Raw genomic sequence first — 70,921 nt, forward strand, 5'->3', positions numbered from 1 at the left:
GAGTTATTGCAAAGTTAAATCAGGAGGGGATCATTTATAGACGTGAGAACAAAGGCACGTCTGAAGGGGACAAGGAAAGCGAGAGCAGCCAGAAGGGAGTTTATCCATCAAAGTACTTCACATCAGTTCAGAAGGACGAGGATGCTGGCGACGAGGATGTTGACGAGGATGAGCTAGACAATGCAAGTGGCAGCACATTTGCACCACCTGTTGCACGCAAATTAATGACCGATGATCCTCAACCATCTGTACTGTTTAATTGCAGCAAGGGTGACAAAAAAGATCCTATCGAAATTACAAATGATGTTCCCGCTCGATCGTCATCCTCATTATCGTCTTCAGCATTTGTATCTGCAAAGCCAAATGAACCTCAGAAGCGGAAGCGCATGCCATCCGCAAAGGTCCGGTCCCCTTACTTGTCCGAAAAAATGGCAAACAAGCGTCAATTCCGAGATGACAAAAATTCGAGGGTAAGTTTGTTCGTCTCACATGCAAATTTCTTAACGACCTTTGCATATCACTAACCGCAGTTCACCCGTTACTTGTTCGTTGCAGGTAACTTCCATTCACTAGATGCACTACTTCAGGTAAATGATTTGACTGAAGATCACGTCGAAGCTGCCGTGTCACTTGTAAAAGAACTATCAAAGTGCTCCCGACGCCGCAACAAAAAAGTTTACAGTTCTGAAGGACTCGTGCCGACTGCCCACCATGTTGCACCTATTATAACCCATGACTGGTTGATGGGCGATGTAAAAACAATTTTTTTATCCCTGTTGTATTACATAATAACTTTCTTGATTGAAGGGCTAATTAGTTGTGTGTACCAATAAATTTTGCAGGTCATCAATGCTTATGTGCGACACTTGTCTCGTCGTGTTCCAGATGATCGTGTCCTGTCCACCACATGGAGGTCGACGCATCTCATAGAAGGGAGGACGAGGGGTAGAGATGTTTTTCCACCCGGCCACCACCGGATCGAAATAGAGAAGAATCGAGCCATTCACGAGATGCATGGACGAGTATTTCCATAAACCGAAGGTACGAGCACATGCAATGCAATGCAATGGTGTACACAATTCATTCAGTGTATATTGAAACATACTTACATATTTTTATTGCGAGTACTATCTCACTTGTAAACGTTAATGACAATCATTGGGTCACCGTCGTGATGCATGTACCCAAGAAGGAATTTCAAGTATTAGATTCCCTCTATGTTCTTCGCAGTTACATACATATCATTGAAGCATTGGTATGTTTTCATACTACTTTACTCTGTCATAAGTATTTTGTTAAAATATTAATCATTACTTACTTAATCTTAACTACTCGTTTTACTTCAGAGAACCGAACTTGCTTATGACATAGCAAAAGCAGATCATGGTTTTCCTGATCCTTCAAACTGGCCTATAAAACAATACAAAATGCCAAGACAAAAGGATGGGTGAGTACATGGTGCAACTAATTTTCATGTATATTATTAATATACAATGCAATGTTACTTACTGTTTTTTGCTTGTCTTGTATTATGACAGAAACTCATGTGGACTTTGGGTCCTAAAATGTATGGAAGAATGGGATGGAGATGAATTTAGAACCACTATTACACAGGTAGGTAAAACAAAATTCTACTTACATGATGAACTAGCAGCACATGTCATAACATGTTCTCTTAATTTATTTTTGCAGAGACACTCGTTGACTCTACCAGAGAAGTTATGGTCGGTGAAATAATTTTTTCACCTAGTAACGAGCTGGATAGGGTCAAAGATAAACTACTCAACCCCAATGGCGAGGAAGATGATGCTTAGGTCCAAGGTCTAGTGGATATGGTCGGGTTTTCGTCCCGTAGAAGGTTTCCTGGCGGTGTTCAAGACTTTGTTCATTTTATATTCTATTTGCTGTGTAATGACTTGGAAACTATACTTTACAATACCTATTTGCGTCATATGGAATACCATACTTTGTGGAATATGTATGCAATCATCAAGTGCCGGATAGTCTCACTATTGTCCGTGGACATCACTATAATCTTTATTGCGCAGAATTTGTTGTCAAACTTTTGCAAACAATCCGTTAACACCTTTGCGGATGATAATAACTTGGTATGAAAAGCTTTATCTCCAAATACTTCAGGTGCAGGAATTTACCCAAAACCAATTGTGTATTGACTTTCTGAAAAATAATACCCAAAGATTAGGACTTATTAATAGCTTAGGTCAACAAATTACTGAACTGGTACAAAAGGGATAACACTAGCCTCATAAAGTGACTTCACAAAAAGCGTTTCAACATTTGGCGCAATGGATAAAAGTTTGGTACTTGTCATCTGCATTTTTCTTGGTGGTGTTAATTCATTGCCGGACAGACCGGCTAAGGATCACGGTCAGGCCGACAGAGGCTGCTGCCTGTAAGTCTTCTCCCCGGACATGCTGGTGGCTGTGGCCGGCCAGACCGGAATGCAGTGCCAAAAGCCTTCGTATATTCGTTAATTATGTTCCGGCCTGGCCGGTTCTCTACGCCGGCCAGGCCGACAAAAGCTGCGTACAAAAATTCCATGACCGGACAGGCTGGCCCGTCTGGCCAGACAGTCCGATAGAATTGGCAAATGCCTCTGGAAATTTGATGTTCCTCCGGAACAACATTACCGGTCTGTCTGGTGTATATGCCGGACAGTCTGACCGGTCGATCACGTAAACCGCGCCCCGGACAGTCCGTCCCCTATGAACTGGATGTCCGCCGTATCCGGACTGTCCGGCTAGGTCCTGACCGGACTGTCCGTCTAGGTCCTGACCGGACTGTCCGGTGTCTCCGATCTGCCATGGCCGGCCGGCGCCCACCACGATGGTGCACAGCCCACGATGATCCGCCAACCTCGCCGTGGGCCCACAACTGTGCCGTACTTGTATCTCGTATAATTGACTGATTGAATTGGGCTATACGAATTTTGTACGGTGCCACGTATCGGTATTTTATACTAATAACGAAGGGGTATCGAGCGATCTTAGCCGTTCTTGTGTTTGAGCCCGCTTAAGCCCAAACTGAGTTTGAGGGAGTTTGGGGGGGGGGGGGTTGTACCGGAGCACACGCCTAGAATCATATACATAGCATTGCACTACATTAGAGAAAGTACATTACTTTTTTTTTGCGAAAGTGAGGAAGTACATTACTTAAGTTCCTGTTATTACACAATAGATAAAGGACTATTCTCAAGAGTTGAGTGATTGGAAACATAGCACCGGTAGCAGCATGTGGTTGTTCCAAGTCAATATCAGAGGGATATTTCAGTGCTTCTAGTGGCTTTAGTTACTACAACAAAGAATATGTATTGGCCATTTGCAGTTGCAGGTACATTAGTGTACACATTAATACGCTTATACGAAAAGTATATATTGGCTAAGCCTGTTTCCTGTATATGCATAAGAGTTGGGACATTTTCATTCACAGATATTGCTATATATAGCTAATGGTATGGTTACTTGCTCTGAGCTGCATGTGGTCCCTTGTTGTTGTTCTGTTGGAAAGGCTGCTTGGAAGTTGCTATCTTCATTTTCTTCTTGGCAAGGGTTGATCATGTTGTTTGGTTGCTGCTCATGTGCGCCAGCACTGGTTCCAAGCCCATGGTTGCCGCCAGCAGTTTGGTCAGTGATTTGTTCCACTGCCACAACATTAAAAAAAAAGATTACTTTACTACATGACAATATCTTTCCGATCAAAGATGATCTAGATAAGACACAGAATTCTCGTTTTTGTAAGCAAACTGAACATCTCAATCATAGAGCATGAAAAGGAGAAATCTGAAGCGTACCTCAAAAAAACAGATATACCTTCTTTTCAAGAAGATGGAAGGTGAATATCCAAAATGAAAGATCAGAGCATGCACCGCATCAGTTACTGTATGTGGTTGAAGTGGAACATGGAGGGTCTAGGAAGATGCCTCATATAACTATCTTCTAGAACCTTGAATAATGAATAAGAATAAATATTTAATTAATCAGTTAAAAAATGAAGGGGCTTAGTTTTTGAGAACTTTTGCAGTACCCCTAAGAGTATACGAGCCATCCATTTGTGCTGATCTGGAGTACCTAGATAGTAAAGGTAAAATCGTAATCTGGGAAACTAAGTTGGAGGTTCGGAGATGTCGGCTCCATAGGCCGCACAGGCCAGCGACCGCTTACAGGCACTTGTGGTCGACGGCGATTCTAGGACTTAGGAGCCGCTCGATTGAGGCACTCCACTCCGATCGACTAGAAAACTGCCTGATTGATCTTTATTTTCTCCTCATTCTATCGATTGATGATTGTTTGCACACAACGAACGGAAGGAAATTGATTCATTTGGGTCACGTTAATTAACCTTGTTAGACTTGTATAGCTGTGTATTTGTACAGACCGTATGTGGTCTTTGTATTGTACTCTTGTATTGGTACGTTGTACCCTCCTATATATATGAGAGACAAGCCATCCCTAGAGGGTTGAGCAAGTTCCCCAACATTATACGTTTAACATGGTATCAGCCTAACCTATCGATCCTCCTGTTGGCCGCCGCCTAGCCAAACCCTAGCCGCCGCCACCGATCTCGCCCACCTCCGCCGGCCACCGCCTAGCCTAGTCCTAGCGTCGCCGCCATGTCCGCTTCCGCACCGAGTGCCTCTAGCGCCGGGGTAATTCCTGCCTCGCTAGCCGCTCTCCTCTCCTCCCCGCCGGGATCGCTTGCTCCGCCGCTGCCTCAGTTTTTTGGCACCACCAGCGTCGGCTCCATGTTCTCGGGTCCGACCCTGCCGTCCACTGCGCCTGCTGCGGCGGCAACAACCGTTGCCACGACGGTGGCCGCGCCGTCTGTGACCTCGTCTGGCTCCTCGGCGCTCGCCCTCCCACCGCCGGCCTCGGTGGACGTCACTCCGTCTCTGGAGACTGCGCCGTCCGCTCCTCCGATCAGGGACGTCGTCCCGACGGCTGTTGTGCCGTTCCACTTCGACAACCTGATCACCATCCGGCTGACGCCGGACAACTACCTCTTTTGGCGCGCCAAGGTGTTGCCGCTGCTCCGCAGTCGCTCTCTCCTTGGGTACGTTGATGGTTCTTTGCCGTGTCCTCCGCAGGTGATCGCGACTATCCACGGGCCTGCCATCAATCCTGAGCATCGCGTGTGGGAGCAGCAGGATCAAGCTATCCTCTCCGCCATCCAGGGTTCCTTGAGCGACGGGGTTGCTGGCCTATGCCTCTTTGCCGCCACCTCCCGCGATGCCTGGACCACCTTGGAGCATGCATTCTCCCAGGTCTCTACCTCGCGCTCGATGGCCATCCGCAGCAAGCTCGAAGACATCAAGAAGCTTGACTCCTCCGCCACCACCTACTTCAACAAGATCAAGGTGCTGGCGGACACTTTGACCTCCATTGGTCAGCCTCTTCGTGACGAGGAATTCGCTGGCTACGTGCTCAAAGGTCTCGATCATGAGTATGATAGTCTTCACGAGGCTGTCCACAACGCCACGACGCCCATGACCCCTCACGAGCTGTACTCGCGTCTCCTCAACACGGAACAGCGTGTCGAAGCTCGTCGCACTTCTGCTGTCCTCGTCGATCAGCCTGCTGCCTTCTGGGCTGCTCGCGGCCAGCGCTCACCTGCACCGACCCCCGTGTCCAAGGCTCCCCCACCCCCTGCACCGACCTCGGGTGGGAGTCGTGAGGATCGGGTGTGTCAGCTTTGTGGCCGTGCTCGCCACGTTGCCGCTCGGTGTCACCGTCGCTTCCAGCCGGAGTTTCCTCGGCCTTGGCAATGATGGCAAGAACAACGAGCGCCAACTCGCCATGGCGGACTTTGCCTCGCCTTCGCCTCCCGCCGCTCACGTCGCCACCAAAGCCAAGGACCAGCATGCCGATCACGGGTTTACACCATCCTACCCTGTTGATCCGGCGTGGTATATGGATACCGGTGCTACGGACCACATGACGAATGAGCTCAGCAAGCTCACCACGCATCAGCCCTACTATGGCCATGACAAGGTTCACACCGCCAATGGTGTAGGTATGCCCATCTCTCATATTGGCCAAGCATCTCTTTTCACTAGTCATCCGTCTAGGCAGCTTCATCTTCGTAATATTTTACGGGTTTCTTCTGTCACTCGCAATTTATTATCAGTTCCCAAACTCAGCCTTGATAACAATGTCCTATGTGAATTTCACCCGTTTGATCTTTTTGTCAAGGACCGAGCAACCCGGGACGTCCTGCTTAGTGGTCGATTGAGCCAAGGCTTGTACCGTCTGGAGGATCCATCCGCCCCGTGCGTCTTCAGCGGTGTCCGTGTGTCGCCGTCTCAGTGGCACTCTCGCCTTGGTCATCCTGCCACTCCCATTGTTCGCCATATTCTTCATCGCCATGAGCTGCCATTCGAGTCTAGCAATAAAGAGATAGGTGTGTGATGCTTGTCAACAAGGCAAAAGCCACCAACTCCCCTTTGTTTCATCCACTAGAGAAGTCAAGAGTCCGCTTGAATTTGTGTTTTCTGATGTCTGGGGTCCAGCACAAACCTCAGTTGGTGGTCACAATTACTATGTCAGTTTTATTGATGCTTATAGTCGATTTACCTGGCTTTATTTGATCAAGCGCAAGTCTGATGTGTTTGATATATTTCTTCAGTTTCAACTTCATGTCGAACGTCTTCTTAAGCATAAAATTATTCATGTTCAGTCGGATTGGGGGGGCGAGTATCGCAACCTCAACACTTTCTTTAATAAGCTTGGGATTTCTCATCGCGTTTCCTGCCCGCATACACATCAGCAAAATGGCGCTGTAGAACGCAAACATCGTCATATAGTCGAAACTGGACTCGCTTTGCTCGCTCATGCCTCGGTGCCTTTTAGGTTCTGGAGTGATGCTTTTGCCACCGCGTGTTTCCTCATCAACAGATTACCCACACGTGGTCTTCATATGAAAACCCCTCTTGAGCTTCTCTTGCATGAAACCCCGGACTATACCTTCCTCAAGGTGTTTGGGTGTGCTTGTTGGCCTCACCTTCGTCCATATAATAGTCGAAAACTCGAGTTTCGGTCTAAAAAGTGTGTGTTTTTAGGGTATAGTTCCCTACATAAAGGCTACAAGTGTCTCCATGTACCCACTAATCGTGTTTACATCTCCCGGGACGTTGTCTTTGATGAACATGTCTTTCCCTTTGCCGCCATGACTCAGCCGTCCACCACAGCCTCCAACATGCCTTCATCTCCCTTGCCTGGCCAATTTGAAGATGTTGCATATTCGCCTGTGTTGTTGCCTAATCATGGTGCAGGAATTGGACGCGGTGCTCGCTTGGAGCTTCTCTCGGACGAGCCTCTTAGCGCTGCAGCGTCCCACGTCGATCCAGTGCATGTGCTGAAGGAGATATGCCCTAGAGGCAATAATAAAGTGGTTATTATTTATATCTTTATGTTTATGATAAATGTTTATATATCATGCTAGAATTGTATTAACCGAAACATTAGTACATGTGTGATATGTAGACAACAAGAAGTCCCTAGTATGCCTCTTAAACTAGCTTGTTGATTAATGGATGATTAGTTTCATAATCATGAACATTGGATGTTATTAATAACAAGGTTATATCATTATATGAATGATGTAATGGACACACCCAATTAAGCGTAGCATAAGATCTCGTCATTAAGTTATTTGCTATAAGCTTTCGATACATAGTTACCTAGTCCTTATGACCATGAGATCATGTAAATCACTTATACCGGAAAGGTACTTTGATTACACCAAACACCACTGCGTAAATGGGTGGCTATAAAGGTGGGATTAAGTATCCGGAAAGTATGAGTTGAGGCATATGGATCAATAGTGGGATTTGTCCATCCCGATGACGGATAGATATACTCTGGGCCCTCTCGGTGGAATGTCGTCTAATGTCTTGCAAGCATATGAATGAGTTCATAAGAGACCACATACCACGGTACGAGTAAAAGAGTACTTGTCGGAGACGAGGTTGAACAAGGTATAGAGTGATACCGAAGATCAAACCTCGGACAAGTAAAATATCGCGAGACAAAGGGAATTGGTAATGTATGTGAATGGTTCATTCGATCACTAAAGTCATCGTTGAATATGTGGGAGCCATTATGGATCTCCGGATCCCGCTATTGGTTATTGGTCGGAGTGAGTACTCAACCATGTCCGCATAGTTCTCGAACCGTAGGGTGACACACTTAAAGTTGGATGTTGAAATGGTAGTTCTTGAATATGGAATGAAGTTGGAATATTTGTTCGGAGTCCCGGATGTGATCCCGGACATCACGAGGAGTCCCGGAATGGTCCGGAGAATAAGATTCATATATAGGATGTCATTTTATGTGAATAAAATGTCGCGGAAGGTTCTATGGAAGGTTCTAGAAGGTTCTAGAAAAGTCCGGAAGAAACCACCAAGGAAGGTGGAGTCCACAAGGGACTCCACCCCCCATGGCCGGCCAACCCTAGTGGGGGAGGAGTCCCAAGTGGACTCCCCTTAGGGGCCGGCCACCCCCACATGGGAGGTGGGAATCCCACCTTTGGGTGGGAGTCCTAGTTGGGCTAGGATTGCCCCCTCCTATGGAAGGATTTGGTTCGGGTCTTATTCGAAGACTTGGACACCACCTCTTGGGGTTCCACCTATATAATGAGGGACAAGGGGAGGGGGCCGGCCACCTCAAACACCACCAAGGTGGCCGCACCCCTATAGTGGCCGGCGCCCCCTCTCCCCAAACCCTAGCCGCCTCGCTCCTCCACTTCCCGCACGCTTAGCGAAGCTCCGCCGGACTTCTCCACCACCACCGACACCACGCCGTCGTGCTGTCGGATTCAAGAGGAGCTACTACTTCCGCTGCCCGCTGGAACGGGGAGGTGGACGTCGTCTTCATCAACAACCGAACGTGTGACCGAGTACGGAGGTGCTGCCCGTTCGTGGCGCCGGAACCGATCGTGATCAAGATCTTCTACGCGCTTTTGCAAGCGGCAAGTGAACGTCTACCGCAGCAACAAGAGCCTCATCTTGTAGGCTTTGGAATCTCTTCAAGGGTGAGACTCGATACCCCTCGTTGCTACCGTCTTCTAGATTGCATCTTGGCTTGGATTGCGTGTTCGCGGTAGGAAAATTTTTGTTTTCTATGCTACGTTATCCTACGAGTGGTATCGCAGCCAGGTCTATGCATAGATGGTTGCACGAGTAGAACACAATGGTTTGTGGGCGTTGATGCTCTTGTTATCTTTAGTTGAGTACTTTGCATCTTTATGGCATAGTGGGATGAAGCGGCTCGGACTAACTTTACATGACCGCGTTCATGAGACTTGTTCCTCGTTCGACATGCAACTTGTATTGCATAAGAGGCTTTGCGGGTGTCTCGTCTCTCCTACTATAGTAAAGATTCAATTTACTCTTCTATTGACAACATTAGTATCAACGTTGTGGTTCATGTTCGTAGGTAGATTAGATCTATATCGAAAAACCCTAAACCACGTAAAATATGCAAACCAAATTAGAGAGCGTCTAACTTGTTTTTGCAGGGTTTGGTGATGTGATATGGCCATAATGTGATGATGAATATGTATGAGATGATCATTATTGTATTGTGGCAACCGGCAGGAGCCTTATGGTTGTCTTTAAATTTCATGTTGAGTAGTATTTCAAAGTAGTTGTAATAGTTGCTACATGGAGGACAATCATGAAGACGGCGCCATTGACCTTGGTGCTTCGCCGACGATGATGGAGATCATGCCCGAAGATGATGGAGATCATGTCCGTGCTTTGGAGATGAAGATCAAAGGCGCAAAGACAAAAGGGCCATATCATATCACATATGAACCGCATGTGATGTTAATCCTTTTATGCATCTTATTTTGCTTAGATCGCGACGGTAGCATTATAAGATGATCCCTCACTAAAATCTCAAGATAATAAAGTGTTCATCCTTAGTAGCACCGTTATCAAGTCTTGTCGTTTCGAAGCATCTCGTGATGATCGGGTGTGATAGATTCAATAAGTACATACAAACGGGTGCAAGACAGTTTTGCACATGCGGATACTAAGGTGGCCTTGACGAGCCTAGCATGTACGGACATGGTCTCGGAACACATGATACCGAAAGGTAGAGCATGAATCATATGGTTGATATGATGAACACTTTGAGTGTTCGCCAAAGAAATCACACCTTTTCTCGTGATGATCGGGTTTTGGTGCGGTGGATTTGGTTCGTGTGATCACTAAGACAATGCGAGGGATATTGTTTTGAGTGGGAGTTCATCTAGATTTTTAATTATGTAGAATTAAAATTTGAACTCAATTTGTCATAAACTTAGTCTAAACTATTGCAAATATATGTTGTAGAGATGGCGTCCCCAATCAATTTTAACCAGCTTCCTAGAGAAAGAAAAGCTTAAGAGCAACGGTAGCAACTTCACCGACTCGGTTCCGTCATGTGAGGATCTTCCTCTCTGGCGGAAATCTGCAATATGTGCTTGATGCACCGCTAGGTGACCCTCCCGCGAAACCGAAACCGATGAAGTAAAAGCTGTTTACGCGACTCGGAAAACTCGGTACTCTCAAGTTCGGTGTGCCATCTTATGCAGTCCGGAATCCGATCTTCAAAAACGTTTTGAGCACCACGATCCTCATGAGTTGATGAAAGAGTTGAAGACTATTTTTGAGACTCATGCGGCCGTGGAATGCTATGAAGCATCGAAACAATTTTTCAGCTCGTATGATGGAAGAAGGCAGCTCCGTTAGTGAGCACATGCTCGCCATGACCGGGCATGCGAAGAAACTCGTTGACTTGGGAATAGTGATTCCTAACAGACTCGGGATTAATCGTGTCCTTCAATCACCGCCACCAAGTTACAAGAACTTTGTGATGAACTACAATATGCGTAACATGAACAAGGAGTTACCCGAACTCTTTGGCATGCTAAAAGCTGCTGAGATTGAGATCAAGAAAGAGCACCAAGTGTTGATGGTCAACAAGACCACCGAGCTTCAAGAAACAGGGCAAGTCTAAGGGAAAATTCAAGAAGGGTGGCAAGAAAGCTGCCACGCCTCCCGTGAAACCTAAGAACGGCCCTAAGCCCGATGCCGAGTGCTATTACCGCAAGGAGAAGGGACACCGGAAGCGTAATTGCTCCAAGTATCCGGCTGATCCGAAGAGCGGCCTTGTCAAGAAGAAGAAAGAAGGTATATATGATATACATGTTATAGATGTTCATTTCACTCGGTTCTCGTTCTAGTACCTGGGTATTTGATACTGGTTCGGTTGCTCATATTTGTAACTCGAAACAGGAACTAAAGAATAAACGACAACCGCCGAAGGATGAAGTGACGATACGCGTTGGAAACGGATCCAAGGTCAATGTGATCGCAATCGGCACACTTCCTCTACATCTACCTTCGGGATTAGTTTTAAGCCTAAATAATTGTTATTATGTACCTGCGTTGAGCATGAACATTATATCCGGATCTTGTTTAATGCAAGACGGTTATTCATTCAAGTCTGAGAATAATGGTTGTTCTATTTTTATGAATAATATCTTTTATGGTCGAGCACCACAAAAGAATGGCTTATTTCTGTTAGATCTCGATAGTAGTGATACGCATATACATAACATTGATGCTAAGCGAATTAAATTGAATGATAATTCTACTTATATGTGGCACTCGTCGTCTTGGTCATATTGGAGTGAAACGCATGAAGAAACTCCATACCGATGGATTACTAGAATCACTTGACTTTGAGTCACTTGATAGATGCGAAGCATGTCCGATGGGAAAAATGACTAAGACTCCATTTTCTCGGTATGATGGAGCGAGCTACCGACTTATTGGAAATCATACATACCGATGTGTGCGGACCAATGAGCGTAGCATCGCGCGGTGGTTATCGTTATGTTCTAACCTTCACAGATGATCCGAGTAGATATGGGTATATCTATTTCATGAAACATAAATCCGAAACTTTCGAGAAGTTTAAGGAATTCCAAAGTGAAGTAGAAAATCAACGTAACAAGAAGATTAAATTTCTACGATCCGATCGTGGAGGTGAATATCCGAGTTATGAGTTTGGCATGCATTTAAAGAAATGCGGAATACTTTCACAATTGACACCGCCGGAACACCACAACGAAACGGTGTGTCCGAACGTCGTAATCGAACTCTCTTAGATATGGTTCGTTCTATGATGTCTCTTACCGATTTGCCGTTATCTTTTGGAGTTATGCATTAGAGACAGCCGCATTCACTTTAAATAGAGCACCATCAAAATCCGTAGAAACGACACCGTATGAATTATGGTTTAATAAGAAACCTAAGTCAGTCGTTCTCGAAAGTTTGGGGTTGCGAAGCCTATGTAAAAAGGTTACAACCGGACAAGCTAGAACCCAAAGCGGAGAAATGCGTCTTCATAGGATACCCTAAGGAAACTATAGGGTACACTTTCTATCACAGATCCGAAGGCAAAATCTTTGTTGCTAAGAACGGAACCTTTCTTGAGAAAGAATTTCTCACTAAAGAAGTGACTGGAAGAAAAGTAGAACTCGATGAGATTGATGAATCTATACTCGTTGATCGAGTAGCGCAAGCACGGAAGTTGTACTGTACCGCCTACACCGGCAACAGAGGAAGCAAATGATAATGATCATGAAACTTCGAACGAGGAAACTCATCGAACCTCGCAGATCGACAAGGGAACGTACCACTCCCGATTGGTTTGATCCTTGTCTAAATGTCATGATTGTGGATAACAATGATGAGGACCCCGCGACGTATGAAGAAGCGATGATGAGCCCGTATTCCAACAAATGGCAAGAAGCCATGAAATCCGAAATGGGATCCATGTATGATAACAAAGTATGGACTTTGGTAGACTTACCCGAGAGCCGAAAGGCCGTCGAGAATAAATGGATCTTCAAGAGAAAACAGATGCCGATGGTAATATTACTCGTCTATAAAGCTCGACTTGTCGCAAAGGGTTTCCGACAAATTCAAGGAGTTGACTACGATGAGACTTTCTCACCGGTAGCGAAGCTAAAATCTGTGAGGATTTTGTTAGCAATAGCTGCATTTTTCGATTATGAGATTTGGCGGATGGATGTCAAAACGGCGTTCCTTAATGGAGACATTGAGGAAGAGTTGTATATGGTACAACCCAAAGGTTTTGTCGATCCTAAAAATGCCGACAAAGTATGCAAACTTCAGCGTTCAATCTATGGACCGAAGCAAGCATCAAGAAGTTGGAACCGACGCTTTGATAAGGTGATCAAAGACTTCGGGTTTATACAAGTGTCATGGAGAGGCCTCGTATTTACAAGAAAGTGAGTGGGAGCTCCGTAGCATTCCCGATATTATATGTAGATGACATATTATTGATCGGGAATGATATAGAACTATTAAGCAGTTGTTAAGGGTTATTTGAATAATAGTTTTTCAATGAAAGACCTTGGTGAAGCATCATATATATTAGGCATCAAGATTTATAGAGATAGATCAAGACGCCTAATAGGGCTATCACAGAGTACATATCTGGACAAGATTCTAAAGAAATTTAGAATGGACGAAAGTAAGAAAGGGTTCTTACCTATGTTACTAGGCAAGGTATTGAGTAAGACTCAAGGACCGGCTACGGCAGAAGAAAGAGAAAGGATGAATAATATCCCCTATGCCTCGGCAGTAGGATCTATCATGTATGCCATGCTATGTACTAGACCGGATATAGCACATGCTCGTTAGTTTGACTAGCAGATATCAAAGTGATCCAGGAATGGAACACTCGGACAGCGGTCAAGAATATCCCGAAGTACTTGAAAAGAACTAAGGATATGTTTCTTTGTTATGGAGGTGACCAAGAGCTCGTTGTAAACGGTTACACCGATGCAAGTTGGAACACCGATCCGATGACTCTAAGTCACAATCCGGGTACGTGTTTATATTGAATGGTGCTGCAGCAAGTCTGGGCAAGCTCGAAGCAAGTACACGGTGGCGAAGTCTTCAACAGAATCGAGTACATAGCGGCTTCGGAGGCTTCATCGAAGCGGTATGGATGAAGAGGTTCATTGTAGAGCTCGGTGTGGTTCCTAGTGCATTGGACCCATTAATCATTTACTCGTGATAACATGGGTGCCATCGCCAATGCACAAGAACCAAGGTCACACAAGAGGCTGAAGCATATCAAGCTGCGTTACCACTCGATTCGCGAGTACATCGAAGATGGAGAAGTAAAGATTTGCAAAGTACACACCGATCCGAATGTAGCAGATCCGTTGACTAAAGCTCTCCCTAGGGCAAAGCATGACCAACACCGGAATGCCATGGGTGTTAGGTATATTACTATGTAATCTAGATTATTGACTCTAGTGCAAGTGGGAGATCGAAGGAGATATGCCCTAGAGGCAATAATAAAGTGGTTATTATTTATATCTTTATGTTTATGATAAATGTTTATATATCATGCTAGAATTGTATTAACCGAAACATTAGTACATGTGTGATATGTAGACAACAAGAAGTCCCTAGTATGCCTCTTAAACTAGCTTGTTGATTAATGGATGATTAGTTTCATAATCATGAACATTGGATGTTATTAATAACAAGGTTATATCATTATATGAATGATGTAATGGACACACCCAATTAAGCGTAGCATAAGATCTCGTCATTAAGTTATTTGCTATAAGCTTTCGATACATAGTTACCTAGTCCTTATGACCATGAGATCATGTAAATCACTTATACCGGAAAGGTACTTTGATTACACCAAACACCACTGCGTAAATGGGTGGCTATAAAGGTGGGATTAAGTATCCGGAAAGTATGAGTTGAGGCATATGGATCAATAGTGGGATTTGTCCATCCCGATGACTGGATAGATATACTCTGGGCCCTCTCGGTGGAATGTCGTCTAATGTCTTGCAAGCATATGAATGAGTTCATAAGAGACCACATACCACGGTACGAGTAAAAGAGTACTTGTCGGAGACGAGGTTGAACAAGGTATAGAGTGATACCGAAGATCAAACCTCGGACAAGTAAAATATCGCGAGACAAAGGGAATTGGTAATGTATGTGAATGGTTCATTCGATCACTAAAGTCATCGTTGAATATGTGGGAGCCATTATGGATCTCCGAGATCCCGCTATTGGTTATTGGTCGGAGTGAGTACTCAACCATGTCCGCATAGTTCTCGAACCGTAGGGTGACACACTTAAAGTTGGATGTTGAAATGGTAGTTCTTGAATATGGAATGAAGTTGGAATATTTGTTCGGAGTCCCGGATGTGATCCCGGACATCACGAGGAGTCCTGGAATGGTCCGGAGAATAAGATTCATATATAGGATGTCATTTTATGTGAATAAAATGTCGCGGAAGGTTCTATGGAAGGTTCTAGAAGGTTCTAGAAAAGTCCGGAAGAAACCACCAAGGAAGGTGGAGTCCACAAGGGACTCCACCCCCATGGCCGGCCAACCCTAGTGGGGGAGGAGTCCCAAGTGGACTCCCCTTAGGGGCCGGCCACCCCCCACATGGGAGGTGGGAATCCCACCTTTGGGTGGGAGTCCTAGTTGGGCTAGGATTGCCCCCTCCTATGGAAGGATTTGGTTCGGGTCTTATTCGAAGACTTGGACACCACCTCTTGGGGTTCCACCTATATAATGAGGGACAAGGGGGAGGGGCCGGCCACCTCAAACACCACCAAGGTGGCCGCACCCCTATAGTGGCCGGCGCCCCTCTCCCCAAACCCTAGCCGCCTCGCTCCTCCACTTCCCGCACGCTTAGCGAAGCTCCGCCGGACTTCTCCACCACCACCGACACCACGCCGTCGTGCTGTCGGATTCAAGAGGAGCTACTACTTCCGCTGCCCGCCGGAACGGGGAGGTGGACGTCGTCTTCATCAACAACCGAACGTGTGACCGAGTACGGAGGTGCTGCCCGTTCGTGGCGCCGGAACCGATCGTGATCAAGATCTTCTACGCGCTTTTGCAAGCGGCAAGTGAACGTCTACCGCAGCAACAAGAGCCTCATCTTGTAGGCTTTGGAATCTCTTCAAGGGTGAGACTCGATACCCCCTCGTTGCTACCGTCTTCTAGATTGCATCTTGGCTTGGATTGCGTGTTCGCGGTAGGAAAATTTTTGTTTTCTATGCTACGTTATCCTACATGTGCATGCTCCTGGTCCCGATGCTGCCCCCAGCGCCTCGTCGACATCATCACCTGGGCTGGCGTCCCCAGGGTTCGGATCACCTGGGCCTGCGTCTCCCCGGACTGCCTCGCCTGGCCAGGCGTCCCCTCCGTTCAGCACGCCTGGGCTGGAGCCTTCGCCTCGCTCGCCGATCCATTCGCCTGGGTTGGCTGCGCCCTCGTTGCCAGTCGCCACAGCGACCGTCGACTCACCGTCTGCGCCTGTGACCACCTCGCCACCGGCCCCAGTGCCCGCTGCTCCTCAGCGCCCGCACACTCGTAGCCGCAGTGGCATTGTCCGCCCATTGCAGCGCACTGATGGCACCGTCACCTATCTGGATGCTTGTCTGGCTCAAGCTGTCGCTGATCCTACTGCCGAACCTCGCACATATCAAGCTGCCATGAGTGTTCCGCACTGGAGGACAGCCATGGAACAAGAATATCAGGCATTACTGAAGAATGACACCTGGACACTTGTTCCACCCTCATCTCGGGTTAACATTATTGACTCCAAGTGGGTTTTAAGGTGAAGAAGCATGCTGATGGCTCCATTGAGCGCTACAAAGCTCGACTAGTGGCCAAGGGGTTTAAACAACGCTATGGACTGGACTATGAGGATACATTCAGCCCGGTTGTGAAGCCTACTACTATTCGCCTGCTTCTGTCCTTGGCTGTATCTCGCGGATGGTCTCTTCACCAGCTTGATGTGCAAAATGCTTTCCTCCATGGTCTGCTCGAAGAAGAGGTCTACATGCGGCAGCCGCCTGGCTTTGTTGATCAGACCCGGCCTCAGCATCTTTGCCGTCTGACGAAAGCCATCTATGGTCTGAAGCAAGCGCCACGAGCTTGGCATGCTCGCTTAGCTTCTGCACTCCTTGCGCATGGTTTTGTTCCTTCCAAGGCGGATTCTTCACTGTTCCTGTTTCAGCGCTCCAGTGTCACCATGTACTTACTTGTGTATGTGGATGACATCATTCTGCTGAGTTCTTCCTCGACTCGCGGTTGCTCCTTTTGTTGCTTGCTCTTGGTCGAGACTTTGCTGTCAAGGATTTGGGCCAACTTCATTTCTTCCTTGGTATTGAGGTGGCTCGTTATGCACATGGTTTGGCTCTCACGCGAAGAAATACTCTCTGGATCTTCTTCGCCGTGCGGGTATGCTTAAGTGCAAAACCTCGCCCACGCCCATGTCTTCCACTCGATAGACTCTCTCGCTATCGTTGGCAATCCTTTATCTTCGGAGGAGGCGACAGAGTATCGTAGTATTGTTGGAGGACTGCAATACCTTACCATTACACGACCAGATCTTTCTTTTGCAGTCAATCGGGTGTGCCAGTATCTTCATGCTCCCACTGATGTTCACTGGTCTGCAGTTAAGCGCATTCTGAGTTATGTTCAGCTCACTGTCTCCTTTGGTCTTCATCTTCGCTCCAGTTCGTCTGGCGTTCTTTCTGCTTATTCTGACGCGGACTGGGCCGGTTGTCCTGATGATAGGCGCTCTACGGGGGGATATGCTGTGTATTTGGGTCCAAACTTGATCGCACTGGAGTGCGCGTAAGCGAGGCTACCGTATCGAGGAGCGACAGATGAGCTGAGTACAAAGCGGTTGCTGATGCAACTGCGGAACTTATTTGGATTGAGTCTCTACTCCGCGAGTTGGGTGTTTCTCAGCCGCATCCTTCGGTTCTTTGGTGTGACAACATTGGAGCCATGTTTCGTCATCAAATCCGGTGTTCCATGCACGGACCAAACACATTGAGATTGATTTTCATTTTGTGAGGGAACGTGTTGCACAGAAGTTACTACAAGTCAGGTTTATCTCATCTAAAGATCAACTTGCAGACATCTTCACCAAGCCTCTACCATCACCTATGTTTGAGGTCCGTAGGCGCAATCTCAACATCCTAGAGCCAGGAGTGAGTTGAGATTGAGGGAGGGTGTTAGACTTGTATAGCTGTGTATTTGTACAGACCGTATGTGGTCTTTGTATTGTACTCTTGTATTGGTACGTTGTACCCTCCTATATATATGAGAGACAAGCCACCCCTAGAGGGTTGAGCAAGTTCCCCAACATTATACGTTTAACAAACCTGTTCACAGATCCATTGATTGAATGTGCTAATGTGGCCGTCATGGGTGGAGGACAGAAATTGTCTCACTTCTTGATCGATGATCCTTCGAGCGCGTACATACCAACTACGGCCAAACTGTTCCTAGCGCTGGCGGCCGCTGCACCTTCAAAATTGCTCCAGTCGTTAGATTAGAAAATCACCCATTAAAACTGTAAGGAAGTCTATAATACCCCTAGAGATGAGCGGTCAGATTCAATTGGTACTCCATGTAACTCTGAGGGAGTACCAGGGTACCGTAAAAACTCTCTAGTTTAATGTTCATTTTTCTCGATGGCTTATGCTTTTTAAATTGTTTGCAGCAGCAGATATTTAGTTTCTATAAAGATGTAGCAAATATTTAGTAGTTTGCACTGCATGAACAAACAAATAATTGTGTGTGGGAGCTAGTTGTAATAGTATGAATATATCTCAATGCCGTTACATAAAACTTATGCAATAGCTCAATGAATTTTGTCGAATCAGAATAAAACAAAAGTCAAAACATGGCAGACCTAGACACATCCTTTGAACATTATACGTACAAAAAAACAACTGAATATTTTCCAGGGAGAGCAGGGGAATGTAAATACACATGGATGTACATTGCTGCTATTTTACCAATTGGTTTATCAGGAAGTACATGTGCGCTATAAACTCCAATTTATTTGGTATAGAGCCTTCCATGGTTCCTCCCCGTAACAGTGGCATTGGTTGTAGTAGACCCATGTTTTCGCTCTAATCCTAAATTACCAGTAATACACAGTAGCTTATTGTAATATGATCCGCTAGATAGAGAATACTTAAAATTTGCTTTTCTTCTGTGGTTGCTTCAACTAGTAGATACTGTTTGGGCTAAAGCTGATTAATTTATTACTTTGGATGGTTGAGTAGTCAGTGCCAATAGTGATAACCTGAAATGTGCTATCGAGTCATTGTTCGTATAGTTTGGAGCAGTCCTTGTCTAAGAGCATCTCTAGCCGATTTACGGGTTCGGGTTGAAAGTGGTGTAGAACAGAGACTGAACTCGCTGTTCGGTAAAAAAAAAAATCTCAGGGCCCCAAAAAATTTCACACTCGACCCCTACTAATACAGACCAAAGGCGATTTATATGCCCAAAACTGAACGGATTTCTCACCAATTCTCCAGCGCTGCTGTGTGCGACCACGACCAAGCTCGTGGCTGCAGGCGAGACGTGCGGCGGGCGGACACAGCAGGCTATGGCGCGACGTGGTGGTAGGCAGACTGCACAGCGTGGTGGCATGCGCGCGGCCAAGAGCAACAGCTACCAGCTGCATACGCGCGCGGCCAAGAGCAGCAGCTAGCAGCAGCAATGCGCGGCAGCATCAGTCTAAAGCTAGCATCAATTTCAGCTGTGGAGCACTAGGCCAAGCGGCAGCAGCAATCATGGCTGTGTCCGGCCGCGTCCGGCCAGGCCAGCCGGACCTACGCCTCATCGACTCCTCCGACGCTCGGCTCTTCCCTGTGCGCGACCGTCCTCGCCTGACCCCAAGCTCGCGGCTGCAGCTAGGGGTGTGGCCGCCGCCTTGCGCGGGGAGATCTAGGCGGCAGCGGCGCGGACAGTTCTTGTGAAGAAGATGATAATTTTTCGAATATTTCATTTTCAGTTTTAGTTTACAGGGTCTGTTCCGCGCTAACCGTTTTGCGACCTGTAAACACGTTTTCGGAAGACTGAACTCAAATTTTTCGGTTTACACTTTTACAGGTTCTGTTAGAGATGCTCTAAGTTCCGAAACTTGAGTTCTCTATTTTGTAGTTGGGCGATAGTACCTTGAGGATTTCTCTATTTTTTTTTGTGCTCTAGACAATTTTAGGGAAAATTATTCTTAAAAAAACATATACTGCTGCTATAGTACACCATTGTACTTTTAGAGGCCTGTTTTGGTATGCCTCCCATAAAAACCCTTTTACTTTTTTCCTAACATTTTGCATTTCAAGGAATCTACGATACACTATTAGAGTAGCTTTGCTTCTCTCATCTAGTTGTTTTCTTCTCCAAGTTAGCTCTACCATATCTATCACATTTTATTCATACTATATTCAATAATTCATACAATCACACAAATAGTACTTAAATTATTCATGCAATGAAACAAATAGTACTTAAATTATTCATACAATCAATCAAACAAATACTAGTAGTACTTAAATTATTCATACAACCAAACAAATCATACAATCACACAAATATAAATAAAATTATGCATTGTTGGCGGCTCCTCTCCTCGCCCACAAGTGCGTAGCTAGATCCGTCTTAAGTTGTACATGGACATCTCGAATTTCATTGTGCATATGAAGAAAATCGGAAAATTCTTGGGGTACATGCTCTACCTCAGCAAGTGGCCCTTGATAATCAAATGGTTGATCATCCTGTACAGGTTCGTCGCGCTCTCTCTCAATGATCATGTTGTGCATGATCACACATGCGTTCATCACCTCCCACATCCGAGACTCAGACCAAGTGAGAGCAGAGTACCTGACATTGGTGAAACGCTGCTGAAGCACCCCAAAAGCACGCTCAACATCCTTGCGTGCTGCTTCCTGGCATGTTGCAAAATAAGTTTCCATCTCGTTTGCTGGAGAGGGAATTGTCTTCACAAATGTAGCATACGTCGGGCAGATACCATCAGCTAGATAGTACCCCTTATTGTATGTGTGGCCGTTTACCTCAAAGTTCACGGTAGGAGCTTGTCCCTCAGCTAACCTGGCAAACACCGGAGAGCGCTGCAACATATTGATATCATTGTTTGTTCCTGCGATGCCAAAAAAATGCATGCCAAATCCAAAGGTCCTGGTCTGCCACCGCCTCAAGAATGACACCGCGATCTAGAGGGATGGGAGTCGGCTCGGGCGTGGGTAGGAGGCGGGAAATCGGTGTGTCTGGCTACCAGGTGGAGCGCACGCTCGTTTTCTGACGTGTCGTGAGGCGCCGACGAACCCGATTCGTGTCCTATGCGAAGGGGGCGGCACAAAAATACCGACGATTCTATTGGGCTCAAAAACTAGCCGACGACGTTTATGGCGCACCGGTGCGAGCCCAAAAACCATGCCGGCCCCCAAATCGCTATCGGGACCGCTATGGGGCGCACCGGTGAAGATGCTCTAAGGTAGAGCGATGGGCCTGATGATATATGTTTCCTACTTCCCTATGTATAGACTCTGTTTGCAATTTTTTTAATTGAATCGCAGATTACAGAAAGGTTCTTACAACACTTTCAAGATTCATGTTGGATATTTACTTCTATATTGTCTCAGAGTAAGAGCTGCCACACTCATATTTCGAGCCACCAATCAGAACTGAATTTCATGTTTAAATTGAAGTGTTGAAGCAAATCGTAATTTTACTGTCGGCGTGGGCTGACTTGTTTACGGCTGGTTGGGTTGGGCCGTCCGGGAATTCCCAACCAATTATTCGCAGCTCAGGCGACCCCCACGCCGCCGTTTTCCCCGTCGGCAGCCGCTAGACGGCGGCGACTCCAACCCGTTCCCCGCCGCCGGCCGCCACCCTTCCTAGCTCCCCAAATCCAAATCCCTCCTCCGTGGACCTCAAAGAAGCAAACCCCTCCTCCTTCATGGACCACGGCGGCGACGAGGAGGCCGCCCCCAACTCGAAGCGGGCGAAGCTCGCCGTGACCGGCAGCGAGGACCACCTGAGCGCGTTGCCCGACGACGTCCTTATCCACATCCTTCTCAAGCTCCGCGACACGGCCTTCGCTGCTCGGACCAGCATCCTCTCGAGCCGCTGGCGCCGCATGTGGACCCTCCTCCCGGAGATCCACTTCTCGGACGCCACCGACCCTCGCCGCATACGCCCCGCTCTCGCCGCCAACGAGGCGCCGGCCATCCTCCACCTAGCCGCCGTGGCCCAGGACGCCTCGCCCTATTCCGTGGCGGCCTGGCTCCAAACCGTCGCGCCCCGCCTCTCCGGGGATCTGATCTTTCGCAACATCATACGTAGCAGTAGCACGTCTGAAGAAAGAGGCGGCTTCGAGCTCCCATGCTTCCACAACGCCACCTCCATCAGGCTCGGCCTAGGGTTTCTTGGCCTCACCATGCCGGCCTCAGGTGTTTTCGCCCAGCTCATCGATCTCTGCCTGGATCACGTCTGGATATACAGTCCAGATCGACTCGCCGACGTTATTTCTTCGCGGCGGTGCCCAGCGCTGCAGAGACTGGCCATCCGTGATGCCAGATGCATGGGCAACGTCGCCATCCACTCGGGGTCGCTCCGGCAGATGGAGCTGAAGAATCTCAAAGGCTTCACCAGACTGACCATCCACTCAGAGTCTCTGCTCAAAATGGAGCTGAGCGATCTGCGCAACCATCAGCAGCTAACTGTCGCAGCGCCATCGCTTGAAGAGCTAACTTTGAGCTCCTGCCTTCTCGGCGGTCGCGGTCTGAGTCTGCTGGTTTCGAGCATCTCAGCTCCGCAGCTATTGGTGCTCAAGTGGAAGAAGAATACTTGGCATCCAAAATATTTCGAGCTTGGTGAGATGGTGCATCTCCATTGTCTGGACATCGATGTGTTTCTTCAATACGGAACGGATGACTTTATGGATGACACCGATTTCCTGATGGATGATGACATCGGTTTCCTGATGGATGACATTATTATGTACAATACCGACACCCTGATGCTGTTGCAGCGCTTCAAGGCCATACACAAGCTAAACCTCAGAGTGGACTATCTGCCGGTGAGTTATTCCGTCCTGATGTGGTACCTATTCCATCGTTGCAACATGCTAGCAAGTCAATACTCGACCGATGACAAGGCAAACAGAGAAACTTAGAGTTCAAGTGGAGTCTGTTTTGGATATAGCCATGCAAATTCTCACCCATTTAAACATGGCTCAGTTGTCTTCAATTTGTGAATAGCGTTTTCTACATTAAGTAAAACTGTAACATAATTGACACGACCGGGACCTGTTTTGCATGTGCTCGCTTACTAGTAGTTGCTCAAGGAGACATGAACCCTGAGGAGCTGCAATAAATCAAACAACCATGATCAATTTTGACAAGCTTTATTATCACTATCAAACTAATTCGTTAGCTTATAATAGCAACCATGTTTGTGTGCTAATCATTTTGTAAATAAGATGTTTGTGTCCTTCTGCGACTGTTTTATGTGATTCTTTTTCTGTGACTCTTATGAACGTGCAGTGCATGCGTGTCAATGAATACTTGATGGAGGACATAACAAGGCTCCCTGACATTACATTCTTGTCCATTGTTATAACGGCACACGCACATTCCTTTGGAGCCTGCTTGTTCCATGTCCTCAGGATGTGTACTGGTGTAAGAAAACTGGCGCTTGATACTCCTGGCCACTTTGACGTAAGCATATCCTTCAACTTCTTTACCTCTAATTTTTAAATTGTTAGTCTGTTACTTGAGTGATGCCACCTAGAAGCATTATGCATTTGCATTTCTTGGCACAGCTAGGCATGCTATGCTAGCTGCCGACTCCAGGTGGGGGTTGATGTTGGTACTCTGCTCTTTAAGTTTCACTATAGTATCTATTGTAATATATGGCTTATGTATCTCTCATTTACAACACTCTGCTCTTCAAGTTTGACAAAGTGGCAATACTACTTGAGTTGGTGGTATCATTTTTTCAAAGAATTTTATTATTGTTGGAAATTTCGAGCACTTTGTGGGAACTTGAGAATGTTTTGCTTTGTTTGCTTAATCTTGATAACATGATCAGAGTCAGCTTCTAAGAAAAATCTTTACTAAGCTTATGCCATGCAGTTTGTGAAGATTCCATAAAAAAAGAAGCCCTGGAACATATTTTAAACAAATGGGTCATCTTATATCTGTAGCACGATACCTCAGTCCTCGTGTGATTTTATAGTAATATCTTCTAATTTGCACAGCACAATCACAGTTTGTGCAATACATAAACATATTTCCATTTGTTATTTTCTCGACTTCTGGATGGCAAATTTTATGTCATTAAACCATATCAGTTAATCTTACTAGGTTGATATCCCCTGTTTCAGGAGGCCTGCCCATCAGATTGCCCTTGTGGTCAGCCACCAAACTGGAAATCTGAGGAGCTCATGCTGGATTGCCTCCAAGAAGCAGAAATCAGTAACCTGAGAGGAACTGAACATGAACTTGCTTTCATGGAGCGGTTGTTCAGCTGGGCAACGGTGCTAAAGCAGATGACAGTAACTTTCGATGAGTCAATCACTGAAAGCAGGGACATTAAGGAGTTCTGCCAGAAGTTACTGAGCATCTCCCCGCCAGAGGTATGTATGGGATTCTTCGTGTACCGCCATTCCGAGAAGATTTTGTATGTTCCAGTAGACTAGGACTCTGACACTGGTAGCTCATATTCTTTTGGGAGCAAGGTTCAACTGTTTCTGTTCCTGTTTGTTGAGTAATTGACATGTCAGGTCTGAAAGTAAAACTAATTCTCATGTCCTGTATTGTCCATCTTCGTTTCTAGAATGATGGCAGCATGTACTGCGATCAGTTCCTGATGTTAGCAGCTCTAGCTCTCATCCAAACGAACACTGTGATCTCTAGGGGAATCGCAATTTGCCACATGCAATTGAAATATCCTTCCACATTTATACATGGAATGAATGCCGTTTGGAGGGTGACATGGACTTGTGTTTCTATTTATTTTTCTGGGTGCATTGTATTCTCTTCTGCAACTTTGTTTCCGAACTAAGATACATGCGTTGCATTGCATGTATGTTGCAACAATACCTGCCAGCAGCTTGATGAAATGCCTCAACTATGAATCGGTAGTGTTGCACGGCTAGGTAGATCCCATAAGTATGCCATAGATTGGAGCATCTTCCTGTAGCCAAGGACATGTTTAAAAGGTATATACATGATAGTGGGAAAATAAATTAAACATATTGCAGCTATATCTATTTCCTTCTCATTTTCCTCATCTTTGGCCTGACTTCCTCCCCAATCTTCACAACAACAAAGAAGATCAGCCTGTATATCACCATCATCCCAAAGAGTATAAGAATGTCCACCCATTTGGAGTACCCCATCTCGACCTCCAGCTTCTCCTGCAGCACCTGAATGCCACTAATGGTCGTGTTGGCCTGAACCAGCTGATCGCTCGGGAAGGTCAGCCCCATGAACTCATTCTTGTACAACCCCTGCACCGCGTACTTGTGGAAGGAGATGTAGTAGAAAGGGTATTTCCACACCGGCTTAGGGAGCTCATGGGGGAGGCGAAAGAAGCCACCATTGAGCATCAATACTCCTTGCACCCCAGCCCCAACGATGATGCCCATCAGGAAGTCCGGAACGAGGGCGGCGATGATCATCATGATGCTCTCGACTAGCAACGTGCACATGCATAGGGTAATGACGAAGTAGGCGAAGTGGTCGGTCCCTTTGGTGAGCCCCGTCAGGTAGTACAGCATTGCGCCGGGGATCACGGCGATGAGGGCCAGGTATGGAGTGGCTGACAACGTATTTGAGATCACGAACTCTGCTACTCCATAGTGGCCACTCATCCTCTCCCTTTTGAATACCTGAGTTGTAAAGTAAAGAAGTGAACAACATAGTGAGTTAATTTGGGAGTAAATTCCATATGTCACTGAAAACTTTGTAAAATGTCCGTCTACATCTCAAATTTTTCCCAGATTCCAAATAGACTACCGGGTGCAAATACACCAATTCCATCATTAGTCGACTGTCAAGTGGTTGTAAATAAGATGGCATTGCCCTTAGTCTGTATACACCAGTTTATTTTAAAGGTGCACTAAACCATGATCCACTGTGAAATTGTTAGGCTAAAGTGTACGATGAAAGACTATTTCAAGTTAAGTAAGTGGACCCGATTTGTGTTATAGTTTGCTAATCAAGAAGGGTCCATAGTTCACTTATACATGCTGAAACTAGACATATTAACCACTAGAGGTGAAAAGTGACAGTGGATAATCCGAATTATCGATGCTCATATTAAAGAAACAAAAAATGGTTATGGAAATATCCAGAAATGAAATTGATGTGGAAAATATCCAGATTTATATTACATATAGAAGTACAAATGTGATATTGGTTACTGAAGAAAATATGGATGTGAAAGTGGATCTATCCATATCTGAATATAATTACGTTAGCGGATTAATTAGTGCTATTGCAATTCTACTTGATTGAAATGAAATAACCTTTATATCCTCTACGAAAGAGGGGAATCCTCCGATTGCCATGAAAGTTAGAAGTGCCGTCGTATACATTATTATTGAACATCTTGTCTGAAAAATATGAAAATGATCAGGTCTATTAATATGTATAAAACCTTTCGCATCATCAATAAATCATATTATTTACCTGGATAGAACTGTAACTGTTCCCAACTTGGTAGAAGATAGTGCCAAGACAAAGGCCAATGCCGACATAAACACCCAAACGCATCCAGTAGTATCCTATGTCCCTGTGCATATTCATGAATGACCTACTAGTAAGCACAAGGAGCTTCGTAGAGAAGCTAGCTTGTTCCCTCCTTCTGAAGGAAGCTCCTCCCTACGATATAACACGCATTAGAATAACAACAATGTTAGAGAATCACGTTGATGAATATGCTAGTGCGAGTCTGCAAAAATGGCACATCGTTGCTGACGAGATTCCCTGTTGCCGGCAACATTCCTCAGGCATCGGTTGCAGAGTTACGATTTTTCATATATATGTGTGATGCTAATTTCTTTCCATCATCATAATATAAAATTTTAAATTACTAAGTAGAGTACATAAGAAGAAAACTAAAGCTGATGCTTGAAACCCCAGCTCCAAATATAAAATAATTAATTACCTGAGAATCATTAGAAACTAGAAAGAATTTTTACATATTGTTACAATAACTATTGTCAATTGTCGTAGTTTGCACAAACGTGCACACACTAACACTGACAGAACCAATCTACCGGGGTGCCACAGTGGAGCACAGCCAGAATCAAACACCACCTAACCCTAGCCTCTAACCCAAATCGTACTGTATCTTCTATGTAGAAATATTTGAAAAAAATAAAATACTAAATATATGTTAACACAATTTGACGTAGATTCACCAAAATGGAAAGTCTCACATAATTTCTAGATTGGACTTTGCAAAGATAATAGTGTATGTTCTTTCAAAGTTACAATTGTCCTATATTTTGTAATGACAACAAATACAAGCTGTCCAAACTTGTGTTTTTACACACACAATTTTTAAGAAGAAATTAATCAAACCTCTATTCTCCATGCAAAGGTATACAAAAAAAGACTTTTCTGTAGATAACATAATAAGCAACTTACATTAATCTGCTTCATCTCAGCTATCTTGCTCACTGTTTTTTCCAAATAAGCAGGAGACTGGTATGCCTGTGTTAGAATATCAATTGCTTCGGCGGCAGTCTTTCTGGTAGCTTTTGAACTTTTCACAATTTTCTACATATCAGATCATATTAACTAAGTTACAACTTTTTTATTCACAACATGATACAAAAAGTGATAAAAAGAAGTACCTCATCAAAATCTTTGTTGATTGTCCTCAGGAAGTGGTCCGATGGGTTCCTCAAGTTCGGACAAGGGAAGCCGTTTTGAGTAAAGAACTACAATCAAAAGATACGACAGCGACACATATGTTCAATATTTGTAAGATCTCTTTGTAAACAAAATGTAGGTTGTAGTCCTCTTCCTATTCGAAATTTTTTTCGAGCTATATCTCAACTAGCTATGCTTTAAAAAAAATTCTAGTTATTAAGGCACTTGTAAGTAATGCAATAGTTACCAACATATAGGTTACCACAATACAAAAAGGACCAAAAAAATTTAAGAACAACCGGATGTGGCTTAGTTTTGAAGATCCAACGGTCACAAAATCGAGAGTAAAGGCATATCATAAATTAGCTTCAAGATTTGATATATAATCATTTTAAAATAAAAAAGTACTCCCTCCGTCCCATAACGTGTTATATTATGAGACGGGGGGAGTAGTATATAAGGCTCTCATTTCATCACCGGTGTTACCTATGAATCATGTATTGTTTGGGTTGTTGTATTTTCCCAAATGCACGCACGTTTGCCATCTATTTTGGTGCAGTTTTTTACATTATTAAATCCAAATGGCGTGGTATATTTGTTGGGTTGTTTGTGCCCAATTTTTTTATATGAACTAGTGAATAATGAATGTCCTACCAAGTTATATTTCATGGTTTCCATTTGCTTCATTACTTGTTGCGCCATACACTTGTTGTTGCCGGCTTTGTATGTTTAATTTTCGTTGTTTCCATTTGCCTTTTGAACATGTGGCACCAAGTTACTTTCTATTATGTCAAAGCCTACGCATCCTCTTACTTGGTAGGCCCAATTTTATTAGGATTGTAAGAATCTAGTTTTGTTTGAGGGGCACAAGAGGATGGAAGCTGCACCAGCCTAGAGCCAACACATTAATTGTGTGTGTTATGTCCAACCATTCTTGCCGAGAAAACACCTGTAGTTGAGCCGAGTAGTGGCCCATGCCCCAGAAGGTGAGCTTGTTTCGCTCAACGGCGCAACATGGATGGTTACAAGGGTGAGGCACATGCATTGCACGAAGCCAAGGAACATCTCTTGCTTGTTGCATGCGGAACCAGTGTCCGATGAGAGGGAGAGACCATAAAAATGTCGTTGTGTTGAACCTTTGGTTTTCGTACACCCAATTGTGTGTATAATTGGACGTATGGGGCCTAGATAGGTTGGTCCACTAGTTTGTTTGTGCAGACGGTTTTCTTTACCCGATATTATAGATGGCCCTTTGTGTGTACTATTTTTTGTTGCTGTCTTATACTCCTTCCATTCCCTGATAATTGAGGTTCTAGTTTTGTCTTAAGTCAAGCTAATTTAAGTTTGACCAAATTTGTACAGAAATATATCAACATCTACATCTCTAACTTAGTTTATTAGATTAATCATACACTATATGTTCATATAAGTTTAATTATTGACACATTTATCTATAAGTTTGGTCAAACTTGGACAAAATTTGACTTAGAAAAACCTAAAATTTTAATTATTTTGGAACGGAAGGAGTGCATTGTATAAGAAAAACTCTATATAGCAGATTCCGTAAAACACCCCATCTTCTAATTTGTTTTGGCCTAAAGGATGAGGTGAAAAATCCCAATAATTGATCATCTATCTCATCTTCTATCACTGAGCATTTTAGAGAATCCTTAGGACACGTACAATTCAAGGTGCTTACAGAGGAGCTTACAAGGATTTTGTTTAAGCACTAGTAGTGCTTATTTATACAGGAAAGATTCTTAACTAGGAACCTCTTCTATATGAAAAATAGCTAGTGCTTAAGGGAAAGTTTTGTTTATCTCTATAAGCTAGCATCCACTAAGCTTGCATTTTACATGACGTAAAGATATCCCTCTAGAGAGGTGTAAGTTTTAGGCCCCCTTTGGAACGCAAGAATTTAAAACACATGAATAGGAAAAATGCAGGAATTGAGTTACAATGTATCCTGAACTTTTACATGAACCATAACCTTAAGAAAACTATAAAAATGTTAGTTTGACATCACACAGGAAAAACACACGAATCTTAGACATAAGGAAATGAAAACATGAGCTGAGACCTCATGTTAGTTTGCCTCTAAAATTCTTATGGAATATCCTATTTCATAGGAGTTTCAAAGAGATCTTAGATTTCTATTCCTTTGTTCCAAACAACATCAGATGATTTTTTCAAATAAGATTATTCTATCCTCCAAAATTTCTATGTTTTTTCCTTTGTTACAAACATGCCCTTTAGGGAATCTTGTATGTATGGGAGTGCCCCATATATAGACTCAAAAAAATACTTTTAAGGGTCCTCTGAAATAATTATAGGGGGTTAATTCGAAAATGAGAAGACGAGAGCAAATGGAGAAGAGATGCTCACCTCGGTGGCATGAGCTGCTTCTCCAAAGAAGACGGTCCTGCCGTAGGCAAGCAGGCAGAGGCTGTGGAAGAGCTCGAAGACGTCGCCGCTGGGCTGGTGCACAGCGGCGACTACGGTCATGCCCTCCCTGGCGGCGATCCTGGCGATGTGGCTCATGACGTGGTAGGAGGCAGCGCTGTCGAGCCCGCTGGTGGGCTCGTCCAGGAACAGCAGCCGGGGGCGTGTGAGCATCTCGATGCAGATGGTGAGCCGCTTCCGCTGCCCACCGCTTATGCCCTTGGTAATCCGCCCTCCGATGCGCGTGTCCATGGCGTCGCTGAGGCCCATCTCGCGGATCACGCGCTCCGCGTGCACGCGCTTCTTCGCTGCGGGGACTGTCTCCGGCAGCTGCAGCTGCGCCGAGTAGTAGACGGCCTCCCGTACCGAGAGCGTAGACATCAGCATGATTTCTTGGGTCACATAAGCCTGATGAAGTTCAAGTGTAAGTTTGGGCATCGATCTTTTTAGAACAATGCAGGAAAATGCATGTATATTAAGAAATAAAAAGGGGCAAAAATGGCCAAAGTACAGTTAATAACAAATTAAGATTACAACCTAGAGAACCACAAAACAATCCAGACTAGCAAAACTAGAAGGTACCCTTCACAACAGAAACCATAACACTCGAGAAATAGCAGAGAAAAGATTTCGTATAAGGGATCTGTTGTCTTACCGAGGTTCCAAAGGCAAGTTTCTCCCGGCGTCCATTGATTAGAATCTCCCCAGCTTCATTAATCCCGGGACCTAATCTTCCTGTGATCCGTGAAACTTTCGACTGTTAAAACCAGGGAATGAGGTAAACTATTCTGGTAGTATCTCCAGTACTTATATTAGATTGTTGATGTTTTGTCCTGTCAGGTTGTTTTCTCAGTAACATGTCATAGGTGAAGACTGAAGAGCAACAGTTGGCTGCATGTCCTAAGGGCATCTCCAACCGGGTGACCCATCCCGCGCCCGCGCGTCCGGATGGGTCGAAACGGACAAAACCGCGGCCCAGCGCGCGGACCCATCCCTAAAACGGATGGCCGCGGCGTCCGGGACGATCCAAACCCGGCCCAAATCTTGGACGAGTTTGCGTGGCCACGGACGCGAAAGGCTGGTCGCTCGCGTCCTCCTTTGTCCGCCCCTGGCCCGCCTGTCTGCCTTCCAAAACACAAGCCCGTCGCCCACATCTCCCCACCGCTCCGCCGCCACCCACGGACCGGCGATTTGGGAGCGCGTCGCCGCCGGCCATCGTCGTCGAGACGCCGGCAAGCGGGGCGGAAGCATAGGTCGAGGTCCCGCGCTGCTTTCGCCGCGTCGTAGCAGAGTCGGAGGACGCCGCCGCCGGCGCTGTTGTCCTCTCACCGTCGCGACACCTCCCGCCGTTCGCAGCTTCGCCGTTTCCGCCGTAGGTGAGCTCTCGTGCACTATGTGTCCAGACCGGACGTCGTCTGAGACGGCCGCTTCTGCAGGTCCCTACAGAAGCATTTGGATCGCCTCCGCCTGCGAGATGTTCGGTCAAATGCTCGAACTAAAATGTGTCCCTTTTCAGATCATGGTGGACAGCGACGACGAGTACTATTTCAAGAACTTCATCGACACGTCGTCAGAAGAGGAGTCCGACGACGAATTTTTCACGGATGCTGCGCTGCTCATCCACGAGCACGTCGTCTCGCAAATCCCCGTGCATCGGGGGTCCTTGCCGGGGCGCGCGGCCGCCTTGGACCGCAAAGAGAACGCGGCCACGACCAGCTCTACAACGACTACTTCAAACCCAAGCCATTGTTCGTGCCGTCCATGTTTCGCCGTCGTTTTCGGATGACCAGGCCGCTGTTCCGCCGGATAATGGATGCTCGTGAAGATCTACGACGACTACTTCGTGCGAAAGTGGATGCAATTGGCAAGGTAGGCCTCTCTTCGTACCGAAATGCACGGCAGCGATTAGGATGCTCGCATATGGCGTTGCCGGTGATTTCGTAGATGAGTACACGCGCATGAGTGAGTCAACCGGCTTGGAATCGATGTACATGTTCTGCGGAGCTGTGATCGGTTCGTTCGGAGAACGAGTACCTCCGGCAACCTAATGCGAGAGGACACGGCTCGTCTGTTGTCGATCAACGCTTGCAGGGGTTTTCCTGGGATGCTTGGCAGCATAGACTGCATGCATTGGGAGTGGAAGAACTGCCCCTTTGGTTGGCAGGGGGTATACAGCGGCCATTCTGAGGGGTGCACAGTCATTTTTGAAGCTGTTGCTTCCCATGACACATGGATTTGGCACTCATTCTTCGGAATGGCTGGCTCGCACAATGACATCAATGTGCTGCAGCGCTCTCCGGTGTTTGATAGGCTAGCGTACGGTCGGTCCCACGATGTGGATTTTGAGATCAATGGCCACCACTACACGAAGGGGTACTACCTTGCTGATGGTATCTATCCACCTTGGGCTACACTCGTGAAGACAATCCGAAACCCCAACTCAGAGCAGGAGGCAAGGTTTGCCAAAGAGCAGGAGGCAGCCCGGAAAGATGTCGAGCGAGCGTTTGGCATCCTCCAAGCTCGTTGGGCTATCGTCGGACACCTGCCGCAGCCTCGGGATGTGCAAACTCGTGGGAGGTGATGACCACTTGTGTAATCATGCATAACATGATTGTTGAGGTAGAGCGGGATGATTCACTCTTTGATAATGAATGGGAAGGCCAAGGAGAGTTGGTTACTCCTCAGCAAGGTGCTCCGGCATCATTCCAGGACATTCTTCATGCGCACCATGAAATTCGAGATCTAGCTGTACACAACCAGCTTCAGGCTGATTTGGTGGAGCACATGTGGCAGCACGTAGGCAACAATGCTGCAAACAACAATGATGAAGGAACTCCTGAAGCCTAGAGCATTTGTATCGTTTTTTTATTTTATTTGAATAATACTTTATGCTTGATTACATGGACTATGTAATGTGTAATACATTTTGAGCATTTGTACTATTTTATATATTTTCTATAATATTTTTTTGCGTTTTTCTAGTGAATTTACAAGAAAAACATACCATAGGGCGCCGCGACCCAAATCTGCCGCGTTGGGCGCACCGCGTGACCCAAACGGACGCGCGGACGCGGGGCGCTGTCCGAGCGTCCGCTCGGGCACGCAAACGGCCCAAAACGGACGGCCCAGCGCGTCCGTTTGGATCGCCCGGTTGAAGATGCCCTAACTTCTAAGCGAAGACTGAAGACTTGAAGAGCAACAGCCGGCGAGGTCGAACCTGCGAGCGCGTCAAGAAGTGTGGTCTTGCCGCAGCCCGACGGCCCCATGATGGCGAGCACCTCCCCCGGCGCAGCGTGCCCGCTGATCCCGCTCAGGATGCTCACCGGCTCTTGCCCGTAGGAGCCGTCCACCGTGACGCAGACGTCCTCCCACGTCAGGAGCACGCCGGGATCGTCTTCCATGGCCGCCCTTACCGCTGGCGACGGCGCCTCTATGAGTACGCCGTCAAACCTGGCCGGCGCCGGTGACGGGCTTGGCGTAGGCGCCCACTGCGGCAGCGTCGACGGCGGGATCACCATGACAGATGGGTCGCTCGCTCGCTCAGTTTGCTTGCTTGGTTTTGTGGCGCCGATGCTGGTACTGTTGACATGGGATTTGGCTTGGCGCGATTGGGTTTAAATAGGTAGGCCTCAACTCGACCGGGAACTCCAAGCGTGACAGGGATGCAGGGTACCATATGGAAAGCTGTTGCTTCAGGTCTCCCATCTACGGAGTATACCATTGCCTCGTTTTCATAGTCAAGATTTAACTTGCCACGTCATCCGTGACTTCCTTTGCCGTTAACGGCTAGCTCGTCACCTGTGAAGCGAAGAGGAAAACAAAGCATATGTGTCTACTTAAACAATGGAGGTGACTAGATAGCACAAACCAGTGGGCTTGTTGCTCTTCCACAACCCTCTTCCATCCACGCCCCCAAAAAAATTAAATACATAACGCACAAAGAGAAGGAAACTCAAAAGGGAGGGTGAGCTACATTAAATTTTTATTTAAAAAAATTCAAAATTATGTCACAAAGTTTCAAAAAAATCTGAAACAAAATTTTAGGGGTAACCAATGGTGTGTACTACATACATGCAAAATCTCAATACAAACCACTTTGTACTCTAAGCTACACAAAAATAACAAAATATGAAACTTTTTATAGTGAATAGTGCACATTTTAACACAACAAAATTTGTCAGATTTTATATCAAATATTGCACATTTTAACACAATATTCTAATATAATAGTGCACATATCCAAATGTTCCCAGGTGTAGGAACTATAGGAACTAGGAGGTACACAATTACAATATCGATAATGCAACTTGGAAACTAATTCCACTCGTGACAAATTCATGTGGTTGTAAAATTTGTGGAGATTTTTTACAAACCACGCTTCTAATTTTTCGACAAAGCGTGGTTTGTGGAGATTTTTTACAAACTCACAAAAAATACCTTCAACAAAACCATTGTTAGACACAACCAACTAAGGTTAGATCTTGAGTTTTCACCTAGTAAGTTTAGATTTTAAATTTTTCCTATGCTGTCACCCCCACTTGTTAATGCCGCTACACCAAGTTACAAATCACCAAGCCAAATCTCATCACCACCATAACTCGAACCACCATTACCAATCTTCATATCTTGGTATCCATACAATTCTCCGTGACTGACTTCACTATGGAACTAAGGACATGTTCCACGATGGTACATCGCTCCCTCTGAAACCTAACGGTCGGAAAAAACATCGTTGCGTGCGACCGAGTACCATCCGATCCACCATTCTCCGGCATGTCGTCCATTGGATTTCGCAGGCGCCACTCTCGTCAGATCGATGAAGACATACAATAAACAGTTCTTCATCATCGTGATGGAGATCCTAGGACCACCGTCTTTATTCAGGAGAACCAGTGGCCCCCACGCCGCCGCTCGCCGGCTCACCCCCTCCGACGGAAGAGGAGGCAAGCCAATGCATGAACTGCCCTCTCGCACTAACCCGCTGGTCTCAGCCCCGAGCAAGATGCCCAACACGATATTGCAGCGAGATTGACAACATCTACCGCGCCGCCTCCCACGCATCTCCGGAAGACCGATGGGCACACCGAGAAGATGGATCAAGGTGGAAGCCTAGATCCACAGCCACGGCATCAACCCATGTCTAGACGTCAAGGGGAGCCCCCGCCGCCATTTCTTTCACTTGTAAGGATGTTCTTGTAAGAGTTAGTTTCGGATAATACATTGTGTCTTTTAGCAACAAAAAAATGGAACTACTGTAACTATTGCGGTGCCCGAGCCTCGTGCGATCGACTTGTAAGAAACAATTCACCCGAGTCCCGAGAACCACCTATACGGTCATACGGAGTACATGAGTGAGCAGCCCGCGTCCAAAATCCTCTGCCTCTTGCTCCACGAGGTACCACCGAACGCCGTCTCCGGGAAGGCGACCTGGGCCAACGCCTGCCACACCGTCCCCTCGAGGGCCCTAGGTCCAGCACCGACATCGCCGTCCTCGTTGCAGAGCACGAACACGTGGTGCGCCCTTCCTCCCAGTGAGGCCAACTCCGCCCTCAGCGTCCTCAGCCCGAGGCCGCGGAACGCTCCGGCGAGGCCCGTGAATAGGCCCGGCCGGTCGTCGCAGCTGACGGTGGCGCGAATGCACGTGGTCCGGTCGTCGCTGCCGGCGGTGTAGCAACGGACTGTGATCTCGTTGGCCTCCGGAGGAATGGGCGTCAGCGGTTGTGTGGCGGTTTCGGCTGCCTTCCTCTTGAGGTGCCTCACTTGGCTCACCACACTGCTTAACAAGGTGGCCTTGTCCATCTGCTCAGAAGGTTATAAGATAAACACTGTTATTGCCATTTCTTTAACAGCTGAACCGATCTTGTTTCAGCTGCAAATTCAGGTAGTACTTTGTTCATCTGATTTTAGGGATTGCATATGTCGCTTTGGCAATTTTTGTGAAGTCTGAACTCGAACGGATATGACATCAAAATGCTAGGAGACAGAGTTGCTGCAATGCAAAGTTGCGAACCTGGTTAGCATCGGGCATCATTCTCCTGAGCGTAGCCAGATGACCATTGATCCTCTCCCGCCGCCGCCTTTCGGCCTCGCTGTGGACCTTCAGGGACCTCGCCTCCGTCTCGCTCCGCCCCGAGGACGACGACAGCTCCTCGGAGGAGGCTGACGCGTAGAAGCCGTCGACGCCATTTCTCCTCACTAGCTAGTGAGATCTGGAGCAGCACTTCAACAAGAATCAACAAGTCTCTATTCCCTCTCTCTCAATTCTAATGAGACACACTAAAGGATTGACCAATGCACAGTCGCCTGAAGTTGATATGAGCAGAGTGTGGTGAAGGAAGTGAGAAGAGCTACATTGGTGCAGGAAGAATGATATGGATGGATATGGCTGTGAGAGCTACACCTCATGGTATAATGTGGACGTGTTCCTTATATAATTGGACAACCACCAGCCCCGCCCAAGGACATCGTTTTTCCACATTGGTTCCCCACCAGGGGTTGCTTCTTTGGACCGGCATTGCACCCTACGTCAATAATCGTCCATCTTGGGACTGTCTAGTCGTCAATGAGTGCAGTGCAGAGATCGGCCTGCCATCACTGAATTTTACTGCGCCTGTTCACACGTGCAACTTTCTTTTTTCCGAATCGGATCAGATACTTTGCGGTTAAGAACATATGCTACGGGAGAGACTTGTATAGGATCTCTCCATTAGGTAGGATCATAGGATCAACCTAAAAAAAACATACTTTGAACAGGCGAAAAAATCTGAAAATAATAAGCAACATGCATATAGGTTGTATCTACAACTCCAAGAAATTTCAGCTTAAAATCTGATCTACACTTGGAGAAACAAAAAAGACAAATTCTATTGTGAATAGTGTCAGATCTGGTTGAATAGTATTTCACACTATTCACACTCAGATTTATCTTTTTTGTCTCTCCAAATGTATGTTGAATTTGAAGTTGCAAATTTTTGGCGTTGCATATATAACATAGATGTGTGTTGTGATTTTTTTTCAGATTTTTTGAACATGTTTTGTCTTTGCAAAAAAATTATTCTCATAGATCCTATCTAAGACATGATCCTATCCAAGTCTTCCCCCATATGCTACTCCCTCTGTTCCTAAAAAAAGTTTTCAAATTTATGTAGACACATCTTTAATTATAGATTCATCCGTATATAGATTCGTCGGAGTGGTCGCATCGAGAAGCAGAAGCAATCGCGGAAGGATGCTACAACTCAAGAGTTGCTCGCCCGTGTTTTGGGCGTCTTGAAAGAGAACACTGTGTTCGATGACAACGCCCTTGCTGCCTTGATTGACAAGTTTAAGACCCCTTTGTCGCCTCGCTCCATCGCGATGCTTGGCTCCCTTGTGAAGAATGTGGAGAAGGTGAAAAAGCCCAAGGGCAACAAGGTCGGCGCCAAGAAGAAGGCGGTTGAGATTACATGATGGATGCGGTTCATGCAACCTTCGTGTCGTTTTGTCGAATAGGTAGCATTTTGTCGTTGACAAGTTGGTCGATCTTGTTGTGTGGTTGTTTTAGACTTTGGGAGTAGTCCGCATGTCGGAGGTACTCAAGTTTGTATGGTTTTCGATCTGGTTTTCCTTATAAACTGGATCTTTTTCCTCTCTTAAATGAATAGCCAGAGCTCCTGGCGTTTGCTCAAAAAAAAAAAAGTTGCGAATTTTATTTTAACAACGGAGGGTGTACAGTCGTTACTTGTCTACTGTTCATTTTAAATTTAGGAGAATGGTGCAGAGACAGTAGAGAAGGTGGTGTGAGTTTGGCTATCCGACAGATGTGTTGAACAGTAGCCTCAGTCCGACAGTGGCTCACAGGAGAAGGATTGGCGTCTAGCCAGCTGCAGCCGCCATTCGCTTTCACACGCACGCACTTTGCGGCTTTCACACAGATTCCCGTCGATTTTGCGCACGAGCTTCTCTTTCCCCCCTTTTTCTAACTTCCGTTTCGGACAGTCGTTGCTGACATGTGGCCCGTATAGTTTTCGCTTTCCACTTGTTACTTATTTTAAGAAATGATATCCAACACCCGTGGAAACTCTTTCATTTCGAATACTGTATGAGATTTAGAATAGAAGATCACCTGCTGATTACGAGCATGTTTGTGTTGTATGTTGAATGAAAAGGAGATGAGAGAGAACAAATGAATTTGTGTTGTACTATCTCGATCTCAAAGCTTAAGATTTATATTATTTTTAGAAAATTAAACTATGCCAAGTTTGACTAAGGTTTTACAAAAAATTATTAGCATGCAAAATACAAAATTAATATTATTTAATAGATAATGAAATATATTTTTGTATGGTTTCTATAAAATATTATATTTGTTGATAGATTGTTCTAAAAGTTTGGTCAAACTTTATTTGGTTTGACTTTTCAAAAAGAAAAAAGTCTTAAGCTTTGGAATGAAGGTAGTATTGATTATCCACGTGGCCCTATTTTGTATATATATAAGGATATACGTCTTTGTTTAAGGCGTATGTAGAACGAGATGGTGTCTGTATGGATCGATCGGTTATGATTCTAAACACCCTCCTTTGTAGAAAGCTCGTTCTTATATTTCTTCTATGATCCTGAATTGGGCCTATACCGCCATCTCTATTTATTTTTACAACCTATTGCACTCTCTTCTTGGCGCCATTGGAGGCGGCGAGGAATTTTTGTTGGAGGTGGTAGAAGTGGTGGTGCTCTCTCCGTCATGTTTGGTCTTTGTGTGACAATGCATCGGCAAGGATTTGCACCGCTATCATGGGCGATGGGCGTGTGGATCAGGGTGGTCGCTCATCGCTTCACCCCCCCCCCCCCCCGCCTTGCTTGTAAGATAGGAATGTCGTGGGAGGTGGATGGATACTATTGTGTTATGACTAAATATAACTGTGGCCGAGTCGGTGCATGAGTGAGATGATCTCTAATAGTGGCATATGCGGCTATCTCCCTATGACACCACAATGAATCCGCTCAAAGTAATGTGTATAAAGCAAATGTTAGAAGATCCACGGTGGATTCGCAAAAAAAAAAAAAATCCACGGTGGTGAAAAGCCCCTCCATAGGCCATAGCCGGACCGAGGACGAGTGACCTAGCCTTCAGTGCTTGGACCAGACAATGACATATTTGCCTTGTATCCTTGTTCAAGGCGCCATGTTTATGTCGGCCTTAATCGGTTTGATCTGCCATCTAAGATGAAAATCCTTATCTTGGTTTTACAGGTTGGACTTGAGTACGTCAGCATGAGTGTGTACACTAATTCTCGATGCCAAAGAATGAGGTGGCTTTCTTTTGGACAATCTATTTTGGAACCAAGGAGCTGATACGTCTCCGACGTATCGATAATTTCTTATGTTCCATGCCACATTATTGATGATATCTACATGTTTTATACACATTATATATCGTATTTATGCATTTTCCGGCACTAACCTATTAACGAGATGCCGAAGAGCAAGTTGCTGTTTTCTGCTGTTTTTGGTTCAGAAATCCTAGTAAGGAAATATTCTCGGAATTGGACGAAATCAACGCCCAGGGTCCTATTTTTGCACGAAGCTTCCAGAAGACCGAGGGGGGAAGGAAGTGGGGCCACGAGGCGCCGCCACAACAGGGCAGCGGCCCAGGTCTTGGCCGCGCGGCCCTGGTGTGTGGGGCCCTCGTGTGGCCCCGCGCGTTGCCCTTCCGCCTACTTAAAGCCTTCGTCGCGAAACCCCCAGTACCGAGAGCCACGATACGGAAAACCTTCCAGAGACGCCGCCGCCGCTAATCCCATCTCGGGGATTCGAGAGATCGCCTCCGGCACCTCGCCGGAGAGGGAATCATCTCCCGGAGGACTCTTCACCGCCATGGTCGCCTCCGGAGTGATGAGTGAGTAGTTCACCCATGGACTATGGGTCCATAGCAGTAGCTAGATGGTTGTGTTCTCCTCATGTGCTTCATTGTCGGATCTTGTGAGCTGCCTAACATGATCAAGATCATCTATCTGTAATTCTATATGTTGTGTTTGTCGGGATCCGATGGATAGAGAATACTATGTTATGTTGATTATCAATCTATTACCTATGTGTTGTTTATGATCTTGCATGCTCTCCGTTATTAGTAGAGGCTCTGGACAAGTTTTTTTCTCTTAACTCCAAGAGGGAGTATTTATGCTCGATAGTGGGTTCATGCCTCCATTAAATGCGGGACGAGTGACGGAAAGTTCTAAGGTTGTGGATGTCTTGTTGCCACTAGGGATAAAACATTGATGCTATGTCCGAGGATGTAGTTATTGATTACATTACGCACCATACTTAATGCAATTGTCTCGTTGTTTACAACTTAATACTGGAAGGGGTTCGGATGATAACCTCGAAGGTGGACTTTTTAGGCATAGATGCATGCTTGGATAGCGGTCTATATACTTTGTCGTAATGCCCAATTAAATCTCACAATACTCATCATATCATGTATGTGCATTGTCATGCCCTCTCTATTTGTCAATTGCCCGACTGTAATTTGTTCACCCAACATGCTATTTATCTTATGGGAGAGACACCTCTACTGAACTATGGACCCCGGTCCATTCTTTACATCTGAAATACAATCTACTGCAATACTTGTTTTTTACTGTTTTCTGCAAACAATCATCATCCACACTATACATCTAATCCTTTGTTACAGCAAGCCGGTGAGATTGACAACCTCACTGTTTCGTTGGGGCAAAGTACTTTGGTTGTGTTGTGTAGGTTCCACGTTGGCGCTCTGCGCCGCACTACATCTCGCCGCCATCAACCTTCAACGTGCTTCTTGGCTCCTACTGGTTCGATAAACCTTGGTTTCTTTCTGAGGGAAAACTTGACGCCGTACGCATCACACCTTCCTCTTGGGGTTCCCAACGGACGCGTGTTGTACGCGTATCAAGCTTTTTTTCTGGCGCCGTTGCCGGGGAACGAAGAAAAGTTACACCACAAAGATTTTCAACTCCCACGTCAACATGAGCATACCTTTCTGGTTTTTAAAATAAGTTTTAAACTCATTGTAAAATATAAAAAAATGACAAGAAGAACATATATTTTGTTGTTCTATGTGCTCTGATGTGTGTAACAAAACAAAATTGTGCTAAAAAGGCTTTTCACGAGACATGTTTTTTACACATGTCCTACAAATGTCAGTTTTCCATGAAACTTGGCGTGCACACATAGAACGTCGACATGTACACACAAGATTTTCTTGATTGGTTTTTTGACATTTCAAAACAAAAATCTGTTGATAGAAGCATATGCACTCAAGACTGAATTTCTGGTTTTCTCATCACATATTGTAGGTCTGCCATGGCTATCCATTTTATACACTTTGTATGCATGCCGATTTGGCCCGGTTTTCTTATATCTTGTCGCTAATAGCGTGGTTGTGTGTATCTACGAATGCAGAAGGTAAGATTTTTAACCATCTTTTTCAAAGCAAAAGGTTAGAAATTAGTAATTGCCCAATTGAGTGAGAGTATGAAAGGGGGAAAATGTCACATGATACACCACACAATACGACTTGTCAAAATATAAATTTGTATGTTTCTAAAAATTTCACAAATAATCGTGTGATGTTAGGAAGATGTGTTTTACAATCCCTAAATTTATATAGCCAAATTCAAAATAAAAATAATAAACAATAAAGACAAATCCCACATGAATAGCATCACAGAAGGACAAGAGCATAAATGGCACTATTTACATACTAGTTTTTCTTTATCGTTTCTCTTTGTGTATTTTGAATCCGGTTCATCTTGTGAACATTTACAATATTTTTTCAAGTTTTTTCTGAAACTTTTAAATTTAAATTTTGAGACATGGTATCATGTATCATTTGAAAAGTGGTATCATATAATATTTTCGCTACATGGCGGTGGGAAGCTCCCTCTGGTGGAAATCCGACGGCCATGCTTGCGCCGCACGGCCCAACGTCGCCAGTAATGAAACTATATACTGACATCTGGGGTCCACTTGAGCTCTTACATGGGAGTATAGTTAGGCATGGCAGCCCAGCCCGAGCCGGGATTGTATGTTGGGCTGGGCTCGGGCCGATATTCTAAGCCTGACTGGGCTAGGCTTTGGGCCGACAAAAACATGATTTAAGATGTAGCCAGCCTGGGCCGGGCTTTTTGGGTTTTGGGTCGGACTCGTGCTCAATTTTTAGGCCTGATGGTCGGGCCAGGCCTTAGAATTTTTGCCTCGGGTTTTTTTGGCCCGTCCCGAAGCCTTGCCCAACCCGAGTTTTGCCCAGGTATATATGGGAGTGGTCTCATTTGTCAGTCAGCCCGATGTTTTTATGCTAGTGCCCCATGAAGAGTTTTTCAATCTTGATCTCCGTCTGGTTCCCCGGTGGGGTATTCATCCATTGATCGACCAACTGATTATAGAGAAGCAAAAGTATCCGAAATCTCCATTGACAGCAAGCAGTTCCCTTTCTTTTCTCGAGGCGTTTAAATCTATTTATATATATTTATATAGTAAACTATACTCTATATATAGATATATGGTATGGAAGCCTATCCCCTATATAAGACGAGTGGATTAAAAGAAGGGAAAATAAAAATAGTTAATTAAGTTCAGAATAGATTCCATGTCTCTTAAACAAGGCATTTATGCTTATAAAAAGGGATTTTTTTTTGTCAGTGACCTATGGACTCGACCTTGCGTACACGCAAAGTCCCCCGCGCCGGTGAGCCAGTTATGTTGTCTCCATGACTAGTGGGCCCGCGTAGCTGGGTTGGCGTACGTACCGTTTATTAACTCTCGAAATGGCTGGATAGCTACCAAAGCATTTCGTCTCTCCGTCCCCTTCTTCTCCACTAGTACTCCACCTCGATCGGAAGAAGCTGCTCGGGTTCCCGGAGTAGCAGCCCGCGAGCCCTCGGTTGCGCCGCGGATATGGGGAGCTTGCGAGGTGGGTGGCGGACTGAGCTGCAGGACTAGCGGGTTTGGCGCTGGGATTGAGTTCTGTTTGGGGATTTGATTTCGTAATCGTGCAGGCGGCGGCGGTGTAGAGGGAAAGAGCGAGGACGGAGGGAAGGTCGGCCTACCGGCTCTGGAAGTCTCTCTCGCGTTCCCGCAGGCCACGCCGGCGTCCCTGTTCCCTCCTGCCGGTGAGATCTCCGGCTCTGTTCACTTTTATTTCTCCGTTGACCCTTTTGTCGGGTTGAATTACACTGCTAAAGGTCATTTTTTTATGTTTAGGGTCATTAGAAAGTTTCTCAGTGAACTGTCATGTTTATCTATTTGGAGAGGATGGTGCACTGTTTCTACCCGCCCTTCTGTAGTTATCATCACACTGGAAGGAAATCCAGTTTGTTCTTGAGGAAAAGAGGGCCATGATCACTTTTTATTGGACATCCAGAGACTAGAAATGTATTTTGAAATTTGGGGTAGAATTGGTGTAGCTATGCTGTGATTTTTAATTGTGTTCTTATGGTTAAACCTAGTGAAACTTGGTTGGTTCTCAACAATTCGATAATAATAACAGGATCCGTTTTTCGATGAAAAATAATAGGATTTTCGGAGAATCATTTTCAATTTAAAATTGGGGGCAGCGAGAAAGTAATAAAGAAAGAGATCCAGATCTCCAGTGAAGTAGATATGATATGCTTTGTGTATTTAAGAATGCATGTGTTGGGATTGTTGATCATTGGGTTGGTCGCTTTCACAACTAATTGGTGTTACAAAGTAGGTGGGTCTGGACCACTCACCAAAATTAAAGAGAGGACGAAAGTAGTTGATCCTCTTGTTTCACAAAATTACATTGCTAAAGGTCATTTTTTTACGTCTACTACATAAATTTATTTCTTTGTTAGTTATATTATTCAACACTGTATCTTGTTTCTTGCGGACTTTGATTACTACATATTGATCTACAGCACGTGAATTATGCACTGTGCTACACATTACCTTGTTGTAAGTTCATCAATTGTTGCTTGCAGTGTCGGACTACTACCAGTTTGATGATTTACTCACTGATGAAGAGAAGGCGCTTAGGAAGAAAGTCCGCGCTATTTCGGAGAAAGAAATCGCACCCATTATGACCGAAGTATGTTCTTGCTACTGAAATTTCCCAACCCATTTTTTTCATGTTCTCAGAGAAATAACATATAGTTGCTGAAACTGTTGAAACCTTGTAGCACATAGTTACATACTATCTTCTTTGTACTAGCTGCTGTGCTAATCTAATGCTTGATGTGTCATAAACTTTGTCATTTTTCTTTTGCAGTACTGGGAGAAGGCAGAATTCCCATTTCATGCCATTCCCAAACTTGCAACTCTTGGACTAGCCGGAAGTACAACTAAGGTACAAAGTACAAACCACTCAATCTTCTATTCAGGCTATACTTTGTAATGCTGGATTTGACCCACATGTTCAATGTTAGAGTTTGTCTTTGCTTACAAATTTTGTGACGTTACAGGGATATGGATGCCCAGGACTCTCAGTTACAGCTAGTGCTATTTCTATAGCAGAAGTTGCACGAGTTGATGCAAGTTGCTCCACATTTATTCTAGTGCACTCCTCTTTGGCAATGTCCACAATTGGTAAAGCTAGCAATTTATTCCAAATATTATGTTTTATATTCTGTTAGACTTTGACCAACAACAACTTTTATACTTGAGCTCGTGTTTTAATTCTGGATTTTGTGTGAAGAACAGCCCTTTGTGGATCAGAGGCTCAAAAGCAGAAGTACTTGCCATCGTTAGCTCAACTTAAAACTGTTGGTTGCTGGGTGAGTCACATCATCCAGTAGCTTATATGTACAATATTAAACGTACTATTATTACCATATTCTCTTCCTAAGAGTGTGTCCGATATCTGTAGGCTTTAACAGAGCCAGATTACGGTAGTGATGCTAGCGCCTTGAAAACTTCAGCAACCAAGGTTTTATTCTTATCACTGTATTTACCTCTTTTAATAGAATTCTACTGTGGGGGCCTTCGTACTGGTTTCAGCTAAAAAGAGAGCTGTATTTGAGAACCATTTGAACTTTTCTTACTACCTTCTTATCACGTTATGTTATTTTTTAAGGTACCTGGCGGTTGGCAATTAGATGGCCAAAAACGCTGGATAGGTAACAGCACGTTTGCAGATGTGCTCGTAATTTTAGCTAGGAATGCAGACACAAAGCAACTAAATGGGTAATCATCTTGTTTTCGATTATTGTTTATAGCATTGGTTTTGATATCATGTACATATCAGTATGAGGTTATTTCTTTGCTGATAAATTCAAAACTTACATGCTTTTGAATGATGAATCTGATACATATTCTACAGATTCATTGTGAAGAAGGGAGCTCCTGGTTTGAAGGCCACAAAAATTCAAAACAAAATTGGACTCAGAATGGTTCAGAATGGCGATATTCTTCTGAATAAAGTATTTGTCCCAGAAGAAGACAGATTAACAGGCATCAATTCATTTCAGGATATAAGCAAGGTACATGCCACCGCCAACTTCCCTGCTCCCTGTTAGCATATTGGAATGTTCTGCTTGCTCGTGTAATCTTATTTACTCTTGTCCTGCTGGACTAGGTCCTCGCAATGTCACGTATTATGGTGGCATGGCAGCCAATTGGCATATCGATGGGCGTCTACGACATGTGCCATCGGTCCGGCCCTCACCTTTCCTGCAGTGCATTCAGTTACCTTTGAACCATATATACACCAATTTTGACTTGCACATTTGCCACTGAATAGGTATTTGCAAGAAAGGAAGCAGTTTGGCGCTCCACTGGCAGCCTTTCAGCTCAATCAAGAAAAGCTTGTTCGGATGCTCGGTAACATCCAAGCAATGGTTCTTGTCGGCTGGCGCCTGTGCAAGCTCTATGAGTCTGGCAAAATGACACCAGGCCATGCTAGTCTAGGCAAGGTTCGTAAATTGCTACATGACTAGCAAATGGTATCTTTGTTTGCGTCGCATGCTGTTATTGCTTGTAGATTATACTGATTAACAATTGAATCCAGGCATGGATATCGAGCAAGTCAAGGGAGGTAGTTTCTCTAGGTCGGGAGCTATTGGGTGGCAATGGTATCTTGGCTGATTTTCTGGTAGCAAAGGTGAACGGTCCTAACATCTCTAATTTTCTCCTAACATGGTGAATTGGATTTGAGAATTCGAGTACCTTTTAGAATTTTCTGATGGATAACTATTTAGCCATAATAGCCTGTCTCCTCCCCATTTCAATTTTCTTTTCACGTAAAGGCCGGGCTCGTAACAATCTCAACCGCTGCAGGCATTCTGTGATCTGGAACCAATTTTCACGTACGAGGGTACCTACGATATCAACGTCCTGGTGACTGGACGAGAAATCACCGGGATTGCGAGCTTCAAGCCCGCTGCGCTAGCGAAAGCTCGGCTGTAATAATCCTTCTTCCAGCTACGATGAGCAGCAAATATATGACCCGTGTTGTGTTCTGGTGGGTATGAGTAAGATCTGAATAAGTGCTACATAAATATCATGCCAAATTGCAAGGTGAATGATATAGCATGTTGGGTGGGATAAGATAGGAGCTGGATTTGTACGTACTGGGTACAGCACATGGAGTCACCTCTCACCACCAGACGACCAGTGGTTGTGTTGCATCGTATCAGCTTATAAATAATGGACTGGGACAATTTAGTATAATTTTCCTTTGTTGACTTCCCTATGAGGTGCCTGCTGATTATGTGCCATTTTAGTTGACAAAATGTTCTTTTTGATTGCTACTACAACTAAATTCCTTCTTGTTACAACCCTCAAATCCTATCTGGCTAGGGGGAACGGGTCATATTTCATTCATATCCTCAGACCTCAGCTTCCTCAAGTCGAAGTAAAAAATTCCATGTTAAATCTGAAGATGAACAAGCTGGAACAGGGGAACCCAGACTGTCCAGAGTACCAGGGCTCTCTAGGGGCTAGACTGTGTGGGGCTTTTGGCCTAGAATGTCCTGGCACATTGGCCTCCAGATATAGGCTGAGCCATAACAACGAGCAGCGCTTCCACTACTTTCTCTGCAACCACTGTAGTGGCGATGAGGTGTGTGCTGGTGAGCAGGATTAGGAGAGCTGCTAGATCCTGCTTGTGGGTGATGGCCGTTGTGACTGTTCTGGTACTGTGATCAGCTTGAGATCTATGTCGACAGGAATTATAAATTTATAGGCCTGTTCACTTGCATTTGCATTTGAATTTATAGAGATGAGAGGTGAATGAATGGTACATGTCATCACCTTGCCTAATTATCGCAACTAGCCAAGCTCTAATATCAGATAAACTGAATGACAAATGTATGGATTGGTTCATAGACACGTGGCATATCTTTATAGCAACACAACAAATGCATTTCCTTGAATTTATCTACATTATTCTTGCCATACATATTACAGCAGAACACATTCCTTGGAATTTTTTTTACTCTACATCTTTTTGCCTGGGAGGAGGAGAAAAGACAGATGAATTGTCAGTTGGACGAGTTCTGAGGGAAGACGGTGTGAATGAATTTGAGGAAGCGCTCCGAGTAGAATCGAGGTTCGACAACAGATATTGACAAGGGGTTATACTTGATGGACTTGTATGCATGTTCAATCTTCTTCCTCATGCTGTACTCCTGCAGAATATCAATGATCCCTATGTACAGCACCACATCATACACCCGACGGAACGATTTGTCGCCATCTTCTTGCTTTTCTTCTTTTTCCGCTCTCGCGGGCATATTCACCCCTAGCTGAATCTGAAGCCTATCAAATTTGACAGCAAATTCAATCATCTCAAACATAGATCAGCATTGGAAGAGCATGAGAATTGACCAAATAGAAATCAACCAATGACCTTGCTGTGCCTGGAAGCAAGAGATCTACTTCCTCAAAACAAGCAGACGACGAACGCAGGCGGCTTCCCCTTATGTGAGGGCCAACGTCGACTTTGCTCTTTTGGTCGTTACCCCTCTGTACCAAAACCAGCCCTTCTTGGTAGTTATAAGTGGAATTCTCCTCCACTGCATCTACATCATGGATGCCAGCAAGCCAAAAAAAAAAGGCAATTGGATGGTGACAACTCACTCACAGAAATGAAGATACAATTGCATGCTTACCTTCTTCTGAAAGAACAGCTAGTTTATCCGCCAAAATGCCTTCATGAAATGATGCTCGTCTTTGTAGGTTTTGACGAGCCCGGTAATGGAAACCAAGAAGTAAACTGTAATCCATTATACCCTGCTTCTTTAGAAATTCGCTGTCGGTCTCAATCTGTCTACACAGAATGAGAACAGAAATATGGTTGTTACACAGAAAACTGGCCACGAGAATTGTTAAGCTGCTTTTTTCAGCGAGAACATGCTTACTTAAGCAAAGCATCCCGCCATGAAGGCTCAAGATAAAATGAGTAGTTCAGATCCAAGTCTTTCAGAGTCGTGTTCTCATCGATTTTAATTTTGTCGGTAGAACGACCCAAAGATGAACCTTTCAAATCAAATCTTCGATGAATTCTAAGTGCTGTGTAGAACATGTTTCCCATCACTACAAATCGAAACTGCAAATACAAACAATCATAATCAACGGTTCAATACCAACAATTATTTCAAAAGAGGTAACCAGAATATATTAGATGTGAAAACTAAAATCCTTTTAGGACTGACAGAAAAATACTACCCATGTTCATAAATATGCAAAACTTTGGATAACATATGTAACTTTGATGACCATCAACGGTAATCTTGGCATGGTGGAAAATGCAGACATTTTTTTAAATTATCAAAGTACATCCCTTGAAAATCCAACATAATTATTTTAACATGATCATTCCATATCGTTTGTAATGCACTACTGTCTACTGGTCGAAGTTACTAAACAAGTCACAAATTTAAAAAAAAAAAATCATATTTTTTGAAGTGAGAGAGCGACAAGGAACCTTTTGACCACTTGAAGGTTTCACCCTATGGAGGCCAAAAAATTTGGTTACGAGTGTGTTCTCATGAGTATGGACATGCCGATAATAGTCTGGAAGCATACGCAAAAGAACCTACATGAAAATATCATGTCAAGAAAAATCAGTTGCACATGTAGACAAATGAACTAAATGATAAGTTTGACTCAATTATTAAGATAAATCGATAAGTTCACTACGTAACTAATTCACAAATATAGGAACATGTTCGGCGTAATAGTCACATAAGCTAAAATTCCTGGATCATAATTAGGCATGTCCATTTCTGATCAAGTGTTGAGACAGACAAGCAATCACCAGATCATTCAAAAGAGCATATTCTGATTGGGTAGGCAAGGAGACCGGTTTCTCGAACGAAAAGAAATAAGACCTAGATTACAGGATTGCAATCTCTGATGATGGTGCGGCAACTCGGATGCAGTGCAGGTGATGTCCTCAATCTGTTTCTGCCGATCTCTCCTTTGGTTTTGTATAGGAAGTGGCTAGCGCGATGCTCTTTGTGGGCACTGGGCAGGCACTCACCGGTAGCAATGGTGGATGTCAGCATCGCGGTCAATGATGAGTGTGCACGCTCACTGGGTGAAAACTCGTGATCTAGCAGTTGGTATGGGGACGATGACTGGCTCACCGTTCTGCATCATCTATGCGGAAGGGCTGCCGATGGGCAATTTCTCAGCAGTTGGGTGTCCGTTGCAATAGGCAGGGTATGTGGAAGTGCTAGGTGGTGCAGTGCTCAAGATATGGGCAATGATTGATGGTTGATGACTGCAGGGTCCGCAGGATGCCTTGCGTGCCCTTCTCGGGCCTGCCGGGGCCATCTCCTCTCATTGTTGCGGTCACGTCGGATCAGGCCTTCTCAAGGTCGCCATGGCACGACAGGGGTGTCTTCGGCGGTAGTGCAAGGTTAACAGTCCGCGACCATTGTTAAGCGGCCGCCTTCTCCAAATCGGGAACAACCCTACTTTGCCCTTCTTTGTAGAGTGGGACTCTCTTTCTCGCTAGCGGAGGTTCCGGCTGGTATGCCGTGTACTGAGTGCAAGCATGGAAGACATAGAGGCTATTGGTTGTTGTGGTTGTGTGTTGTTTTGTTTTATCCCAACGGCTGTTTGTAGCTTGTCGCGAGTGTTGGGTGTAATGGCCTAGTTCTAGGCTTGTAAAACTTCTTTCTATCAATGCATGAGACGCAAGTTTTTTGTTTTCTCGAAAAGAAAAGAAAAACTCGTGATCTAGCCTTTCCAGATGGATCAAGCAATGGTCGTGCATACGGCGTGTCCTTGTTGAAGGTACTGGCTCAATGCTTCGCTTCTGGTGTGATAATGAACCCCACATGTACCTCTTGGTTAGACCCAGCAACATCGCCAGACGAGCGGCGCTTTCTACTTTAAGGCGTTGTCTTCGAGCACCATGCTCTTAGTTAGCTTCCGGCATTGTTTTGTCCATGGATTTGATCCACATATAGTCTTGTTAGAGATATTTACTGTCACGAGACCAGATGTTGGTCTTGTTTTTTTCTATGTAAGCCAATTATTTTGGTCTGCTGGCATCATTTTAATAAAGTTATGGCTGTGTCCATCCAAGGAGGCAGAACCTGGAAGGCTTTGTCCTTCCTTTTTCAAAAAGAAATGGCATGATCCCATTGCTTGGTCTATGCCAGTTTACCCGACCATGCTAAGTTACCAACATATATTATCAACTAACAGGTATTGTACAGTGCTTATCATAAAAGTATAGAACAGAAACAAGAACCTGCACTTCTGATTTTCGAAGGGTCTTGATCATAAACCGGTCATCTTGTGATAAGAGAAAGATACTTCCACTTTTCCCAGGTGAAGATAACTCCCTAAGAGCATCACTTCCACAAATTGACATCATATAATCGGCTGTATCAATCTTGAACATCTCCCTCAAATTTCTGTAATCAAACACTAACAAGAAATTAGTTGAAATAGGAAATAATATTGTGAGGGTGTCTCACTAGTTACTAGCTACTAAAACAATGAAACTTCAAATTTTTACGAGTTGAGAAGCAATCAATAAATTCCAAATTCATAAGCAATCAATAGCATTGTAGAATAAGATTCAGAGAGATTCCAACAGAGTGATACTTTAAGTAGTTGAACTTCTCAGGATACTTCATGGCATCCTTATAATTTACTTTTACTTATAAAGCTAGTTTATAAGGCTGCACTATATGAACAGAAAAACATAGCTGATCAACAATATACTCTTAATTAAATGAAAAGTGGGGAACGGAGACAACAAACCTGAAAACCATTGGACAATAGTCCTTCCACTTAAAATCTACAGCACGATGTGCAGGAGTCAGTCGTGATCCTTTTTTGGGGAAGTTCATCCAGAAACTTGCATTGGGGCCATAATCAGAAGCTCGCACTTCACGCCTCTGAATCGGCGTAATCTTTCCAACCGTGTACCTGAGTAATATAATCATATTTAATGTTTTGCTGATCAGAAGAAAACAAATTAGCTGGTATTCAACAAGAGAACATGACTCTCTCATGTTGGTAACAGAGAAAAGAAAAGAACACACGGCTGGTTTCTATAGAGATGGGGAGAACCCTTTCAGTCACCTTCTCTACCATAATGGCGCCTTAAACTTAAGAGCGTCAAAAGCAGTGATCTTTCTAAGAGTTGAAAATCAGAACTAGTTTGGTCAATGAAAAAAGATGCACGGTTGATCTTCTAGGCTATGTTTGTAACTTGGTATATGTCACAATCCTCTTACCTATATGATTAAAAGTCAATGAACAATACGTGTTAATTATCAGATGTTTAAAGCTTAAAAATACAGTTTTCGAAATTTTCAAATTATCGGGCTCCAAAACACTGCACTCATCGGAAGATTCCATGTAAATACCATATATAGGACAACTGCGTACAAATAACAATGTAGAAAAGGAAGTCGTTAAAATTTCAATCAGGAAGCCTTTAATATTAGCCTTTACCTGATTCCAAGCTGCAGACAAAGCATTAGATCATAGCTCCTGTGTCCTTTAATGATTGCCTCTCCAGGCCTTTTGATATCCTTCGCCATCTTGCTCTGGCGACGTTTCAATTTCTTGGATGAATCCGAGGAGCTCTTATTCAGCACAACTTCGCTGATAAGAACGCCCTGCGCATACACCCTTTCGAGTATAGGGAAGTCAGAACCAGCCATATCTTCTTGTGTTTCAGAACCTGCACCAGATTCACGGCCGATGATTTTTTCGATAGCCACTCCGATACTCCAGCGTCTCTGCAAAGTCGGCTTCTTCAAAGGCTGTCGCCCGAAACTCAAGTTTCTACTGGGCAAACTAGCATCCGCAGACTCTTGATCCGCGTCGGCCTTAGTGTTGAAGGAAGATGATTCCTGAAGGATAGTTGAGATGTCAGGAAGCACACCTCTCTTCCTCAAATCATCAATGTAGAGCATGTGAGCCGTGGGAACTCTGCAATGTTTAGGATAGAATGTGCCACTTCCATCCTTGAATCCCCTGGTCCAGGTTCCAAGATAGTATCCACTGTCCTCCCACGTATACAACCCGTACCCGTGCATCATGCCGTCAAGCCAGTTCCCCTGGAACGACTCCCCGGTGTTCCATGTAAGGACCCCTTTGCCGGACATGAGCCCATTTCTCATGGTGCCAACATAACTGTTGCCATTTGCCCATGTATACCTGCCATGGCCTTCCATCTGCCCCTGAACCCAGGAACCTTGGTACATGTCTCCGCTGGGGTACGTCTGAAGACCGAGGCCGTGCTTGCGGTTCAGCTTCCATTGCCCCTTGTAAGAAGATGCACCATCGGGGCTGACATACGTTCCTTCACCGTCCATGTATCCGGCAGAGTATTCGCCTTCGTAGGTTGCTCCCGATGGCCATAGAGTTTTTCCTTGGCCATGCCTCATTCCTCTCCTCCACTCGCCCTCGTACACGCAGCTGCTCCCGGCCCAGATGTACCGCCCTGTGCCCTCGGGTATTTGCATTTCCCTGGATAGTGTGCCGTAATAGATGTCGCCATTGGGTAGCGTGAGCTCTCCAACTCTAGGCCCAGCAGAATTTGTTCTGGATGCAGCATTTGAATGGTTTTCTTGAGGCTGAGGGAGGTCGATTCTTCCTTGAAGGTCGTTGGCCACAGGGGATGTCATTCATACTACTGCCTCCCCTGTATACGGAGATGAAGTAACTAATTATATAGATACATGAGTTTTGTTCAACTTCAGAATCTAAAACAATAGCATGGCATGCAGAGAACACTTGTGCATACAAGAGCAAGAGGTAGTGGTGGTGATTCTAACTTTCATTCAGTAATGTCTTGCTAATTTCGATTTTTTGATAGGGAATGGTGGCTGTGTGAGCCTCACTCTACTAGAAGCGGCAGTACACCATAAGTACTGAATCAGTTCACTAACCACAAGGTACTAACCGCATGGATATCCACAATACAAGTATACAACCAAGAAATGAATGTAAGATGAGAGACAATACATGTATGTACGTACGTATATATGCGTAGAGGCCGAAATGAATTCCTCTCGTGGTATGCAGGGAATGGGGGGCGTCAGGAAGCTGTCTCTCGGCGCTCAAGGGAACGCGGAGGCGGCGGAAGGGCTGCTCGCCGCTCTCCGGTCCGTCGGTAATAGCCCTTGGGGGATTCATCGACTGGGCTCTAGTGGGAGCGGCGAGACGTCACCGCGCTGCTGAGACGTGGATCCGGCTTATCCCACCGCTCCGCTGTCGGGTGGCGCCGGCTTAGGGGAGATTATCAGGAGTTTTTTTTTTGGTTGAGAATCGGAAATTATCAGGAGATGACCTGGCCATGGGTCGTATTCTGAGCTGGGCCTCTCGTGATCCGTTAAGCGTGTGAGTGTATTGGTTAACTACCTAACTAGACCAAGTCTTTTTTTCTGTTTATTTATTTTTTTTGTTTCTTTTTACTTTTCAGATTCGAAAAATATTAAGATTAAAAAACTATAGGATTCAAACATGATTAATTTTGAAAAATAAGATTTTGAAAAAATGAAAAATGTTCATATTAAAAAAATGTTCATATTCGAAAACTGTTCATATTTAAAAAATGTTCAGATTTTGAAAAAAATGTTCGATCTCAGAAAATGTTCTTGTGTTGGGTCGTCGTAGTGTTGTCTTTTTTTTTTTTTGGAGATTGAACATTTTTTAAATTCCTAACCCTAAACCATAAGACCTCGCCGTCAGCAAGTTTCCCGCACCATGACCCTAAGACCTCGTAGCCGGTGAGCTCCCCGCACCCTAACCTTAATTTTTATTCCCTGCCTTCGCCGGCGAGGCTGAGGCCAGCTATGTCATCCCCGTCTCCGGTGAAGTTGGCCGCCTTCTCGTCCCCTTTGGAGGGTGCACGGTGCGAGGCTTCGGTTGAATTGGCAGGTTTAGTATGACCCCTCTTTGCGTACCTACTATAGATGTTGTTATGGTTTTTCTGGCCAACCTATATATGTAGTCTTGTTGTATTTCACTTTCCAATGTTGGGCGTTGTGGCAGATTAGGAGTAAGCTCACTGTCGAAATTCCCTAACCATCCAGTTAACTGCATTTTATTCGTCAACTCTGGAGTCTGGAGGACCACGGCCAAAATAATCCGGCTGGACAGGAGCCCAATCGAGCAGCCGTCTGCCGAGCACGCAACAGCCGCGCCACCTAGATCACTTGCCTAACTGCTTGCGCGCAGCGTCACTTTTGTAATATGATAGCTCTGTTGGGGTTAGCTGGAATTGGTTAAGTTATTTCGATCGTCTATCGTCAATCATAATTAGCTGATATCCTTAGTTTGCAAGGCACTAAACCCATGTTGCAGGCTTGGTTTAGGGATGTTAAAGCCAGTCACCTAGTGTCTTTCGTCTAAAAGACATTTACACCATATAGGTAGGATTATGAGAACACAAGATGGCCATAATAATTAACTGAATCACCAATAACAAGTAGACATATAGGCTAAGGACTATTAATATGAGAAAAACAAACACAGTAGGTATAATGTTATTTTTTGAAAGGAGGTATTGAGTGAGGAAATGAATGGGAAGAGGTAATGTTGTTAGGTGGGAACCTGAAAGACCAAGAAAGCAGGTGGAGGTGGGACAGAACTGGACTGAACTGGCATTGTGGTCGCCATGAATCCGGTGAGGTCCCAAATGTGGGGAAGGAATGGAACTGAAATGCGATGGAAGGGGATCGGAGGACCACGCTTGTCGGATCGTGGCCGGCGTCGGGGATGAGACACCGTCCGGGGTCCGGCTAGCCGGCGCATCACCCTCCTCCGCCGTCCGGCGGGTCGGAGAGGTTGGGAAGGGATAACAGGAGGAGAAGGTGGCGGTGGTGGTTCCCGTACACAAGATAGCTGAGCTCGTAAATTCATTTCGAGAAAGAATACTTACTCAGTCAGTCAGTTGAGCTTGATCGAGAGTCGCCTGCCTGCCTGCTTGCCCAGAACCAGGTCAGGACAGGCGCCGCCACCACCAATCTCTTCTTGCTCTCTGTTCTGCTATGTCGTGCTCTCTCTATCGGTGGATGCTATCACTCGTAGGGAGCTATCGGCTATGTCGGGCAGCAAACATGCTCTCGATCGTCCCCTGTCACTGACAATGCGCACAAATTAAGCAACTCACTGATTGCACGTGCATGCCCACGCGGCGGCCATGTGACCCCCAAATCAGCCAGCCTCTTCTTTTAGCTAGCTTCCTATGCAAATGTAGCGAACTATTGTTCGCACTCTGACTCCATGTATGTGTGTGTATGTATTTACGCATATATAGCTTTATAGCGAACGAAAGGGAATTAGGGAAAAGGATTTGACAGAGAGTATGAGTGAACGGATTTGACAGATTGACACTATCCTTCTCCGCCAGTACTATCCACCCACCGACAGGTAACCAAAGCTACTGGAGCTGCGAAACGACTACTGAAATCATGCATACTATGATGCACAAAAGCAGGTACGTACGTACGCTGCTAATTAAGTACAGATATAAAATCACCGGTCGATCGCAACAAAAGCAAGTGAAGTTCATTGGCATCAAGTACGCATACATGTAGCCAAGTACCAGGAGTAGAATATATTCCCTCAATCTTTATCATGACAAAAGAAACTTTGATCGACCGGCCGCTGGTAGGTATATTTCTCCTCGATCGCCTTTTGTATGCCACTGCACCCTGCTAACCACTTTACTTTACTGCCAGCTAGCATATAACTAATCAATCATTCCTTCTCGAGTAACAGCATACAACTAATCAATCACTCCTTCTCGAGTAACAGACGTCAATTATGTACACGGCCAAATTATTTAAAAAAAGGAGAGAAAAAAAACAGGATCTAAGGCTAGCCATAGTGCTAGTATCATAACTAGTGCCATGCATATTGGTCCCATTGCTAATTAAGGTGGAGAGAGAAGATTAGAGTACTCCCTCCTTCCCATGGATTAAGGCGTATAATTTTTTCACAACTTTCGTCAAGGCATAAGGCGAGGCTGTAGCTTTGGTGTGATTCTTCCGAACCTGCCCTCCATGCTTTAATGTGCATGCACTGCATGCAGACCTTTTTGTTTTGGAAAAACTAATGCATGCAACTTCAATTGGCTACAGCCAGCACACACGGAATTAATGCGAGGGAAACGAGGGGGCGGGGGACGCGGATGTGGGCAGTTAATCCGGGATCTGCTGCTGAACTAAGCGATTTATTAGGGGTACGTTTGGAACTAATCTCCCAGCGATTTCCTCCTTAATCGCCGTGCCATTTTTTTTACGCCCTATTCCATAAGACGGAGGGAGTAACATATATGGATAATGTATCATAGCGCATGTTACGAGAAAAAAAGTTAATGGCAAACAAATCATGTGCATAAATTTACATTGAGATTCTAAAAAGCAATAAATATAGCATAACTATGATACTAGCCACTATATAGATAGTACCATACACAAGTATCATATGCATGAGCATGATAGTACTACATGATACTTACCACTATGGCCAGCCTAATGTAGTAGTAACTAACAAATAACCAACGATGACATCAACCACTGTTCTAACAACATACATGCTAAGAGAAAGTTTTCTAAAAGCAACATCTCTATCACGTAAGTGTTGTTGTCACCCGATCCAATCAAAGATTACATCATGAGTTTTCATCCCCAAGAGCAAGATTGGGCAAAATCCATTCAAGGTAACAATGGCCAAATACCGCCTTCCCAGGTATGATCAAATAAGGCCAAACCAAGAGTTTTCACCTAAAGTTTTAGTCCCGTTACTGAAGAAGCACCACCAAACCTCAACCACGATTTGCCGTCGCATCCGCTTGACGACCATATGCATTCCTTCTAGCCTTGGCACTGATTAACACAAAGAGATGCTCATGCTCTTCATATATGAGTCGTCATGTCCGAAACGACTCATGCAACAAATATGCATAAGCCTCGAGCACCAAATCTGCGGAACATGATCCTAACATAATCAACGTACACGCGGCCAAAAACTGTGTCTGCGTGAGCTTGTTAGCGGGTGACAACGAGAGTGGCCATGCACAGCCAAATTTTAGGGCCAACTGTCGGCAGACGCCGAATTTGAAAAAGTAGTTTTCAGACATCATCGCCTATAATATGGTAGTTTTGCGTCATTTACTCGAGAGAGGAAGACGGGGCCGGCGGCGGTAGGGCCCCTAGGAGCTGACGCCTCAGCCCTCAGGCAGCCAGTGTACGTAGGACCTGTTGCATACATAATGATGACTTTCTTGGTCTTTGTTATTTTTGTTATCAACAAGACTGATTGACAGATAGTGGTATATCTTTCCAGGCGCGCTAGCTAAAGCTACCCAACTACACAACTGAAGTACGTAGCTATATCTCGACGTCATGTATCTTTTGTCTTTCTTCTTTCCAGACCTGCACCTAGCTCGATCACATGCATGTGCTCGATCAATTTAGGTGCGCACCTGCAGCATACATACGCACATTGGCTAACTGGATCCAATACATGACGATCATGCGATCAGCCCTGCTTCAATTGGGACGTGTAGTAGCTAGCCTAGAGCTAGGCTATAAGATGGAGACAAGGGGGACGAGCGGGGGCTGCACCCCCTATGCTCATGATTTTTCTTTGAATACAAGCCATGACAGCTCTTTATTTGTGTGATTTTAGCTAGTTTTGCCCCCCTCATACTAAGATTGCCCCCCTTATACTTCATTCCTGGCTCTGTCCCAACATGCATTAGACTGGAAGCTTGAAAAACGAGTCGTTACGTACGTCCACAGCGTTTGAACATCAAAAGTCACATCCATGACCGATATCTGCTGTTTACTTAGGGCATCTCCAACGGGTGATCTAAATCGGATGTCGAAAATGACTGGCTGCATCCGTTTGATGGTCGAAATCGGCCACGTGTCTGTTTTCGTCTAGGGGTGTCCCCAGCGACACGACGTATAATTTCTTCCATTGAAAAGCCCATCATTTACATAATTGTAAAATACAAGAAAAAGCTTAGAAATTTAAATGGGCCAGCAAGACCTGCTAAAATCTAGCTATGGACTACTGCTCCTCGTCGCCGACGAGGTCGATGAACTCTGGCATCTTCTATGGGAGCTGGTACGCCGGTGCTGGAAGAGGAAGGGGAGCCTGCGGTGACTGCTGCCAAGCCGTCGGTGGAGCAGGATGTTGTGGTGACGGTGGCCACGGATCCTATATCGTCGAAGGAGCAGGAAACAGTGCGCGCATGTGAGTACGTGTCGGTGTGGCTGGAGGAATCACCGGCCTCCCGTGCGCCAGTGACGAGTCACAATGCTGGATGGCGAGGCCGTCCCACATAGCGAGCTGGTCGAGCTCGCTATTGGCCATTGCCATCGCAATGGCCTCGTACTCACTAATCTCCAGTGGCTGGGTCTCCAGGTCCCATGTTGGGCCGCCACCGTTGTAGTCGTTGTCTCCTACTTGGACCTGGCCATCGGCCTCGTCCTTGTCCTCGACCTCCGCGGAGGCGGCACCGTCGTCGGTGTCCTCATCGCCGTCGTCGTCGGTGTCCTCATCACCGTCGTTGTCACACTCGTCCTCGTCGTCGACCTCGTCCACAACCAGCTCTTGGTTGAAGAAGTCAACGTCGCTGAGGAATCTCGCTCGGCGGCATGGGTCGAACTCCTGAGATCCTGTTGTACGAGTTGAACGCGTAGGCCGGATCTTCTCGCAGGTCGGCCGGCAAGATGGCGGCGGCGGCGCACCTCCTCACGATGCTCTCGCCCCTCGCGTGGCATGGGAGGCACCGACATGCGCCTGGAGTTGAGGTACCATCTGTTGAAGTGTATAAGTAGATTGCCTAGCCCTTTCCATCAGTTCGGACTTTTGGTTCAAGTACCTAGTGCATGAAGCTTAACATGGTATCAAAGCCCCAGGTCTCGAGTTCAAATCATGGCTTTCACAATTTATTCTAAATTCCCCGCAGCCTCCTACCGCGCCCGGCCTCCCGCTGTCTCTTTGCCTCTCTACACGTGTTGACTTGTGTTCTCGTCTTCCCGTCACACGTGAGAGGGGGTGTTGAAGTGTATAAGTAGATTGCCTAGCCCTTTCCATCAGTTCGGATTTTTGGTTCAAATGGCTAGTGCATGAACCTTAACATGGTATCAGAGCCCCAGGTCTCGAGTTCAAATCCTGGCTTTCACAATTTATTCTAAATTCTACGCAGCCTCCCGCTGCCTCTTTGCCTCTCTACACGTGTTGACTTGTCTTCTCGTCTTCCCGTCACACGTGAGAGGGGGTGTTGAAGTGTATAAGTAGATTGCCTAGCCCTTTCCATCAGTTCGGACTTTTGGTTCAAGTGGCTAGTGCATGAAGCTTAACACCATCCTCCTCCCGGAAGGCTCTCATCCGGCCATGGCACCGGCCGGTTCTCCTCCCAGAGCCGTCACGGGAACTCGATGCGCATGTGCCACCCTACCTGTGGCTTCTTGTCGGACCACGAGCCGCCGACCTCATGGTCGTTCTTCGTCATGCGGTGGCCAGTCTTTCCCCATGGCGTCGGTCGAGTGGATATGTCTGCCTGTGGCAATGGCGTGGTCGAGAAAATGGACACCGCCAGCGGCCCTTAAAAAGGCTTGGACGCCACCTCGCCTTCAATGCCCTGCCATTGAAGCCGCTGCGACGCCTCCCACCAGCGCACGTGCCATTAAGCAACGTGCCACTCGTCAGTTATGCCGCGCTGAAGACAAAGAATATGTGTCGCTGTCAAGTGGGCCAGTGCGAGAAGCACGGGGACTTCCACGCTGACCGCGTAGCGTCTGCCTAGACGCATTCGCAGAGCATTTCTAGGCCATGTTTGTGTCTGGCCGGACAGGTCGTACACTATGAGTCGGGTTGCTGGGCTGCACGGACGTATTTTTGACCGTGAGGTCGAAAACATACGCGAACCGTCGGATTGCGTTCGCCCCAAGCTGCCTCCTGCCGACATGTATTGGTTGGAAAAGACTTGGCGGATGGGGTGGTCCTTTTTTTTCCCTTTTTCTCATTCTCAGACATAGGAAGCAGATGTGGAATTACGTACTGCCAGAATTGTTTAGCAAGCGGTAACTTAAATTGATCTTTCTTTACTTCAGAATGTGGTCGACATAGCTACGTGCCAGAGTTTCCTTCTAGGGAAAAACAAAACAGTAACGAAGTTATCCATTTATTTTTGAGCAACCGAGTTTTCATTAAGCATGAGGAAAAAGCTTTTAGATTATGGTGGAAACATGCGAAAACCACCCCACCAAACATGCAAAGAGGAAAACCCTAATCTGGCTCAGCTAGGATGTCTGACGCTTAATCAGTAATGGGACGATGACCCCCCTAGTTTTCTTCTTAGCAGCATGATCAACGATGTAACAATTGTGTAACTTTGGGTTCAGCAAGTTTCAGACGCACTCTTTTCCTTACCAGGGTACCAAAGGGGACTGGAAGATTTTTAATGAGGCGGCTTGTTGGCGGTTTTATATATATGATTAATGTTTCAAAAAAAAGGATGCCTGACGCTTAAACAGTAAAAGCTCTTTTCTCTCTGAAGGATGTCCTCTCTAGCGATATCAGACACCTCGACATAGGTGAGGCGGGCACTGTGAAGATTTGGCGGTTCCGCGCTCTTTCCAGGCATTCGAAAGGACGGGTGTATGCTTATGTTTTGTTTCTCATGTTTTGTTTTTTCCTTCGATGATGTCGTTCCACCAATCTGAGATGGTAGGGAAGGAGCCAGCAGGGGATCCTGTAGGTCCATTGTCCGAAGATTGCATGCGGTTCTAGATTGCCAAAGTAAAAGGACAATCTTTGCAAAGGTGGTTCGGCGTTTCTGGAACGTGGAAGCAAAGGGGGTAGGTGAGGTCCCCTTATAACTAACATGTGAACGGTGAGGAGCTTTCCGTGGTGGGCAAGCCAAGAGAAGAGCTTGCATTTCAGCTCTGCCTGTGCGCTTTAGATCTTTGCAACCCTGAATCTGAGATGACTCCAAGACCTCAAGGTATTGTGAAAGCTGGACAGGCGTGGATAGCCTCGTGGTGGAACAAATCCACTTGTTATCCTGAATCTCCTTACCAAAATAACTATTTTTTTTGTGGCGGTCCTAAAGAGATCCGACGCCCATAGGTGCAAGGGGCCCCTGTCGCACCAAGGAAGTAGCTGCCATTAAGTGTACTTGCAAAATATCATGAAAATATGATCACAATCTGACCAATACTGAATAGTAATAACGTTTTTGCGTGAAGAGAGATATATATAGAGAGAGTCTATTCATCTCGATGTACACCGTGTTATTATAAATTTATTGCAAAAAGTCACAAAAGTATCCCAGTCATTTCTGAACAATTTGTGACTTTGAGACGTATTTTGACCAAAAGAAATGAGCAATAGTATCTGCATAATATAGTACATAAACAATAATATCTTGATAATATATTACATAATTGATACTGTTAGATTTGTATTAAAATCCACTTTCTATGGACACCAATTATATATTCAATATTTCTTATGTACATAGAATATTTTTTGGCCAAATACAAATTTTAAAAAACGTGCACGTCTTATTCATTGCAATGGAAGAAGTAATAATTACTAGCAGTTCTCTTTCCATCTCATCGGTGGCGCAAGGGATTGATGCTCTCAACTGCAGTCCTAGCCAGCATGCAGAGTCTCAGGCATCGACATGGTCGGCGGCATAGTGTCAAGGTGGTATCATCGACGAAGGGGCATGCCGTTACCGTGTTAGCAGCAACTTGAAGGACCTATGGGCCGCGAGCTCCTCGGTGGTGGAGGACCCAAAACCGGCCGGTCTCCGTCCGTATCATCAAGCGACATTTGCAACAGCCTGCGGGTGATCTTCTTGAGCGGCACCGGTGGGTGCCACGGCGGTGGACGAATCAGTCCTGGTCGGGCCGTGTCTGTATGAACTGAATGCACGCATGATATGAACATAGAGTAACAGAGAGCTTGCATGAAGTTGGGCCTAGCTAGAAACTATTACAGCGCGATGGTACGTACTACCTCCGCTCCAAAATATATGCCACTAGCTTTCTAAAAAACCATATATTTCGAAACAGAGGTAATAGTTAATTAACCTAGTACTTCTATACTCCATGTTTCCATAATATAAGATGTTACTATAGGTTGTAATTTTTTTTTTTTGAAATCTACTATAGGTTGTAATTAGTTATAAGAACATCTTATATTTCCCAACACAGGGATTAATACTAGTTAGTTATTTTGGATGACTAGTATGCTTAGTTACCTTGGATAGCCGCCGAGCATGGCAGGGAGCAGCATATGATGATAGCCAGTATCACCATTGTGCGTGCGACGACAGAGGAAGAGGAGAAAGGCCGCTCCATGATATCCTCTTCTTGATTATCTCTGTGCGATACGTTGGTCGCAAAAACCGTGTAATTAATGTGTGTGCAGGTATTTTCTCTTGTCTTTGAAATAACCTTATACGTTTATATATAAATTGATAACGTTAAGTTCACTACTAGTCTTACGCTGACGGTTCATACTTCCTTCACAAAAGAAAGAAAAAAGTGAGATAGAGAGGGACATGGTGTTTTGGATTATATAGGTCGAACTGCACCTATTATGAAAAATACATTTTAAGTTTGTTTCGCAATATTGTTAAAATATTCTGAAAGCAATTGTAGGTGTACAGGCCTGGTATGCTATGCTCACACATAAATTTTGTGACAAAAAAGACATTTTTTGTGGGCTATGCAAAAAAGACGACAATATCTCGTGATAGACTATTTTGGAGCACCGAATTTTTTTTATACAAGTAAAAAATGTCACTTTTTCGTGAAAATTTGTGTGAATGTCCGGGATGTACACCTATAACTTTTTCAGATTTTTTGAAATTTTGAAATATATTTTTAAAACAGTGCATGCATATATACACTTATGAGGCAAAACAGATGTAGGGATAAAGAGAGAAGAAGAAGAAGATTCCTACGTCTGGGAAGAGGCTGGTGATCCATTCGGAAGTCGTGGCGCCTTCAATGGTCAAAGTCATCACACATCACTATGCATGATGTTGCACGTACTCGCAGTTTCAACTGGTGAGGTTTACAGTTCTACACTGAACAAAATATGAGGCTATGGAGGTTCCATCTGCCTCAAATAAGCTGGACTTACGAGCGCGCTGCTGGAGCTACTCTCCAACAAATATTTGTCAGTGTCATACCGCGAAACTTCCAAATATCGCTGTATATTGATCCAGGGATGCTAGACTTTGGTGCAGTCTTGGGGAACGTGATTTCTAACGTGCGGTACGCGATGTGCTGGCAAAGGAAACCAGTGTGATTTCAAACCCGGCTTGCCGTGGCTTCCGGAAATTCCAAATGGAGTCCGAGATTCAGGAAGCTCTTTATCTTCAAAAAAATTAAAAAAATCATACTTGAACTTCTCAAATAATTCTGAAAAAAAGGCATACGGTCAATGTTGTGATACTACAAGCATGCAAAACATCAATGGAAAATACTTCATATTCTAGGCTAAATAAAAGTTATAAACTATATATGGGTCTAGTGAATAGTTCATATTTGAACTATACAAGTCATCAGAATTTGTTATTTTTGTGTAGTTGAGAAAAAAAAAACCTGAGCCTTACCATTGGCTAGGACGAACGGTTCGTTTCAATCCAAAATTGTTGAGATCCACTGTTATCATTTCGTATTGCTCGTCTACCTTTACCTTGCCTCCTATCAGTTTGACTCATTTGCACCGAAACAAAGGGACCTTAAAAGAAGATCCATACACTACGGGAAAAATAGGCGTTGCCGTGCAGCATTTCTTTGCCGTGTGTCCCCGCACGGCAAAGATTTCTTTGCCGTGCGCACAGATAAAAACGCACGGCAAAGATTTTGGCCACGGGAAAGATAGACACGAGCGCACGGCAAAGATACGATTCACGGCAACGATAGAAGAGGCCGCACGGCAAAGAAATATGCACGGTAATGGCCCAACACGCCGCACGGCAAAGATTCGATGCACGGCAAAGGCGTTAGGCATTGCCGTGCAACGTTGGCGCACGGCAAAGCATCCTTTGCCTAGTGTTTTTAACAAACGCACGGCAAAGAAGGCTTTGCCTAGTGTAAGCGCACGGCAAAGAAGCGAAAACTGCATTTCTTCTCATCTCAAAAGGTGTGGCGTGGTGTAGTTATCATCAAACGAACACTTAGCCCGGTGGCAAGGTCACAGGCTTTCCCTACTCCATGTCCTAGGTTCGATTCCCAGACCAACCAATTTGGGTGTTTTTTTAGATAAAACATGTTTGGCACACGGCAAAGAAGCTACCTTTGCCGTGCGGCGTCGCACGGCAAAGCCTTTGCCGTGCAACGTTGGCGAGTCACACGGCAAAGAAGCCTTTGCCGTCGATGGCATTGCCGTGCGACCTTTGCCGTGTGTCCCCGCACGGCAAAGGCTTTGCCGTGCAAATAGAGCCCTTTGCCGTGCAAATAGTTGCACGGCAAAGACATATTTTCCCGTAGTGATAGTCAAGTTCTCATATCTTCTCTATGTAACCATAATATGCGTACTTTTGCCCATTGTTGTTTGTTACATCAATACGGATGCCATTGTTTTGGTTGGTGCTCTTTTTATTTTGGGCGATCGTGTAAAATGTATTATCATTTATCTCGTACTCTTGAAAAGTCTATACAGTCGAAGATGGTGTCATGGCCAATAAGTACAACTGATCTCCAAGGTGTGCATGTGTAATCCAGGAGTCAGTCTGTCCCGGATTTTGGGAGAGTACAATATTCGTGTGTTCATTGATATACGGAGCCACTAAAGTGGAACTTTGTAGAACAGTGTAGTGTGCATGAGTGAAAGAATGTCCGTCCCTACTTATTATTGCTTTCTTTCCTAGGGTTTCTTTTCCACTCAGTCTCCCATCATGCCTCGATTGTGGAACACCAGTCGGCTTAAGGCCAGGAATAAAGTTCACACCGAACTCAATGACCTCCTCTGTTCCATAGCCCTTGGAGATGCTTCCTTCTGGACTAGAATGGTTATGAACTGATAAGTGCATTTTTCATCATCATTATTGCTACATATATGATTAATTTTCATTGCTATTTGCTATCATACACCATCTTCTATGCATTTTTAGTCGATTTACGGGACTTTCCTACAAAGTCCCCTTCATTGGTATTTAATTCCTACGAGACATAAAACCTCTTTTTTCGTATTTTATTTATTTCAGGACTTTCTGGATCGCTAAAAATCGAGAGAAAAATACCTGATCAGTTTTTCACCCGGAGAAGGACCGTGAGCGAAAGAATCACGCGAGGGGAGCCACGAGGGCCAAACAGACCCAGGTGGCGCGCCCTACATGTCTGGGTGCGCCACCCAAGGCTGTTTGCGCCTCGGGCATCGTCTCGGCCCCCTTTTATACTAGAAGCTCTGTTTCGCCAAAAAAACCTAAGCCATATTTTTCCCGAGATTTATTGAGGCGGCGGCGGAGGCGAAAGTCCTCTCCTACTCCGGGAGATGACAGATCTTGTTGCACCGGTGCCTCCGGTGAAGGGGAAATCAACGTCATCGACATCCCCACTCCTCCTTGGCTTGGGAGGAGGCATCTCCATCAACACCATCATCACCACCATCTCCATCTACGAGATCGATGTCATCCCCCTCATAGTTTATGTTGAATTGAACCCCAGTTATTGTTTTTAGTGCTATTGCATGTTCGTGATTGGTATTTTATTATTATTTGGTGGAGAGATTATATATTCAGATTGTGTTGTAATCATTATGCCTCTGGTCCACATCATGTGTGACACTTGTGAGTAGTTCCCCACGTTCCCAAGGGCATAGGTTGATCTGGCTATGCTTCTATATGATGTGCAATGAGTATTTGGTCAAATTTTGTATCTTTTATGTTGTTCTATGATGGTTTTATGCGAACATCGACTGCATATTACTTCACTTAAGGGCTCATAGGGCTGCACTTTGATGTAATGCATAAGTTATAGGAGAGTGGATTTGGTACACACATGAGTAGGTATGCATGCATACATTGCCGTTGGATTGTTTCAGGCACCGTTGGATTGTTTCGATAACTAACGGCCACTACACGGTTTAGGCATCATGCGTGAGTGGATTCTGCTAAAAAAATGCACGCGGCATGGGTCCTGTTCCATGGAGCGATTCTCTTCTTTCTAATTTGTCTCTGATTCACAGTACTTAGTAAATCTCCAATGATTTAGGACCGGTGACTTCCATATAAATCAGCAGTTCATCACATATCTAATCTCCGTGCTTGTTATTGGCGATTAAAATAGATGCAGGTTTCTTCCGCAGAGGCACCCCTTCCGTGAGTTGCTATCCTGCCTGCTCAACAGCTGAGCTCTCCCCTGCTGCCATGATAGCCGCCGCCTGCCCTTGCCGTCCGGCCACCCCAGCCATCCCGCTCGAGATCTCCCACGTCGCCGCTACTGTCACACGGCGGACAGCGGCGAAGGGTCAGGGAGTCCTTATCCCTTAACTGCTCCTCGACCACGACCCCACCGCGCTTGTTGTCCATAGCTTATCAGCGGTGACGGTCGGCTTCCTCGAGCTCGGCGCTCGCCCACCCGCCCGCCATTTTTGCGCTCGTCCTCTTGTGCTGACCACCAGCATCTCCCCACCTGGCCCAACCCACCCGGCACGCATCTCTCTCCCCACCCAATCCTCACCATGGGATGCCAGGGCTGCCGACCAGGGCGATGAGGTCACGAGACGCTCGTTGAGGTTGCGGAGGTGCTCGTGCGCGCTCTCCACGCGCTGCAGGAACCGTGCCCTCCACGCCGGCGCCTCCGCCATCTCTCTCCCTTCTCCCTTTCTCTCGCGCGCGGTGGCGGTTTCCCATATCTCCAAGCGCCCACGACTCGGACTACAGCTCTCCCCATCGTGGTCGCGCCCAACGTGATGAGGGATTTGGCCGCACCTTCCGAACAACCCTCTACCCGCAGCTCCGCTGACTCGATTTGATCCCGTCGTGGCCAGGGATGGAGAGGGCCAAGGTACAAGGGGACGCCGGAAGTTGTTGGGCGGCCTCGTGCGGCTGCCGGCGGTGGAGTAGCGAGGAAGATGGGAGGTTCGAGGAGGCGCAGGGTCGGGGCTGGTGGGCGCACGTGCGGCAGGGGCCGCAACATGGGCGGGCGTGGCCGGCCAGAGCTGCGCCGGTCGAGCTTGGGGAGGGCGGATGTCGTGCTTGGGAGGGCGGCGTCCATGGCATGAGGCATCGGGGACAGGATAAGGATCAAGGAAAAGAAGTGGGGTGGAACTTTCCTCAACCTCACGGAGCAGACTAACGTTGTTAGACACGTGTCGCTTCGCGGGTGCGTGCTCACGTACCCATGTGATTAACCGAGCTTCTTCCGTAAGTTATAGAAGGGACGGACTAACAGAAAACGTTTTTCAATACTATGGGTTGCATTAGAGGGGTTTATGTCGGGGACCAATGATATTATTGCTATGGTGGGACATTTATGTCTTAATAATTCCTATACTTGCTCATGAAAATGGCTCTAGGACCCATCATAAGGGGTGTGTTTGCACACATCTATGGCTGCACCTAACTTAGGCTTCGCCCCTAATTGAATAAACCTTGATAAAATATTTACCATGTTGTTTAGAACTTATATGCTAGTGAATCCATGCCTCCCTCGGGAACTTTAGTCTTATATAAGCAGACACACACACACACTTGAGCTTGTCCTCTTGCTGCATAGAGGATTGGGATTTTCTCTTATCGAGAGCATTTATTTATTTTCTATTTACTTTCTGCACTTTATTTTTATTGCAAACTATACACCCAAAAACATCAAAATTGTTACTTCATTATTACTTCTTTCTTGTCGATTCTGCTAACCAATATCTTCAGCTCCTCTTGGGTTCGAGAACCTTTCTTACTGAAAAGTATTACAATTGATCTCCTGCACATGGGAGCCATCAAGACACTTTTTTGGCGCCGTTGCCAGGAAGTGTAGCGCTATTGGTAAGTGAATGGTAAGGAAGCTTATACTGTTTTTATTATTTGCTATTTGTCTCGTCATGGGTATGTCTAGTCGTGATGAGATTGGTTTGATCTTATACAATTATGCTTATGTTCAATCTCTTAAAGAAAATGAAGAGAAACCACCTGAGCTTAAGGTGACGTTTCAAATTCCTATTGATATTACCAAACAAGCTATGGAACTAACCTTCATAGGTGATAAAAGTTAGACTGTTATGGGACATCTACATGCTATTGAAGATCTATGCTCTGTATTCAAATTTGTTGATGTTCCTCATAATCATGTGAAGAGAAAGCCATTATATCTATCTCTTTCTGGTAATGCTCGCATATGGTTTAGATATCTGGATATTAAATGCCATCTTGACTAGGAATTATTGAGGAAGGCCTTCTATACCAAGTTTTACACTCCTAAAAAAACTTATGATGATTGCTATCATATTTATAATTTTTGGCCTCATTTTGCGGAAAGTATTGCTCAAGCTTGGGGGAGGCTTAATGAACTCATCCGTAAGAATCCTTGTCATGGTATTCCTGATAGTTTTATATTGATAAACTTCTATGTGAGGCTGCCTCAGCATTATAGGGATTTTCTGGACAGTTCATCTGAAAGGAGTTTTACTAATAGAACTCAAGAAGAAGCAAGGAATTTATTGGATACTATTGCTAATAATTCAGCTGCATGGGATCTTGATAAAGGTAATGAGCCTCGTTTTGATTTTGAATATGCATGTGTAGAGAATTTCTCTACAACTATATTGTTTGAAGAACTAAAAAATAAGATTGGTCTTGATCCTCATATTTTAATAGAAGTTTCTAAATCTTTTGCTAACCATTTGAATGTTCCTAAGAAAGGATTTAAGGTTTTTACTGAACCTCTTAAAACTTCACCATATATTGCAAAAGTTGAGAAACTGGTTCAGCAAGCTTCCTCGGTTATTATAGAAGAATATGTGGAATCTCCTCCATATCCGAATAGGGTGAAGGAAAATTTGCTTACCACTATTGCAAATAAGAGTTCTAGAAGATGTCGTGAGCCTTATGAAAAAATCTCTATGAAGCCTCAAATTTCAGCCATAAAGAATTAAATGAAGAGACTTCTTGCGATGTCTATTTATGCGAAGATTCTACTAAGGTAATCGAAGGTAAGACTACTGGAGTTGGTAAACCTATTATATCTTGTGATATTGGAACTTCATGTTACCATGGTCTTTGTGATATTGTATCAAGTATAAGTGTGATACCATGTTCTCTATATCTCGAAATTAAGCTCGATATTGATCCCATACTCATGGAGGAAACATGTATAACTATTTGTGGTGACCCAGCATACCACTGCATTTTGTAGTATACAAGTCGTTGTATGACATTCATGAAGGGGCTTCTTCACAAATATCACATCCCTCAGAGTGGTACAACAGAAACATTGCAGGTCATAACACTCCACATTATTATTATTACAAACAAGGTTCTTAACAACTTGGTATTCTCACAGGTCCGATGAGAACACCTTAAGATCTTACTTACTTAAGTATTATTACAACTTCAAACTAAAAAAGTAGACATGACGAGCTCAGCAACTTATTTAAGTAAGTCACTACGCTGCTCGGCTCCGATATGTCTACGGTAGGTCTTTACACTCCTCCGCCTCCGTGTCATCTGCTCCATAGTCTATCCCATAGTCCATGCCTTCAACTCCTCTGAAAAGATCTGGCTCCTCGTAGAACAACTCATACTCTCCTTCTGATGCTCTGGTGTAGGCCTCCTCTTCGGTGTCATAGTCTATTAAGGGTGTCGAAAGAAAGTAAGTATAGAGGTACTCAACAAGTTCAAAAGAAAAGGTCTTTGATGCACTAGCTACGACCATTGATCAGAAAATCTCAGGTCAATGCATGTTTCAAAAACATTTCTTCAAAGGGTTTATTTAATTCTGAAAACTATTCCCGCCAGTCTTCACAGGTTGAATAGAACTTCACGCATCTCCTTTCCTGCCGCGTTCACAGTTCCCTTCCCGGAACAGGGAGTGACAGCCACAATTCAATACACTCTGCATAGGTGCGTTACTTTTCCCATAGGAGAACTTATCTTTGTTGCCAGTCGGGCGTACTTTCCCGTCCACACTTCCTTGGTGTGAGGCCCAGTATAAGAACCAAGCCAATCACCGCTTTCTCCGTGACCCTGCATACCCACCCTTTTGTCCATCCGCACATCCCGGT

General features: G+C 45.2%; 5 protein-coding genes across 5 annotated transcripts; 2 read left to right on the plus strand and 3 right to left on the minus strand.

Moving 5' to 3' along the window:
* Positions 1 to 1,158: 1,158 nt before the first annotated feature.
* Positions 1,159 to 1,835, plus strand: LOC124706892. The gene is made up of 4 exons (XM_047238560.1): positions 1,159 to 1,255; positions 1,347 to 1,447; positions 1,539 to 1,614; positions 1,695 to 1,835. Exons 1-4 carry the CDS (start codon positions 1,175 to 1,177, stop codon positions 1,812 to 1,814), a joined length of 378 nt encoding a protein of 125 aa, XP_047094516.1. The 5' UTR covers positions 1,159 to 1,174; the 3' UTR covers positions 1,815 to 1,835.
* Positions 1,836 to 25,197: 23,362 nt separating this feature from the next.
* On the minus strand, positions 25,198 to 33,774 carry LOC124646661 (ABC transporter G family member 1-like). The gene is made up of 8 exons (XM_047186750.1): positions 33,474 to 33,774; positions 30,912 to 30,991; positions 30,200 to 30,664; positions 27,796 to 27,882; positions 27,587 to 27,718; positions 26,624 to 26,815; positions 26,461 to 26,547; positions 25,198 to 25,821 (listed from the first exon to the last, which is right to left on the minus strand). Exons 1-8 carry the CDS (start codon positions 33,772 to 33,774, stop codon positions 25,198 to 25,200), a joined length of 1,968 nt encoding a protein of 655 aa, XP_047042706.1.
* Positions 33,775 to 35,590: 1,816 nt separating this feature from the next.
* Positions 35,591 to 36,661, minus strand: LOC124646662 (transcription factor bHLH106-like). The gene is made up of 3 exons (XM_047186751.1): positions 36,554 to 36,661; positions 36,267 to 36,455; positions 35,591 to 36,055 (listed from the first exon to the last, which is right to left on the minus strand). Exons 1-3 carry the CDS (start codon positions 36,659 to 36,661, stop codon positions 35,591 to 35,593), a joined length of 762 nt encoding a protein of 253 aa, XP_047042707.1.
* A 6,507-nt stretch (positions 36,662 to 43,168) lies between these two features.
* Positions 43,169 to 46,919, plus strand: LOC124646663 (acyl-coenzyme A oxidase 4, peroxisomal-like). The gene is made up of 13 exons (XM_047186752.1): positions 43,169 to 43,184; positions 43,270 to 43,383; positions 44,215 to 44,321; positions 44,502 to 44,579; positions 44,695 to 44,818; positions 44,933 to 45,006; positions 45,099 to 45,158; positions 45,306 to 45,415; positions 45,552 to 45,711; positions 45,807 to 45,883; positions 45,972 to 46,143; positions 46,239 to 46,331; positions 46,508 to 46,919. The coding sequence occupies exons 1-13, from the start codon at positions 43,169 to 43,171 to the stop codon at positions 46,634 to 46,636; spliced, it is 1,314 nt and encodes a 437-aa protein (XP_047042708.1). The 3' UTR covers positions 46,637 to 46,919.
* A 652-nt stretch (positions 46,920 to 47,571) lies between these two features.
* LOC124706719 (phosphatidylinositol 4-phosphate 5-kinase 9-like) lies at positions 47,572 to 53,376 on the minus strand. The gene is made up of 8 exons (XM_047238388.1): positions 52,157 to 53,376; positions 51,458 to 51,625; positions 50,940 to 51,105; positions 49,158 to 49,268; positions 48,592 to 48,779; positions 48,343 to 48,500; positions 48,081 to 48,252; positions 47,572 to 47,989 (listed from the first exon to the last, which is right to left on the minus strand). Exons 1-8 carry the CDS (start codon positions 53,335 to 53,337, stop codon positions 47,713 to 47,715), a joined length of 2,421 nt encoding a protein of 806 aa, XP_047094344.1. The 5' UTR covers positions 53,338 to 53,376; the 3' UTR covers positions 47,572 to 47,712.
* Between the last annotated feature and the right edge of the window lie 17,545 nt (positions 53,377 to 70,921).

The sequence above is a fragment of the Lolium rigidum genome, chromosome 4, assembly GCF_022539505.1.
Source record: "Lolium rigidum isolate FL_2022 chromosome 4, APGP_CSIRO_Lrig_0.1, whole genome shotgun sequence".
NCBI classification, from domain to species: Eukaryota; Viridiplantae; Streptophyta; class Magnoliopsida; order Poales; family Poaceae; genus Lolium; species Lolium rigidum.

Coding starts and splice junctions, on each gene's coding strand:
- LOC124646661 (XM_047186750.1), bottom strand. CDS start 33,774: ATGGTGATCCCGCCGTCGACGCTGCCGCAGTGGGCGCCTACGCCAAGC. Junction 30,992..33,473: donor ACTTCTTGACGCGCTCGCAG/GTTCGACCTCGC, acceptor CACGGATCACAG/GAAGATTAGGTCCCGGGATT. Junction 25,822..26,460: donor CTTTCGTAGAGGATATAAAG/GTTATTTCATTT, acceptor TTTACAACTCAG/GTATTCAAAAGGGAGAGGAT.
- LOC124646662 (XM_047186751.1), bottom strand. CDS start 36,661: ATGAGGTGTAGCTCTCACAGCCATATCCATCCATATCATTCTTCCTGC. Junction 36,456..36,553: donor CATATCAACTTCAGGCGACT/GTGCATTGGTCA, acceptor AGATCTCACTAG/CTAGTGAGGAGAAATGGCGT. Junction 36,056..36,266: donor TGATGCCCGATGCTAACCAG/GTTCGCAACTTT, acceptor CCTTCTGAGCAG/ATGGACAAGGCCACCTTGTT.
- LOC124706892 (XM_047238560.1), top strand. CDS start 1,175: ATGCATGTACCCAAGAAGGAATTTCAAGTATTAGATTCCCTCTATGTT. Junction 1,448..1,538: donor ATGCCAAGACAAAAGGATGG/GTGAGTACATGG, acceptor GTATTATGACAG/AAACTCATGTGGACTTTGGG. Junction 1,615..1,694: donor TTAGAACCACTATTACACAG/GTAGGTAAAACA, acceptor ATTTTTGCAGAG/ACACTCGTTGACTCTACCAG.
- LOC124646663 (XM_047186752.1), top strand. Junction 43,384..44,214: donor GTCCCTGTTCCCTCCTGCCG/GTGAGATCTCCG, acceptor TGTTGCTTGCAG/TGTCGGACTACTACCAGTTT. Junction 46,332..46,507: donor CTGATTTTCTGGTAGCAAAG/GTGAACGGTCCT, acceptor CAACCGCTGCAG/GCATTCTGTGATCTGGAACC.
- LOC124706719 (XM_047238388.1), bottom strand. CDS start 53,337: ATGACATCCCCTGTGGCCAACGACCTTCAAGGAAGAATCGACCTCCCT. Junction 51,106..51,457: donor TATTGTCCAATGGTTTTCAG/GTTTGTTGTCTC, acceptor GTTTGATTACAG/AAATTTGAGGGAGATGTTCA. Junction 48,780..49,157: donor AACCTTCAAGTGGTCAAAAG/GTTCCTTGTCGC, acceptor TTGTATTTGCAG/TTTCGATTTGTAGTGATGGG.